Raw genomic sequence first — 72,089 nt, 5'->3', positions numbered from 1 at the left:
CGAGGTTCTTCACTTTTTGTACAAGTTATGTAAATACAATATACCATCTTGCTTAAGTTATTCTAATTAGGGACGACAGCTGACGTATATGGAAATGTTCCTGACTCGTCTGGTTCCCTTTCATATATTGATGTCCCCTATATTAGGTTGTGCCTCGACCGACAGTCACCAGGTGATGGGTGCAGGTATGTAATGTAGAAAGGCATTTCATAACTGCAGTCGATGGTGTTCTCTTGGTCGAAGCTTTTTTACCATTAGTGTGGGTCTAGTTATTTGTCTCTTAGGATTTAGTATAGGTTAGCGATTTGTCTGTTAGGTGGTTAGTTTTAGAGTATTTAGATCAGGTATTTTTGATTATAAGTAATATAAGGTTTAAAAAAAATAATAATAAAAATAGAAATACAAAAAAATAATAAAATAAAAATTATTATATATATATATATATATATATATATATATATATATATATATATATATATATATATATATATCTACGTGTGCATGAAAGTGTGTATGTTCATATGCATGGATGTGTGTATGTATGTATGTATGTATATATATATATATATATGTTCGTATATATATGTATATATGTGTCAATGTATATACATATATATATTTTTCCCTTAATGACCAGGGGCTCCGGCCTCAATGGTCGATAGGCAAAATCTTAAAAAAAAAAGAAAAAAAAAAGAAAAAAAAGAAAAAAGAACCCAGTCTCACCCCATCGCTCAACAGCAACACCACCCAGGACTCCTGCACAGCCTCAATGTACCCCACCTCCCCCACCATGTACCGACACCCTTCAGGACTTTCCATCTCTCCCACCACCACCATCTCTAATGACAGCAAACAGTGACAAGGGCATCAACGAGTGACGTCGGGAGGACTGGTCAAATGCGTCAGGAGGACCAGTTGAGGGCTGTCAGAGGTGTCGCCAGCTGGCCCGCCTCTCAGCCCGAGGCAAGACAAACCCGAAGTAGGACAGCTGTACATAATACTTAAATACAGTAAGAATTGTCTACATTCCGCTATCGAACTCTTTTTATAAACTAATATTAATTTTTCGTTTCATAATCTAAATGATGTAGAGTTGATTTCACTTCTTAACAATGATTCTACTGATGATTCCCCATGTGATTTAGCTAAACTAGATGTCATGTATTTTAACAATTTTGACTATAACTGCGATAACCATACTTCGGTTTATGACCACGACAACTTTATGTTGAATTTCTGTGATGTCAGTCTGCCAATCTGAATATATACTTTGTGATTCATACTTAATCATAAACACAATCCTTTGAGTGAAACATTTTCCATTGTCTATCTATCTATCTATCTATTGCCAGACGCCTCAATCCCGTTTGGGGTGGCCACAAACAAATCGCCTCCAAGTCGCCCTGTCCCCCGCCATTTCACTGCCCTGCTCCCAACTCACACACCCCTCTCTCATATACCTCTCCACCCCATCCCTCCATCTCATCCTCGGCCTCCCCCTCCCTCTTCCCCCCTCCATCTCACTCACATACACTCTCTTCGTCAGTCTTTCACCCTCCATCCTCTCCACATGGCTACATTGTGTGTCATAATATAGGAAGCTTACCACTGCACTATGATGAATTTTTCTTTCAGTGTCTCGATCCTATCAAGTACCGATTTAATACTATAGGTCTGTGTGACAAAATTATCTGATAACAGTGAACACTTCTATAAAATTTTCCTGACTATACTCTTTTCGCAAATAACTGCTCACGAAACAGCGGCGGGATTGCCCTATATGTAAGGCAAAATTATTCAGGTAACGTTAGAAATGATTTAACCGTTAAAACAGAGCACATTGAAACTATGTTTATTGAAGTGAAATGAAATGCAGAGAGTGTAATTGTAGGGATTATGTACAGACGCCCCAATACTAAGATGATACATTTTCTTAATGACTTTAGTAACATTATGGATACCCTTAGTTCGGCAGGTAAGTCTTGTTATATATGCGCTGACTTTAACATTGACCTTCTTGAGAGCCATACAAATCCGAGAATTACTGAGCTTTTATCCATCTGTCACTCGCATAATTTGTACAATACCATAAACCAACCAACCCGTGTTACGTTAACATCTGCCACACTCGTAGACCACATATGGACGAATAATTAAAAAAATTGTTTAGTAAGTAACGTAATTTTTAATAACATTCGGACCATTTTCCTATTATCTCTATGTTTAAATTAACTGGAGAGAAGTTAAAAAAAGGGAGAAATCAGAGTAAAGTACAGGGATTTTAGTGCAACTAATATTAGTGTTTTTAACGAAAAGGTAAATCAAGTGTCATGGGATATTGTTTTTTGTTAAAAGTCCTCAAGTAGGATACAGTATTTTAGTCTTATATTCTATACTATGTTTTATAATCATTTGCCATTTAATCAAAGAAAGATATTGGCTAAGTGTACTGACAGGCCTTACATTACGACAGAAATAAAACTAATGATAAAAAAAAAACTTCAAAGTATGTGAAACAACCTATCACATACGGTGAGACGTTCCGTAAGTTAAGTAATAAAGTTAGTTACAATATGAAGAGCAAAGGCTAACTACCACAAGAACAAACTTAATGGAAATGCAGGAAACAGTAAGCAAACGTGGAATACAATCAACTTCATACTAAATAAATCCAATGTACCCCAGAGTACATATTGTTTTCATTGCTCACAGTAATGACGCAAATCAGCCTCAGGAAACCGCAGAACATTTTAATAATTACTTCACCAATGTTACTAAAAACCTAATTAAACAAATTACTGACTCACAATCAATTATGAATCTTTCTGCATAACAGACTAGAACATGATTTTAATATGCTACGAACTACGGATTTAGAGGTTACAAACACTATAAAAGATCTAAGGAATGCTGGTGCGGGATATGACGATATACCTATGGTTTTTACACAAGAGATCAGTGACATCTTGGCTCCCGTACTTGTCCTTCTCTTCAACCTTTCCTTTACATCGGGAGTTTTTTCAGATTTTTTTTTTTTTTTTTTTTTTTAGCAAAAGTAATACCAATATTTAAATCTGGTGATCGAAAACTTATGCGTTATTATCGTCCAATCTCCATACTGCCAGCAATTAGTAAGGTCATTGAGAAGCTAGTTTATTGTAGATTGGTCAGGTTTTGTATGAATAATATTATAACCGATTCACAATTCGGGTTCAGGGAAAAGTTATCATCTGAGAGTGCCCTTTTATCATTTACTAAAGACATATTGTACTCCATCGATGAAAACAGATTTACTGTGCGTGTATTTCTGGACTTGGCAAAGGCATTTGACACTGTAAACCACCAAATTTTATTAAGAAAACTTGGACATTATGGGATAAGAGGTACTGCAAATAGTTGGTTTTCTTCTTATCTAGGTAACCGTAAACAATGTGTTCAATTTCGTCAATGCCAGTCCCGTTATATTCCCATAGAGTACGGAGTTCCACAGGGATCAGTATTAGGACCACTTCTATTCTTAATATATATAAAAGACATTGTTAACTCGACATCACATGAAATGCCTATTGTTTGCCGATGATAGTACCTTCTATGCTAGTCATCACGATCTCCATGAACTGTCTAATAACGTAAATCATAGCTTAGCAAATGTATATGAATGGATTTCCTGTAATATAAGTAAAACTCATGACATTATTTTACATACGAAAAAAAAAGGATAATTATTCAACCAAACATTGTAATTGATCAGGTGCTGGAGCGAGTGAGCAGTAGGCTACTAAGTTTCTGGGTGTCGTATTTGAAGAAAAGTTATCATGGCACCTTCATAGTCACCATCTCAAAACCACAATAAGCAAACAGTGTGGAATAATGTATTTGATTCGTGATAAGCTAACAACTTCAGCCTCAAAGCTTTTTTATTATTCATTAATATTTTCACTACTTTTTAATTGTAATACTGTATGGGGAGGTGCTGGTAGGCCTGCTTTAACCCCTTAAGACCGCAGTTGTTTCAGGCAGGGTACCTGCCACAACCGCAATTCGGGGGTGTTTTGGCGACTTTCACCAAGGTCAAATTAACTGTGTTCTGGCTAAAGAAGAAGAAATTACGCACCTGACAAAGCAGTCCGTACCCTCGTAGGCCTAATGGTTACCGCACAGTCGCACGTCAAAGTTCAAAAAAAGTGTATGATAGTTACCCTTCGATAACTGTCGAAAACATGAAAATTTTGATAACTACCAATTTTTCTTATTGAAACAGGTCATTTTAAAGTGTTTTGTAACACCAACCATGAAAACAGGTGTATGTAGGTGTGGGGAGATTACTAGACTGTGGGGAGATAAAGTAGGCTGTGAAAAGTAAGGCCTATAGGTAAGGGGGTTGGAAATAACCAGCTTTTCGCATGAAAAGAAAGCATTTCATTGTGTTCTGTAACATCTTCCATGAAAACAGGTGTGTATGTAGGTGGGGGGAGATAACTAGTGGGGGGGAGTAGGCCTACAAGGCCTTGGTGGAATTTGGCAACAACCTAATTCTCTTGTGGAAACCCTCCATTTCAATGGGATTTGTCATACCAGCCATAAAAACAGGTGTGTATGCATGTGTGGGGGGATAAAACAGGCATGGGGAGTAGCCCTACAAGGCTTCATAGTCATTCCAAAACTAACACAGAGACATATAAATGTTTATAACCATTAAGGACATCAAAATAAAGTTGAATAATGCTATAAATGCATGCATAAGAAAGGAAAAAAACAATAATTTGTTTCCGATTTCTCTTTTTACTGTCCCAACTTCTCGTTACACATTTATCACACCATTACAATTATCACATTATCATTACACTTCAACACACTTATCATTACAGTTTCAGCAACAACCAAATTCTCTTGTGGAAACTCTCCATTTCATTGGAATTTATCACACCAGCCATGAAAACAGGTGTGTTTGTATGTGTGGGGAGATGAAGCAGGTGCGGGGAGTAGCCCTACAAGGCCTCATAGTCTTTTGAAAACTAACACAGAGGGATACTACTCAGAGGTTCTAATTTGGGCAGGTAGGGAGAATGAAAAAAAAAAAAAAATGCATCGTATGTAGCACAACATACAGCATTCTCCAACTACGTACGTACAAAAACTGGTAGGTACGAAGTGCGAAATGAACAGAGTGAGGTGTAAAAATTTGGAAAAAAGTAGAAATAATATGAAACAGGTACGTACATCAGGCCTGACACTCAGGAGCCTATTGGGGGATGGAAGGGTAGTGAGGGACAAGGAGGGAGAGATGGGGTGGGGTTTAGGGGAGGACGAGGCTAGCAGGGAGGGAGGAGGGGCAAGAGAGGGTGGGAAGGGACTCAGGTTGTTGTGGGAGGAGAGATGCAGTTGCTTGGAGAGGTGGGAGAGTGATGGAGGACAAGGAGGGCGTGAGGGAATGGAGTAGAGGGTAGCATGGAGGCGGCCGAGAGGGGGGTGCCCCCCCACAGCCAGGGTCGGTTCGAGCCCCCCTCACGCCACATCACGGGCGAGTTCTCATTGGCCTGAAGCCATGTACGTCATAATCAGGGTGGAGCACATCAATTGATGTGATTAGGACTTGAGGGGTTTGCTTTAAATAGTCTTTTTATTGCTCAGAAGGCCATAAGAACGATAAATCACCTATAGAAGAATGACCACAATGCCCTTGGCATCTTAAAATTGAATGATATTAAGCTCTATTGTTCAGTCTTATTCATATAAAAAGCAGTTAATTATACAAAATAACTATTTCCAGTTTAATACAAATGAAACTTATAACCTTAGAAACAGTAGAAAGCTTAAATTTCCATTTATTAGCACAAGCCAATCCCAGTCATTAATTATGTAATGTATTCTCTAGTTATGCCTGTAAAGAAGAAACTTTCTTTATTCAAGGTTATACGTGATTTGATAAAAGGATTCAGTGCCCTATACATAAAACAGTATGTCTTATTTGTAGCATTTAAATCCTTTATAAGGGATCCAGTATTTCATAAACCAATGTTTACATGAAGAATTTGTATCACTTATTGTTTTACCAGGCCTCCGGTACCGCTCCCAGAGAGTGAAGTATGGTGTGTACTCCTGGTGTATTTTATCCCTGAATCCGTGACAAGTTGGGATAGTATAACATTATGTACATGATTATTCTGCAATACAACATACAAGGGTCATGTCACCATATCTGAGGGCTAATCAACGCACATCATTATTACAGGTTGGTGTTATATGGTGTTATATGTGTGAACACAGCAAATTGGCGACGATAGATGGACACGGACTCAGCAGCTCCAGCAACTCCCAGGTCGACAGCAGGTAGCCAAGCATACATCCAAGCACAATGCCTCTAGATGTACCGCCGCCTACAGCATTCTCCGAGGCTGAGGACCCCTCATCAGTAGCCCAAAGATGGAAGAAGTGTAAGACAAGCTTCAACTTCTACCTCACAGCAACAGGTGTCACAAACCAAGCACAGCAGCGAGCATTATTACTCCATGCAGGAGGGTCAGAGGTTCATGATATTTATGAAACCCTCCCAGATCCTAAAGGTACCTTAAAGGAAGTAACAGATGCCTTTGACAAATATTTCTCACTACAGTTAAATTATAGGTAGGAATGATTCTTATTTTCTAGGGAACATCAATCACCCCAAGAATCTACAGATGTCTATGTTACTAGATTAAGGAAACTGGCCTCTACTTGTGAGTTCCATGATGTAGATGATGCTATAACAGATCAGATGATTAGTTGTGCTTCCTCTCATTTAAGAAGGAAGTTACTTAATCCTTATCCACCGGTTGACATGTATGCACGACAGGTTTCAGGGCGCAGGACTGCCGGTTTCGTTTTCGTTTTCGTTTTTAAAGGCTCCAACATGCTTGCAAGTGTCGACCTTGGTCACCTAATGGCGGCTCTCCACGCTGCACGATCCATTTCAGCCTCCCTGTTCAGTCCCTTAACCCTGAGGTCACATTTGCTGACCTCGTCCCATGTCTTTCTCGGTCTACCCCTCATAATCCCACCCCCAATATTAACACTTCTCACCTTCCTCACCCAATTATCATCCCCCATCCTCTCCACATGTCCAAATCATCTCAATCTACCCCTCCTCATCACGCACCAATACACTCCAGTCCCATCCTACCTCTCAACTCTTCCATCGTAAACCCAGCCCCTCCAGGCCTTGAACGCAGGGACGCACTGCACATCCACCTAATCATTGTCATTTCTGTACGTCTGAGCCGGCGAATATCTACCTCCTTCACTGCCCAGGTCTCACTACCATATAGCATTGCACTCCTAACACATGTTGCATACAAAGACCCCTTAGCACGTAGGAAGAGTCCTCTCAATGTCAGGAGAGGCAAGAGCTCCCTGAACTTCTTCCAACCACTTCTCACCCTAGCCACAGAGCTAGCTCCAGCCCCACCTCCAGCACACAACATGTCTCCCAAATAACAAAACTCTTCCACACACTCAAGAGATTCACCAGCAAGTTCAATCCTTTCACATCTGACAATCTCCACCTGCTCACCCCGACACACTGTACACATAAAATCAGCATTATCTCGCAGTCTACCTCTGATACCACTACATCTCTTATGCACCCATTTATCACACACACCGCAAAAGATGGAATTACTTCCCACGCTCTTGTGGCAAACTGCACATGGCCACTCTCCCTCGTCCTTGACAGTACCGCCACCAACCCTAGATATCATCACTTTTGTTTTGTCTGCATTTACCCGTAAACCCTTGTGCCCCATAGCATCTCTCCACTTCCTAAACCTTTCCTTCGCCTCCCTTTCGTTCTCTGCAGTCAACACCAAATCTTCAGCATACAACAACTCCCATGGGAGTCCGTTTCTAAAGTCAAGTGAAAGGGCTTCAAGTACCATGATAAACAACATGGGACTCAAGACTGACCCCTGATGCACACCAACATTCACGGAAAACTCATCACTCAAATCTCCATTCACTCTTACCTGGGTGTGAGCACCCACATACATAGCCATAACAACCCTAACCAGCCACTCCTCCAAGTCAAGCTTTCTCATTGCCCACTTCACCACCTCTCTAGAGACTCTGTCAAAGGCCTTTTCCAAATCAACAAAAACAAAATAAAGATCCCCTGTCCTACCAATATATTTTTCCTGAAGCTGACGAACAATGAATATAGCATCAGTGGTCCCCCTACCTGGCATAAACCCAAACTGCATCTCATCAATATTCACTCTTTCTCTAATGATACCTTCTAAGACTCTCTCCATTACCTTCATTATCTGATCTAAATGCTTTATACCTCTATAATTTCCTCTTTCCAGGGCATCACCCTTCCCTTTATACACATTTACAATTACACTCTTCAGCCAATCATCTGGGACAACACACTCATAAATAATCTTATTTATCAGGTCAGTGACTAAACTCACCCCTACATCGCCTGAGGTCTTCAACATTTCGGCAGTCAACCCAGACACAACTGCTGCTTTCCCCACCCTCATCCTGCCTATTGCCTCACTCACAGTTGCAGTATCAATCAAAGGCCAAGGGCCAGACACTGGATCTGCTGGCTCCAAACCTTCCCTGTCCCAGTCAAACTCCTGATTCAACAACTGGTTATAATGTACTCTCCATGCATCTTTAATATCCTCACTGTTCACCACTACCCTTCCTTCATCATTCTTCACACACTGCTCACATATAATATCCCGATTATCCCTCTTCACTTGACCTGCCACCCTAAATATCATATTTTTCCTTTTCCCATGATTTAGGTTATCAAGTAATAGTCTCTGTGACTTAGACTTTGCCCTGTATACCTCTCTTCTAGCCCTACGCTTGGCAGCCAAATATTCCTCTTTGCTACCACCCTTCTTCCATTCCCGGAAAAGCCTTCTTTTCTCTTTAACTGCAGCTTCTACACCCTCATCCCACCACCAAGTTACTTTATGTCTTGGTGGTCCTCTTGTCCGACTGCATGTTACATCAGTAACTCTCAAGAAATTGTTCTTGAGGGCTCTGTACTGTTCATTAACGCCTCTGTCTACAGCTCCCTGTTCAGCCACCACTCTCCTCAACTCGCTATAGAATGCATCCGTTACTACTTGGTTTTTCAGCTTCCATATCTTCCTCCTAGGTACATACGTCCTTTTTTTCATCACTTGTTCTCTAAGCACCATATCACAAATCAAGAGTTTGTGCTGCTGCACACACTCCTAACTTCCTATAACTTTAACATCACTCACTAATCTCCTATCGGCCCTTCTACCCAGAAAGTAATCTATCTGACTGCTATTTCCCCCAGACTCATACGTAATTAACCTACTGTCTCTTTTCCTAAAATATGTGTTGTACACAATCATGTCCGTTGCCTCTCCAAACTCGAGTATCCTTTCCCCTTCTGCATTCCTTAGACCATACACACATCTCCCAGGCACTCCTTCATAACCTTGTGCTGCTTCACCTACATGACCACTTAAGTCCCCTCCCAAAATCACTATCTCATCATCCCGCATACCATCCACTACACGTATTAAATCAACCCAAAATCTATCTTTTTCTGCTTCATCCAATCCTGCCTGTGGAGCATATGCCGATATAATCGCAGCTATCTTTCTACCCAACAGAATTTTCACTACCAATATCCTGTCGCTTACTCTCAAAACATTCATAACATATTCCACCCATTTCTCCGCAACCATCACACCAACACCTCCATATCCGTCTGTCCCTCCCTGCCAAAACAACTTATAACAACAGTCCTTCCCAACAATCTTTCTGGCTGATCCACCCCTGTACCGGACTTCCTGCAAACACGCCACATCCACCCACCTCCTACTGAATGCCTCAACGACTTCCCCCACTCTTCCCCTCAAACTTCCCACATTCCATGAACCCACCCTCATCCCCATGGGTGATTTACTGTCCTCAGGCTTGCTTTGAAACTTATTTTGTTTTGTCATCTTCAGTATTAATAAAGGGGGACAGACATAGCACAGGTCCCACTCACTGCACAGTCCCAGGTCCAGGCAATGGATCTGGGACCCCTAGCCCACCAGCTTACCAGTGGCCGTGGTAGTGGCCTCGGGGCACCCTGCCAGGACAGCTGCAGGGACACCCTCCAAGCGTGCCTTGGCACTGCAACTATCCCGCCATTATACACCCACTGATAGGGCAGCCTCCTGGGGCGCTACTCCAAGGTTCGGGCCCCTCTCTATTGGGCGGAAGCGGCAGCCTAGGAACCACAATGCCCTGTACCCTCTAGCACAGGCCCGAGCCCCATCTCGCCCTTGACCCACGATCTATGCCGGCGGAACCCCCACCACGCCTCCCCCTCAGAAGTCCGCCACTAGGTAGCGGGGGCAAAGTTCTCTGGCCACATGCCCTTCCTGGCACCAACCCCTGTAACGCAGTGGGATATGTTGTGTGAAATGTAAAGTGCATGTGGTGTAGTGCATAGATAGTTAGAGGAAATGTTTTGGAGAGTATGCTGGTCTACTCTCCATGTTACTGTCACACTGAAAAGGTCAGGAAAGGGGGATGGTTAGATAGCTAGTGAAACAGGAGCTCCAGCTCTCCCTATCACCAGCATTCCCATTCCCCTCAGGAGTGCTACCCCGTTTGGCCCGTGCTACGGCCTCCTCCTTGTTATACCACACTCACCTTCCCACCACTGTTTGAGCGCGGGACCATTTTCTGTGATACCTACGGGGTAGGTAGGTCCCACAGGTACCCTGCGGTTGCGTGGTCTGTACTCGGCAGTGGTAGTGAGAGGAGCCATGTCATCTTCCTTGCCGTCGTCCGATTCCGTTCCACCGCGTGAAGGGCTGATCGCCTCATCAACCCCTGCTAAAGTCATGCCCTTTGTGCCAGGGAAAGGGCTTAGTGATAGTGCCATAGGACGTGCCCTAGATGAAACTGAGTCATCTAGGACATTTAGTGAAAGTACGTCATCTGAAAGTAAAGAGAGCTACCAAAAGGAGAGCGAGCTCTCTTGCCCTCCATCCCCTACTCTCTCTCCGACGCCAGTTAGGGCTCTCCGACTTCTACATGAGGAAGGGACATCCTACAAGAGTGATGATTTTGGTGATGAGGAGGCTCTCCGACTTCTACATGAGGAAGGGACATCCTACAAGAGTGATGATTTTGGTGATGAGGAGGCAGTAGATGACCTAGGAGATCGGGAAAATGGCCGTGGACCTGGCGGACATTTGCAGAAAAAACGATGCCGAGCCATTTCCCCCACACTCTCCCCGCCAGCTCGCCGACGTATCTTCCTCCACTGCTCCCCCACACCTCAGCCTTCCACTTCAAGGGCAGAATCGCCTCAACCAGGCCCTTCAGGAGTAGTATCACCTAGATGGGAGCCACGTGGTGATACGCAGCGCCGGGCGTCTTCTAAGGAAAGTTCTGCGTCAGGTGAGTCATCACCCACTTACTCCCCCACCTCCCCCACCTCTCCATCTCCCTGTCCCTGTCCTTCTCCCTGTCCCTGTCCCTGTCCCTGTCCCTGTCCCTCTCCCTCTCCCTGTCCCTTGTAGTGCCCGGAAGTGATAATGAGTTGTATCTAGTTTATTTTATATGACCAAAAGTTCGGTTAAGTGAGAGAGTGTGACGAGGCATGGCTGTTACCATGCAGACGTGTCCAGAACATAGATTAATTACCTAGTTGCTAAGTCACTTTTTTTTTCCTACTGTAATTCACTAGTATTAAGTCTCTTTATAAGATAAAATCTCGAGTCAATGGGAACATGTGCCTTTGTTCACATAATCCAGCATAATGTACGCGTGCGCAAAGTGATGTAAAGCACAATAATTTTCATTATTTTTCGATGTAAGGGTATAATGTGAGAGGTGATGTTGAGTAATTATTGTAACTAGAGAATGTTATTTTTTTTGAGTAATCGATTGTAAAGGGAAAGACATCACACTGAGTCTATCTCGAGTCTGTAATAATTAAAATCTTAAATTACATACGCCGTCATCCCCCCCTCCCCTTTGCATCACTCACGCAGTTTTGGCGTCTCACTCGCTCACCGGCTGTGATAGATGGCAGTTGGTCGGTACGGTTGTCATCCTCACTGCCCCCCCCCCCTCCAAGGAATTCTGTAAGTTATTTGATATTAATGATGTCTGATATGTTGAAGCGCGAATAGTGATATCTCACGAGTGATAATAGTGACGAAATAGAGAAACAGACTCGGGTAGAATCAAGTGTTGTCGTTCCTCAGGAAATGTAACGGTGACTCCATTAGCCTTTGGACAAGCGAGTCCTGTGTTTCCGCTCACCTTCCCTACATATTTGAGCTGGATAGTGAGGTATTTCCCATATATTTGTGTACTGTACTTTATATTATTATTTAGTAACTAGAATACGAGAATGCTAGCTAGTTCTGTCTGAGCCTCAGATAAATGTGTGATTTTTTTGTAGGCTAAGTATTAGGTGCCCGGGGACTGTGAATTATTTAGTATTGTGTTGAAATGACTTTGCAATTCAGTACTTCTTAGGGCTATGTTGTGAGTAAATGTTCACATAGTTACTTTGTGAGGCACAATGATATTGATACAGTGATGATTTTCATGGTTAGAGTTACAGTTATTCATGCTTACTGTATTTGTTACAGTACTTTTTCTTCCATGTTATCCCTACAATAAGTATTATTTTGAGCAGACCTATGTGTCTGTAGTGCCACGTGTTATTCTGTTATTACTTGAGATGCCAAGTATTGTAACTCATGTTTCTTTATTATGAGACCTTCCTGATCATGTGAAGGGATTACTTGCATTGGGAAGAATAGTTATTCATTATACATATTAACTTCTAGCGGGTCCCAGTGTGGAGGTCGAAGTTCCTGAGTGAGTCAAAGTCAAAGTGTGGAGGTCTAAGCACCGGATAGTGAGTCAAGGTCCCAGTGTTGAGGTCAAGGTCGGCAGTGGCAGAGGACTGGACCAGTGAACTAGGTGTTCAGAGGGACGATTATGAAGAAACACTTTGGACCGGGACAGAGGAGCTAAGTTTTGTGCATTTGTTATTAGGACCATATAGAGATATATTTTTTGAACAATGTGCCAACTGATTCATGTTTAATCTGTAAAGCAAGTAGCTGGGAAAGATTTCTACCTTTTGGTCTTGTTAATACACATTCCCTCCCACTCGAACTTTACTGTTTGTATAACCCTTGAGAACTGGTGGTATAGAGCTTACCTAGTAGTTTATTAACGTGCAATTTAGAAGCATTCTGGGAAACTGCGAAGGTTGGGCTTTTGTTGGCCTAGTTGGAGACTGGCCCCGTCGTTTTGGCATGCTACCACTCTTAACTTGGCCACTTGAAATGTAATAAACGCAACCGAAGAGGCAGCTAATGGGAGAGAGTCTATCAATTTGAGTTCCCGACCGTTCCAGCACACATTGGTCATCAATAGTGACTTGATTTCTGCCCTTTTTGACCATGTAAAAGTCTGGATCGCAGAGGTGACAGTACACCCTGTTCCTCTCCCTGTCCCTGTCCCTCTCTTCCCCTCCCCCTCTCCTCCCCTCCCCCCTGCCAGTGGCCGTGCACGTGGTCGTGCACGAGTGATTGGAAAACGCAGTGCAACTGCCAGACGGCCTGCTGTACCACCTGTGGGTAAAGTAGATACATTTGTGTGGGAGGATGGTGCTGGCTTTGAGCTGTCTGTGCTGGCATTTGATGAGGAGGGTGCAGGTGTGCAGGAGAATACACCTCCTCCCAGCCCTTGGACTATTAGTAATCTATTCAAGGGAATTTTCACGACTGCAATTATGCAGTACCTGGTCGATGAAATAAATTTCCACCAGGCCATGTGTGTGTGTTGGCTGGACGTACCTGCTAGCAAGAGAACGCACATGCGTGAATGGATATCTGTTGAGGTGGGGAAGATGTTTGTGTGGCTTGCCCTGACCATGCTGATGGCGCACTTAAAAAAACATGTGCTCCACGACTATTGGTCGGTGGATGAACTCTTTGGCACACCTGTCTTCAGGAAGTACATGGCCCGTGATAGGTACCTGGCAATCCTGAGGTTCCTACATTTCAATCGAAATTACGGGCCTGCACCGAACGACAAGTTATGGAAAATAAGACCAATCCTGACAATGCTGAAAGAGTCATTCTCCAGGGTTTTCCGTCCATTCCAGAAAGTGGTTATTGACGAGTCGCTGGTGTTATTCAGGGGCAGGCTTGCATTTATTCAGTATGTGCCATCAAAGCATCACACATCTGGCCTCAAATTCTTTGTGCTTTGTGACTGTAAAACTGGATATGTGCTGGATGTAATAGTTTACTCGGCAACAGATGTTGATATTCCTAGCGATGATCCTCATGGATTCTCTGCATCAGTAGTGAAAGTGCTGATGGAAAGGTATTTCAACAGGCACCACATTCTGCATCTATCTATCTATCTATTATCCAGTCCTACATTGCCCCATGAGGAGCGTAGGAGCCCGGGGCTAGGCAGTTGGTCCCGACATTTAAGATGACAGTGACCAGCCTCACTCATCCCTGAGTGGCATTACACGAGCAATCAACCCCAACCATCCCTTGGATATAAACCTTCACCGGCTCAATCCAATTGGAGCGCAATAATTACCCACTAAACCACCAGGCACCAAAATTTGGTTATATGGTTACCACTCAGCGTAGTAAATGGTTTCCTGGTGTACAGGAAACCATTTGGCTAGTCACTAAGTGTAGTCACCCACAGGCAGAAGGAAGAGAAAAGAATGAAGGAAAGAAAGACAGAAGTGTAAAGTTGCCCATAGGCAGAAGGACAAGGAAAGAATGAACGAAAAGAAGAAAACAGAAGAGGATGGAAGGAAAGAGGGATGGAGGAGAGGAAAGGGCAGACACCCGAGAGCAGCACTACATCGAGTGAGTGATTCTGTATACCGATAATTATTACACAGCCCCGGCGTTGACAAAGTGTTTGCTTGACCATGGTACTGGGTCCTGTGGAACTGTTAGGGCCAACAGAAAGAACTTCCCAGCATTTCCGGCAAATACTGAGAAAGGAACCCTTCTGACAAAGAAATTTGGGAACATGTTAGCTCTTCTCTGGCATGACAAGAGACTGGTTAACATGTTGTCTACAGTTCTTAACGGTGTGCTGGAGGAAACTGGTAAAACAGACTTCAGGACCAGGGAACCTGTGGTAAAGCCAGATGCAGTCAACGATTACAATATCAACATGCTCTGGTTGATAAATCGGACATGCAAATTGGTGAGGTCGATTGCCTACGTAAGTCCTGCAGGTGGTACAAGAAGGCTTTCTTACACCTTGATATCGTCGTCCTGAACAGTTTCATACTGTTCAAGGAGCTTGTCAGGAAACCTCTCTATGAGAGTTTGAGAGAGAGCTTGCACGCGAACTCTTGCGCAATATTCAACTGCTCAGGTGACATGTGCTAAGCAGGGGACAGCGGCTCCAGTGGACAGGCTCAGCTGTGCTGAGTATTTCCGTCGGCACAAGATTGTGGAGATCGGGAGAACAGCAGCAGGTCGTCTGGCATACAGGCGGTGCCGTGTCTGCCGCACAACCAAACGCTGTCTCCCAGCACGAAAAGAGACCTCGTACCAATGTGCAGAATACAAGGTTCCCCTATGCCCCAAATCCTTCTCAGAGTATCATTCCGAGCATGAGTACTGAGCAGGTGTGTGTGGGGAAGTGTAAATAATGTACAGCAATGCACAAATTTGTGTATTTTCATAAATGAGTGAAATGTGAGATAGTATGAGTGAAGTATAGTAAGTGCTAAGATGTAAGTCATTTATAATAAGTTCAGCAAGTGCAAATAAGTGATTTATAGTAAGTGCAATACAAAAATTGATAGTGTATTGGATATTGGTTTGAAAATTACTGGAAATACTTTGCGTTTGCCAACGTGTTACCTGAAAGAAAACAACTTGTGAGCAGGCCACAAAGAACAATACCTGCTTTGCTATACCTAAATCATTTCACTCTATACTCAGGGAGATTGTGTCAAATATGAGCATCAGTGTATCTGTGATGTGACGTACAAATAATGTTAGTTGTATGAAACATTTATATGATTTTCACTATAACCCTGATTAATACAAAGCAGTATTTTTTTTTTTTTTTAATAACAGAACAGAGGAAGGTAAAACAAATGAATTAAAAAAAAAAACAAATCCATGCACCAGATTACTGGTGTCCGCTGTTCATAAAATATCTGTAACAGTTAGACTTGAACAGCAGTACGTTGAAGTCTGGAGGGAAACAACTCTGGGGAAGCGAGTTCCAGAGAGATGCAGTTCGGGGAATGAAAGAATTCTGATAGGGAGAAGTTCTGCAGTATGGCTGAGTGACATTCCAGTCATGAGCGCTGCCAGCTGCCCGTGTAGCACGAGGGAAGGCATGGAGAGGTGGCACCATGGACGCAACTTCGTCTGAGCATTTGCTGTAGAAATATCTGTAAAATAATGCAAGGGAGTCAACATTCCTTCTTACTTGTAGGGGAGGTAGTTTATTAGTAATAGCAGGGTTATTAATCATTCTAACAGCTTTGTTCTGAATTTTGTCTAGTTGTTTTAGTGCAACCTCTCCTCATCCGCTCCACAAAGGTGAGCAGTATTCAAGCTGAGAGCGCACACGACTCTTATAAATTATAACTAACTGCTCGTCAGTGAAGAAGTTACGGACTCTGTACAATAATCCAAGTTCCTTTGAGGCGGTTTTAGCAAGTGATCAGACATGAGAGGTCCAGTTGAGGGCATTGTTAAGCGAGACAACGAGAATTTCAATACTTTTGGAAATGGGAATATTTGTAGCATTGAAGGTAATATACGATTCTGGCAATACCTGTCCATTAGTAAATTGTATATATTTTGTTTTACTAGCATTAAATGAGACAAGGTTGTTTTGTCCCCATTCATTGATCGTGGATAAGTCTTGATTATAGAGATGGCTGTACTGAGGTGAGAGTTAGTGATATGGATGTCTGAGTGTGAATGAACTATGAAGTGTTGAGTCATCTGCAAATGAATGGATGGGATTGTGGGTGACAGATAAGAGATCATTATTATGAACGAGGAACAGGGTTGGTGCCAGAATTGATCCCCGCGGCACGCCAGCGTTAACTGAGTGGAAAGTGGAATATACATCATCTACTTTTACTCTTATTTTTCTATTGCTGAGATATGAGGAAATCAAAGGAACAAAAGAGTTTAGTCCATAGCAAGGGAGTTTGGACAACAGGGAACGGTGCCACACTCTGTCGAAAGCTTTAGAAATATTCAGGGCTACTGCATGATTTCACCATGTAGGTCAACTGATTGATGGATGGTATGAGTTAGGAGAAACCATATTGTCTATTACTAATTAAGTTGTTGGATTCAAGATGTTTAACTATGATCTTATTAATTACAGTTTCAAAAACCTTACCAAGAGAAGATGTGACAGCTATTGGTCTGTAATAAGAGGGGTCAGAGGAACTTCCTTTCTTTGGAATTGGGTGGATATTGGCTTCTTTCCACGAATTAGGGAATGAAGAAGTACGTATGCATAGTCTGAATAATTTTGCAAGAACAGAGGCAAGTTCTGGGGAACACTTTTTCAAAACAATTGGCGGGATTTCATCTGGGCCTGGAGCTTTGTTGGTAGGTAAATTGTCTAGGATGGATTTCACGTACAGTTGCGGACATATCAAACAGAAACACCCCGTCCACCTGCGAGGTGGTGTAATGCTCTCCGCATCTGGTAACACTGATAAGTATGGAAGTTCACCAGGTTTCGTTCGGCCGCTAGCACGAACCGAACTCGGTGGTCATTGCCGCTGTGTTATTGGTGATACTGTAATATATAAGTAACGTTCCGCCAGAAAATATACGGATAATAGCATGTCATGATTATGGTAGGTTTTTAAATATATATCACACAATACACCCTCTACATTATTGCATTTATCAAGAATGACACAAATTTCGTGAGTGGTTTAGTTTTGAGTCATGAACCATGCAACAGTTAACATTTCACCAAATAAGTCATAGTTATCAGCTTCCCCACAACTGTCAATGAGCCGAAAATTATTGTGACGCCCATCCTTCTTAATGTAGACCTCTAAAATCGAAGCAAGTTCACTAAATACAGGGGGCGGCCCCACAGGAGACGGCAGAGTCAAAGGAATATAAAGGAAAGCATACAGCAACAGACCTGTTAAGCGTTCGCGGCTATAAAACCCTCCAGCCGATGCCGACAGGAAATAGTGTAAAAGGACCACTATGCAGGACAGAAAAGCTGTTTTGGAAATTTCATAGGAAAGAGGGAAAGGAATTTTATTTTACAAAATCTACCTGAAAAGGAAAATAATATTAAATCAGTAACATTTATCGATGTTCTATAGTTGTACCCTCTAGGTTCTGAAAATAGGCGGAGGGAGGAGTTAAATATACAACAGAGCTGTATTATTCTGGAGTGAACATACTTAGTTGGGGGCTTCAAAACAGATACTTATCTAAGTGATGTTTGAAGGTTAGTACTGTATCATAGTTTACTACATTGTTCCATTATATCTACAACTCTGTTAAAGAAGAAATGCTTAGTTTCATGTGACTAATTGTTTGCCCATAATTTTGTGCCTATTACCTGTATATTTTGAGCGATCTACTGTGAAATATTTATCAATAGCCATATTATCATGTTATTTGAATATCATGAATACTTGAATTAATTCCCCTCGTAACCTTCGTTTAGTGAAGGTAAAGAGATTCACAGCTTAAACGCTCCTCGTGTGGTTTATTTCTCAGTCTATGTATTATCTTTGTCACCCTTCGTTGCACTACCTCAAGTTTATTTTTCTTTTTTTGTAAAATGGCTACGAGGACTGGACACAATACTCTAAGTGTGGGCGTACCAAAGAATTATACAAGGCGAGGATGATATTTTCTTATTTGTATTCGAATACATCAGGTCCAATGGGTGGACGGATTGGTGGGGTGGACACGGCAGGTGGGGTGGGTGGGCAAGGTTGGGGGGTAGGGGTGGGGGACCTGTGCAACAGGAAGAGGGAGGTGGATGAGGAAGGGGACAATAGTGGTTGAAGGAGAGGGATGATGGGGTGGGGGACGGTAGACTTGGTAGACTTTGGTAGACGACAGGGGCTGCATTGGAAGGGATAGACTACCAGGTGATGACCGAGCCAAATCATTGTTTGGCGAAGAAGATGGAATTTTACCTTCAGACCATGAAACGTGATGTTGACGTTGCCACGTGTTGTAATTGACCGTCATGGTTTGTAACAATTCACTACACACTTTCCACTGGGTGGCTCAGTACCCCTGTTTCATGAGTATGGTGACTATTAGTTAATGTGCAGATACATGACACGTCCCTACGGGTTGTCAGATGTAACAGATGTTGTCATAGCCACTGGGAATTACTGCTGTTGTCATAGAGACTGGGAATTTCTCTTGTAGCTTATTAAGTAGTATCATCATGGATGACGACTGATATCGCAGAGTAGGGATAGGCCTGTGTAGGTGTTTTCTTTGTCACCAGTGAATATGAACAATCTGACAGTAATGATGGTCCCTATGGTTCTCAATAATATCTGTATGGCACCGGTGTAAAATATAGGTGCATTTACTTAACGATGGACGAAGGTTTACAGAATGTTACCGATTTCTGTATGCCGTGTTTGGCTGTTGATTTTACACACTGCCAGTAGCTATAAATAATATTTAGGTTCATTTTAAGCAACTGCCATATGCCCCAAGCATTCCTTTACAAATTTGCGAGCCAGTAAAGCCGGAACAAGTTTGTAATGTCTGCGTTATCCAGCCTGAGCGCGTGCATGTCACATCAAGTATGCCATTCGATACAGAAATCGCTTGCATTAAATGCAAACACACACTTTATCTGCAGTGTGTTTTGTTATGCGAAACAACCGAGTAGCTTCATACTGTATGAAATTGACAGGATAAAGATAAATACGAGGACCATTGCCCTGATCATGGAAAACAACTGCTGAGCCACAGTTAAGCACTGTCCGAACATGGACCCGTTGCCCTGTCTGAGTACCGGGGTATATTGCAATCTATTAAAGACAGGTGAACAGCTGTCGTTGATGTATAAACAAGTGATCCGCTGTTCATGGTGTAGCAGTCATTAAGGCCATCTCCCCTCCCCGTCAGTACCCATTTCTAAGTGCATGCAGTTGTCGAGAAGAGGGAGGGGTGGACAGTGAACTGGATACTGAGGTTGTGAATCAGATTGCTTAAATATTACACGTCCGTTATACCACGATTTACTCTTACAGTACAGGGTTAATAGTAATCCGACATAAAGATCACGTAATACAGCTGGTAAGGCATCTCTCTACCCACCTATTAGTCCACCCCAGTATCGCCACCTATGTTGTGGGACCCAATCCATCCCCCCCCTAGTAAATCATGTTTTCTTTTACATCGGTGCTATACACATTAACGAGAGCCATAGGCACGAATCACAACTGTTTCCTATTATTTATTGTGGCAAGAGAAAATTCCTCCCTCCCCCTGCTCTGCTTTATGATGTTACTGCGTAAACGCAACGAGAATTGCTCCCAACAGCTATGACAACAGGTATGACATCAGACAAACATTCTAGGGTCGTTTCATATATCACCATATGATGACATAGTCACCATACACTAATAATGCAGGGTTTGTGTAATGAGCCACCCCATGCGGAGTACGATGTCCTATAGACGATATAACAAAACATGCTGGTAGACTGCATAACGTGCCAAAGTCAGCATAAGGTTTAACGACCTGACTATCCAATTCCATAATCAACGTTAAACTATAACTGATTTGGCACCATGTCACCAGTGTACCATTTATCCATCCCATCCTAGCTTTCTGACAAAGTCCACTTCCTCCTACCCCATCATTTGTCTCCTGTGGAGCCCCTCTTCCACCAGCCAGACCACTATTGCCTCCTCCTCACCAATCTCCCTTCTCATGTCTCCCAGGCGCCCCACCCTGCCTCCTCCTGTGGCGGCACCTTTTATAAAACTGCGTTGATTAGAGCTCTACCAGTTTCAGGTTCACGGTCAGGGAGGAGGGGAGTCATGGTAATTTTGCGATTATTATGACAGGTGCGGGAATGCAGATGTTATATCGGCCTATATGCTGGCCGTCGGTAAATGTTGTATGGTTCGTGATTTTTGTCGAAAGTAACACTGACGAAACCTGTGTGTTTCATGTGAATAAGAATACGAATATGTGTGGTGTGAAATTATTTTATTGCCATATTCACGAAACGTAATTTTTAGTATACTATCAGGTGGGACATTGTTTTCATATACAACCAATAACTGCCACAGCGGCAATGACCACCGCATTCGGTTTGTTAGTGACCGAACGCAACCTGATGAAGTTCCATGCTCATCAGTGTTACCAGATGCGAAGCGCATTACACCACCTCGCTGGTGGACAGGGTGTTTCTGTTTGATATGTGCGCAATTGTACCTTGTCTGTATCTTAAACGGAACAATGTCGGGAGAGGCAAGTTCTAGTGCTGGGACATTCTGGCTGGCTTCCTCTAAGGTAGAATTTCTGGCAAATGTACTGGCAAAGATATCTGCTTTCCCATGCGGGTCATTAGTAATGTTGCCATCTAGAGATTTTAGTGGGGGAATGGATGGTGACTTGTTAAAGTTATTATTGAAAGAAATGAGAGTTGACCAGAATATTCTATTGTCATTAGGGTTGTTAAGTAGTTTTGATGCTTGGTTTTGAAGAAAGTTTGATTTAGCAAGATTTATTACAGCTTTTGCATGGTTTCTAGCAATTTTAAATTGAGAGATTGATTCAGATGTTTTTTAATTCAGCAATAGTTATATGCTGAAGGCTTTTGGGCTGTTGCTCTGGCACAGTTGCTATCAAACCATTTTGGAGAGTTCGATCTTTTAGTGAATTGTTGACTTGGTATGAATAAATCCATACCAGCTAGTATTAACCCGCGGCGTCCCGTCGACGTTCTTCCACGTCCTCACATTTTGTCACTGCCAATCCCGTCGACGTACTTTAACGTCCTGCAATTGCAAGGTTCATAATTTCCACAATTTTCAAAATTCGCGCGAGATTTTCGATTCGGGGCACCTACCCAAGCCTCCCCTACCTGCTGTCAGGCGGGCAGAATCCCAGACCCCGCGTGACCAGCGCTCGCCCTTGTCTCGGTCACTCACCTGTTAGCAGTGACCCAGGTCAGACATGGCGCGTAAAGGTCTCTCAGACGACAAAATACAATCCGCCCTGGATGCCTTCACTGGAGATAGTGATTCTCCACTTGATGATGATGTGATGGATCAAGATTACGTGCAGCCTGAGGAGGAAAGAACAAGCAGTGATGTGGAGGTCCCTTCGCCCCGGAAAAAGCGGTATGTCACGTATCGTAAGGCAAGGGAAGGCCAGCCTGCACCCAAACCACCTGCACAGACCTCTCTCCATCCCCTTGAGAGAGATTCTGATGAGGACGAGGACGAGGACGAGGATGAGGACGAGGATGGCGGCTTAGGACGTGATGTTGCCTCGTGGTTGGGGAAAGAAAAAATCTCACCCCGAGGATCAGAAGGTGGGGCGAGAAGGCAAATAAGGTATGGTCCTAGTGTTTTGTCTGGGGAAGGCGAAAGTGGTGTGGTGGGAGTGCGGGGTGAAAGGGAAAGTGGTGTGGCGGGAGCGCGGGGTGAAAGGGAAAGTGGTGTGGCGGGAGTGCGGGGTGAAAGGGAAAGTGGTGTGAGGGAGGCAGCATGAGCACGTGGTGCACGTAGGCCTAGGGGAGAGGAGGTGGAGCCACTCCCCAGCACGTCTTTCGCCACACAATATTCCTAGACTTCCTCCCCACAGCCCCAGGATGTGGGGAAAGGAAGGAAAGGGAAGGGAAAGGGTAAAGGAAAAGGGAGAGGGAAGAGAAGTGTAAGTGATGAAAGGCGCCGCTCTCCACCTCCCCAACCTCCCCCACCACCACCAATGTTGCGTTGTGCCTTCAGCCATGTTTCAGAGAGTACCATAACTTCCTACACTACTGAAACTGTGTGGGATGGCGATATGACGCTCAGTATAATGGTAAGGCCAGTCAGTATTTTCTAAGTCTTATATAAAGTTGAAACGGGTGTAATGTTTGGAGGAAAGTAATGTATAAGTTGAGAAATAGTGTAAGTTGAAAGAAGTGATATCAAAACTATACCCACTGTGTAAATCAGCGAAAATATGACGCTCAGTATAACACTCTGGTCAGTAAATATGTGATAGCAAGAATATAAAGTGGAAATGGGTGTAATGTTAGCAGGAAAGTAACGTATAAGTTGAAAAATAGTGTAAGTTGTAACAATTGATGTCACGAGTACACCCACTGTGTAAATCTGAGAAAATATTACGCTCAGTAGAACATTCTGGTCTGTAAGTATTTGATAGGAATGATATAAAGTGGAAAAGGGTGTAATGTTAGTAGGAAAGTAAATTATAAGTTGAATACTAGTGTAAGATGAAACAAATGATATCGCGATAACACTCACTGTGTAAATATGCGATAATATGACGCTCAGTAGAATAGTAAGGTCTCCAATTATGTGATAGCAATTATATCAAGTGGAAACATGTGTAATGTTAGTGGAGAAGTATTATATAAATACAAAAATAGGTTGTAAGTTGAAATAATACTCATAGCGACTTCACCCTCTGTGTTATTATGTGCTATTATTACGCTAAATATTTACGTAAGGCCTGAAACTATCTAAGTGGAAAAGTGTATAATGTTGTCAGGAAAGTATTATGTAAGTTGAAAAAACACAATACGAGTTGAAACAACAGTCACAGCGAGTTCACTCACTACGTAAATAAGTGCTAACATTACGCTAAATGTTATTGAAAGGCCTGTGAATACGTAAAAACAGTTCAATAAAATGTAAAATGGTATAATGTTATTGGAGATGTATTATGTAAGTAGAAAAAATGATATGTATCATGATTCAGCAATGTTAGCGATTCATCGTGAACAGTTTGGCCGATTTCGCTCAGTTCGCACAATGGTACGATGCTTATTTCACCTCTATTTTTGTATAAAATCCAATTTACTCTTGTATCACATGTTTTTATGTTTGTAATAAATACATATCTACTTACTTTCATTGGTTTCCCAGACTTATAATACCATAGAAAACGTGAGAGCCTCAGACCACCTACAGAGAACATGGTACCAGGTGTAACGAAGGTATACCTGTTTAGGCCACTTATGGACCCCGGTGAACACTTTCTTGGTGATTGACCATTGTTTCTGACCAAAAGCGAAAGTTTTAGCAAAAAAAATTTGGGTCCAAAAATGGTCGGGACTGGGGGGTACCAGTGGTGAAAAAGTGGTCGGGACGGGGCGGGTTAAATCGCAAATGTGGGACTGGGTAGAATTGACATCACTTGAGAAGAAAGACTGCCATGGAATGTCAGCAAGATAATTTCTAAATTCGTAACAGTTTGCCCTATCAAAGTGCCATAAGGACACCCTGACAGTTTCAGAATGGGGAGGTTTGGGGGGGCTAACTAATGAGGCTATGATGAGATTGTGGTCAGAGGATCCAAGTGGAGACAATACCTCTATCCTGTACTGATTTGGATTATTTGTCAGGAAGAGATCCAAAAGATGGGCATTATGGTCAGGATTATCTGGTATTCTAGTTGGCTGCTTTACCAGTTGAATGAGATTAAACGATTCTGCAAACAGCTCGCACTCTAGACCAGCATCGTCAGTCCTGGCAGAGTGCAATAACCATTCAACATTATGTATGTTAAAATCACCGAAGATGGTAATTTCGGTGTTAAGGGCAAGATTAAGGTTACTCATCTGTGTGGAGATGGAATCAAATACACTGGGTTCAGAAGAAGTATTGGGGGAGCGATAAACTACACAGATATATTTGGTGATATTTTGATAGTTTAGTTTATACAGCGAGTAATCAAAACTGCGTGAAGTGAAGTTTAAATTGGTGTCAACTGCATATTGGGATTTGATATAACAACAGGTGCCACCCTTATTACTGAAGTTTGTGAGGAGATTGTAACCAGGAAAACAATATTTCTAGTAGACGGTGAGATTTGTGGTTCTGTGAGTAATAAGGCCAGAGGGGATATGGACTGTAGGAAAAAATGGACTGAATTTAAGTCGGTATTAAGCCCACGGATGTTGGTGAAGAATAAGGCGGCATTTTCACTTCTCCGCTGACGAGCGTGGCCTGAAATCGCACTAGTTGCACTGGCACAGTCACTTGATGGCGACCGGGAGGACCCTGTGCCGCCAGCCCTACCCTGCCGGTGGTGGCAATCCGAGGTACCACCTTTTTTTAAAGTAAAATTGCAGCAGCCATTGCTAAGAGAGTGGAACAGAGGTGTGATGTCTTATGTGCATGTAGTGTAGTGTAGACAGTTGAAGGTAGAGGTATTAAGAGAGTATGCTGGTCTACTCTCTGTGTAAATGAAAGCACTGAAAATGTTCAGCAAAGGGGGATGGTCAGGATCAAGTCCTGAGGGCTGGTGAAACGGGAGCTCCAGCTCTCCCTATCACCAGCTTGCCATCCACCTCGGGATTACTGCCCTGTTCGACTGGTGCTACAGTCAACTCCTCAGAAAATGATTTACAGTACAAATAATTACCTCATACTCTACGATAATGCCTGAAAGAGGAACAACATTTACTTGTCAATGTATAATTACGCGTAATGGTGATGTACAGTGCAGTTTTAAGTGTCGTAGTAAAGGAGAAATATGATTATTTACGGAAGAAGTGAGAACAGAAAAACGTGGTAAAGAAGAAATATTCCTTACGGAAGAAAGGAGTAAAAAACGACGAGATATTGCCTTTCCCACATACCTACGGGGCATAGAGGCATTATGGAACGGGCGGTAAATCCTTGGGTGAGCCACATGAACCGGGTGATGACTCATTTTCACGGCGGTGAGTAAGGAGGAGTGGAAAAAATGAGTGGAATCTTCCGCATTCCTTCCAAGGACGCACGGGCAGTGTTACAATCACCACTCCAGGCAGTGCTGCCAGCGCTAGCCGGCTGGGCCAAGGCCGTAGCCAGTGGCTCGCCCTCGGAGCAGCAATCCAAAACATGAAAAACCACTTGTCTTCAACTCATCCTTACTCATCGACGAGACCACCTAGAGACCTCGGGATACCTTCATTGGAAAGAGGAAGAGTTGGTGAGTCTTATGAACTTTTATCTGAATCTCTATAGCTATTATAGTTTGTCAGATATAATGGTTTGAAGTAAGGGTATTTTCCCCAAAATCTCGGAAATCGCCCGTAGGGAGGCGGGTGCGGCGGCCGGGAACCCCTCGGCGGCTCAGGGTTAAGGAACCGAAGGTAACTTTAGACAAGGTTCTTCAAATTGCCAGATCACTTGAAGCAGCTAATCTACAGGCAGAATCAATAGAGAACAATGGGAGTATGAGTAGTAACCAGGCATCTCAGGTGAAAAATGTTTCAGCAGTTAAACAATTCAAGGGTCACACAAATTATGCCGAGAAAAGTAAAGCCCATACTAGTGCCAAAACAAATGTTAACCCTAATCAGTCAGGTACTAGTAAGTCCAACAATTACAGTAACAGTCAGGACACTAAATCAAACAGTTTAAATCAAGTTTTCTATGTGGTAGGACTGATCATGGCCCTTGGGACAGGAGAAAATGCCCTGCAACAGACAAAACTTGTAGTCCATCCATCCATCCATCCATCATCTAATCCTACGTTGCCCCATGAGAAGCGTAGGAGCCCAGTGCTAGGAAAGTTGGTCCTGGCATTTAAGATGAGAGTGACCAGCCTCACTCATCCCTGAGTGGCATTATGTGAGCAATAATCCCCAACCATCCCTTGGATATAAACCTTCTCCAGCTCAATCCGATTGGAGCACCTTTATTACCCACTAAACAACCATGAGTGAAACGTGTAGTAAATGTGGAAAATTAGGTCATTTTGCAAAGCACTGCAGATAAAAAAAAAAAAATTATGTAGCCTCTGAAGGGTCACAGAAGCAGTCCACAGGTACTAATGTTAATCATGTAGAGCAGCCAGTTGATGTTAATGATAATATTGCTTTCAGGATCAACACTGTGAGTAAGAATAAAGACAGAATCATGGTAGACATTCAGTTAAATGGTAAGTCAATAACTATGCAACTAGACACCACTGCTGATGTAACAGTAGTATCTGAGGATGTTGATAAGACTATACCTAATTTGAATATTCAGCCTACCATCAAGGTCTTAATGGACTACAATAATCAAGCTATTCAGGTTAAAGTTGCAACCACAGTTCATGTAAGTTACGATAAGCAAGAGTTTGATAACATACCTTTGACAGTAGTAGAAGGAAAAAGACCTTCACTGTTTGCTTTAGACTGGTTAAAGCAAATTCCTCTAAATTTGCAAAATGTTCTTAAAGTTAACCCTGGTAGTAACAACAAAGCAGATCTGAATCACATATTAACAGATTTTCAGGAGGTATTTGATGGTAATGTAGGGACAGTTAAGGGTATGCAAGCTAGTCTCTCACTTAAACCAGACACAACTCCCAAGTTCTGTGCTCCTAGGCCCATTCCCTTTGCATTAAAGTCGCAGTAGAGCAGGACATTGCTAGACTGGAAGCTAATGGAACCTAGGAGAGTCACTTTTCAACATGGGCCATTCCTTTTGTTCCTGTAATTAAAAGTGATGGAAGCATTAGATTGCGTGGGGACTACAAAGTAACACTGAATCCTAAATTACAAGTAGCACATCACCCTCTTCCCAGGCCTGATGATATGTTTGCTGCACTTAGTGGATGGAAAGTATTTTCCAAAGTAGATCTTAGACAGGCATTCCAACAACTTATGATGGATGGGAAATCACAAGAGATTTGTACAGTTAACACACACTTAGGCCTGTTTCGCCCAAAGCAACTGCCTTACGGTGTAGCCAGTAGTCCCTCTCTATGGCAGCAGACAATGGACCGAATTTTCAGTGGTCTCTCAGGTACATTTTGTTTTGTTGATGACATATTGGTAGCAGGCGAAGACAATTTAGAACACCAGTCAAGACTAAGGTCAGTTCTAAGCAGAATAAAGGAAAATGAACTGAGGATCCGTCAAGATAAATGCCAATACCAAGTACTGTATCCTCAACAGAATACCTCGATTTCAGGATTGATGAAAACGCACACACAAGACTAGTGAGAAAGTCAAAGCAATCAGAGATGCCAAAGTACCAGAAAATGTAAGTGACTTGCAGTCATTTCTGGGATTAGCAACCTTCTATGGCAGGTTTGGGAGCGCGGTAGCTCGGTGGTAGGATGTCGGGCTAGTAATCGTGAGGTTACGAGTTCGTGCCCCGCCTGGTGGCTGCTGTGCTGGGAGGGGAAGCTCTCTCCTGTAACCCTAACAGGGCTATATGATCTGATGAGGTCTAGCTTGGGGATTAATCCCTTTTATGGCAGGTTCATCCCTAATCTGGCTACAATAGCAAGCCCTCTGTATCAACTCCTGCAGCAAGATGCTAAGTGGGACTGGACAGATGAATGTGCCAAAGCAGTAGATGAGATTAAATCAGAGATCACATCACCTAGATTCCTCACTCATTTCCAACCAAATCTACCAGTTAAATTGGTGTGTGATGCATCATCCATTGGTATCAGTGCAGTATTATCTCACATCATGCCAGATGGTGTAGAGAGGCCAATTGCTTTTGCTTCCCATGTTCTGAACAAAGCTAAAAGAAATTACTCCCAAATAGAAAAAGAAGCATTAGCACTGGTGTATGGTGTAAAAAATTCCACATGTATCTGCTCGGAAAACCAAAACTCACACTCGTTACAGACCATCAACCTTTGCTGGCTATTCTAGGGCCAAAGGCCGTGTTATCTAGTTTAGTTGCCGTCCGACTTCAATGATGGGCAATCACCCTAGCTGCGTACTCTTATGACATTGAGTATCGTCCAACAAGATGGATAATGCTGATGCCTTGTCCATTTTACCAGTGGGTAGTGCTCCAGATGATCATGAAGGTACTGTAATGCTAATAGAGAGTTACAATCTTCCTGTCACTGCACAGGACATAGCAAAGCACACAAAGGACGACCTAGTACTAGCAAAAGTTTACCAAGCCTTAACGTCGTCATAAGTTAATATCTGAACAAAGTGTTTTTAATGCATATTTGTCAGTATGGTCTGAGGTTACCACTGAACAAGGTTGTATCCTCGGAGGTTCCTGAGTAGTCATTCCAAAGTCTATGCAAAGTCAAGTTCTAAAAGAAATCCATGCAGATCATCAAGAATCGTAAAGTCCAAGGCAATTGCCAGAAGTTGTGTGGTGGCCTGGAGTAGACAAAGATTTTGAGACCTATGTCAGAGGATGTCAAGGTTGCTCAGCACAACAAAACGACCCTAAGCCAGCTCGCATGCATCCATGGGAATACCCCAGTCACCCATGGCAGCGTTTAGATGTAGATTTCGAAGGTCCTTATCTAGGACACACATACTTGATTGTAGTTGATGCATACAGTAAATGGCCAGAGATTATTCCTGCGCACTCAACTTCAGCACAAGCAACAATAAAAGCTCTAATGCCAGTATTTGCAACACATGGTCTACCAGAGCGTCTTGTATCAGATAATGGACCACAGTTTTGTTCAGTGGAATTTACAGATTTCTTAAAGGTCAATGGCATACAACATTATCACCCAGCAACCAATGGGGAGGCATAGAGGTTTGTCCAGGGTTTTAAGCAAAACATGAAATGTAAAGGAGCGACTCCTTCCAATGTAATCACTTGCATCGGTAAATTCTTGTTGACATACCGCACCACTGAACATATCACTACTGGTCAAACACCTACTTTGTTATTGGGGAGGAAAGTCCGGAATAGGATGGATTTAATGATGCCTAACACTCAGACAAAGCTCAACAACTATCAGTGGAAACAAATGGAACAGCAAAGTAAAGTCAGAAATTTTTATCCTTCAGCTCCAGTCAAGGTTAGAATGTACAACACAGCAAACAAATGGACTCAAGGTAAGATCATTAGAAAGATAGGCAACATGAACTATGAGATTGGAGTTGAAGGAAAGGTTCTGAGGCGACACATAGATCAGTTACTACCAAGCATAGTTGACAATGCTCAGACTACCATACCAACACCTATATTGCCTCACACAGACACTGACTACCATCCTGTACAACAACCGGAGCAAAACACAACACAGTACCCTGACACAAATACCACAAATGTGGGGGAACAGGTAGATGATAATGTTGAAGAAGCAGGGAGTCCTGTTGGCAATGATAATATAAGGACACCAGCACCTCGCAGGGTACTACCTCACAGGGTAAACCGAGATACTCCCCGAGAACGACTGGATCTGTAGAATAAGATGAAGTATATTGCTGTCTTCCAAAGGATATTTGTAAGGTTTCATACAAAGAATGTCATACCACAGGATGATTGTTTTACTGAGCAAGCATTATATACATGTGCACTTCTCACAGGGGAAAGGAGTGTAATATATTCTTTAGTTGTGCCTGTAAAGAAGACATTTTCTTTATTCAAGGTTATTCGTGATTTGATAAAAGGATTCAGTGCCTTATACATAAAACAGTATCTCTTATTTGTAGCATTTGAATCCTTTATAAGGAATCCAGCGATTCCTAAACCAGTGTTTACATGAAGAATTTATATCACTTAACGTTTTAGCAGGCCTCCGGTACCGCTCTCAGACAGCAAGGCATGGTATGTCCTCTTAGTGTATTTTATCCCTAAATCCGCGACGAGTTGGGATAGTATATATAACATTATGTACAGACGTCGAAATAAGTTCGTTTCCTTTTCTGTGTTTGTAACACTGCTCGATGGAGAGGTATCCCCTCCTCCTCATAGTCCCACACTCCCACCCAATCCCCCCACTTTTCTCTCCGATCCCATAACCCCACCCGGTACCCTCCATACAACCGCTCACAGCCAGGTAGGGGTTTCTGTACTTCAAACACCATCTAAATTACGTGTAGTCCGAACAACTAATAAAGGAATAGTACAGTATATATCATAAACGAAGTTAGGAAAAGGTTTACTACACTGTGTGTGTGTGTGTGTGTGTGTGTGTGTGAGAGAGAGAGAGAGAGAGAGAGAGAGAGAGAGAAATAAATCTACTGTGATTAAATGTTGCGATAGTAGACACCTCTTACAGAGAGAGAGAGAGAGAGAGAGAGAGAAATAAATCTGCTGCGATTAAATGTTGCGATAGTAGACACCTCTTACAGAGAGAGAGAGAGAGAGAGAGAGAGAGAAATAAATCTACTGTGATTAAATATTGCGATAGTAGACACCTCTTACAGAGAGAGAGAGAGAGAGAGAGAGAGAGAGAGAGAATAAATCTGTTGTGAATAAATGTTGCAGTAGTAGACACCTCTCTTATACACACACACACACACACACACACGCAGACAGAGAGAGAGAGAGAGAGAGAGAGAGAGAGAGAGAGAACAAATCTATCTATCTATCTATCTATAGCCCGACGCCCTAATACCGCAAAGGGTGGCCGCAGACAAAACGCCTCCAAGTCACTCTGTCACCCACCATTTGACTACCCTCCCCCCAACTCACCCCCCCCTCCCTCATATACCTCTTAACTCCATCCCTCCACCTCATTCTCGGTCTACCTCTCCCTCTCCCTCCCTCCACCTCACCTACATACACCCTCTTAGTCAGTCTTTCATTCTCCATTCTCTTCACGTGTCCAGATCACCTCAGTGTATTTCTCCTGATCTTCTCAACGACATCCACATCCACCCCACAGCGTTCCTTCACTTCTTCATTCGTCAACCTGTCCCTCCACGTCACTCCACATGCTCGTCTCAAGTAACTGATTTCCACTGCTCTCACTCTTGACTTGTTCCCCTCTTGCAAGGTCCATGCCTCGCTTCCATACGTCAGGGTTGGGATCACAATACTATCATGCAATGACTTCTCAACTTCCATACTCACCTCCCTATTTCTCATCACTGCTTTCAGTGTACCAACAACCTTCCTTCCCTGCTCTACCCTTTCACGCACTTCATCCCCCAAAGTTCCAGCCTTACTCATCACACTACCCAAGTACTTGAATGCACTCACATTCTCCATATCCTCACCATCCAACCTCACTGCACACTCTGTGACTTCATTCCTCTCAAACACCATAACTTTACTTTTGTTTATATTAACTTTCAGATTCCTCCTCCTACACACTGTCCCAAATTCATTCACCAAACCTTGCAACTCCCATTCATCTTCACTCAACCGTACTGTATCATCAGCAAACAGCAACACCGGAAGCTTCCAAATCTCACCCTCATTCATTAGAGCCACCCCCACATCCACTGCCCTACCCTGCACCTCCTTTACAACCCCGTCCACGTATATATTAAACAGCCATGGAGACATCACACAACCCTGTTTCAGTCCCACATTGAGATCAAAGAACTCACTCAGCTCACCAACCACTCGCAGCGCAGCCCTAGCTCCCTCGTACATACTCTTCACAACACTCAACAGTTTCCCCTCCACTCCATATATTCTTAATACCTTCCACATACCTTGCCTATTTATTCTGTCATAAGCTTTCTCCAAGTCAATGAAGGCAGCATACACTTTCCTTCCCTTCTCTAGATACTTCTCCACTAAAAATCTTAGAACAAATATCTGATCTACACACCCTTTTCCCTTCCTAAATCCCCCTCGTTCTTCTCCAACTAGCTCCTCTGTCATATGCCTAACCCTATCTATGAGTATTCTACCATATATTTTACCAGTCACACTAAGCAGGCAAATACCCCTATGGTTACCACATACTTCTCTCTCCTCTTTACCTTTGTATAAAGGAACAATTATACCTGATTTCCAGTCCTCTGGAACCCTTCCCTCTTCCCAAGCCAATCTACACAACTTCCATATCCACTCCACAACAATCTCACCTCCATACCTAAGCATTTCACCACACACTCCATCAATTCCTGGGGCCTTTCCCAACTTAATCTTCTTCATCGCTTCCACTACTTCCGCCCTACTGATCTCTTCCTCCCTCCTCTCATCTTTTCTTCTCCCAGCCATTCCCCAACCACTTATACTCGCACTGCTCTCACTCTCTACATTCAACAAATCCTCAAAGTGCTCCTTCCATCTCCTCAGTTTCTCTTTCTTCTCCACCAACAATCTATTATTCCTATTTTTCACTCCCCTACTATTTCCCCTTTCACACTGCCTTACTTTCTTTACCTCCTTCCAAAACAATTTCTTACTCTCCCTCCATTTCATACTCAGATTCCTCCCAAACTCTTCATCCACTTTCTTTTTACTCTCCTTCACCAGTCACTTAACCTCCCTTCTCCTGCTCATATATACCTCTCTCTTCTCTCTCTCATCTTCTCCCCTACCTCTACTCGCTAACCATTCACTATATGCCTTGTTCTTTTGTTCCACAGCTCGTTTCACCTCATCATTCCACCATGCTGTCCCTTGCACACCCTTGCATCTCCTCCTCACTCCACAAACCGCCTCACACGCCCATCTCTTCCGTGAATATCTTACATACGTCTTCCACCCCTTCCATCTGCTCTAGCTCATACCTTCCCAATCTTTCTTCCACTATGCTCTTATACTCTGTCATTTTCTCACTATCTTGCAATTTCTCCACTCTTCTCACAGGAGTTGCTTCCTCCTGTCTTCCCCTTCGTCTCCTCAACCACTTTCTTTGCAGCTCTACCTTGGCCATCACTAAGTGATGGTCCGAGACTCCATTCCCCCACCCTCTCCACACTCTTGCATCCAACACTTGTCTTCTCATTCGCTCATCCACACACACGTAGTCTATCATTGCCTTTCGTTCAACAAGTTCACCATCCATCCTCCTCATTACTCTCCATGTGTACCGGTGGACCATCTTATGCCGAAAGTAGGAGGTGGGCTATTGCCAACCCCTTTCCAGCACAGATGTCCACCAAAGCACTTCCATTCCCATCTACGTCAGCTGGCACACCCCACTGACCAACCACTCCATCCACTCGTACATTCCCAACTTTGCCATTCATGTCTCCAATCAACAGCACTCTCTCGCTCCTCTCAAACTTGTCCATACACGCTTCTACACTCGCCCAAAACCCATCTTTCACTCTTGCCACTCGATCCTCTGTCGGGGTATACACACATACAATCGCCCAAGCTTGTATACCTACTTTCATCCTCACCCATACAATCCTTGCACCCACTGTTCCATACTCTCTTATATTCTCCTTCCACTTCTTGCTTATCATCAGACATACTCCCTCTCTTGCCCTCTCAGTTTCATTGACTCCCGCACATATACCTAAACCATATTCCCATTCTCTCACCCTTTCACCTTCCCATTTAGTTTCAGTCAATCCACATATATCCACTTTTGCATCCTCAAGCACCTGAACAATCTCTCTCTCTTTCACTTCATCATTCACTCCTCTCACATTCCACTTTCCCACCCTAAGAATCTGCTGTGATTAAATGTTGCGGTAGTAGGTACCTCTTTTACACACACACACACAGAAAGAATAAATCTGCTGTAATTAAATGTTGCGATAGTAGACACCTCGTTTACACACACACACACACACACGCACACACACACACACAGAGGAGTTACTGTACAAGAAAAAGTTAGGATTTTAATGACTATGCAGCCCATACCGTGGATATACTTCTTGTTTGCCTGGGAATGCATATCCAATTCACATTTATTCTAGTGTAAGATCCTGTCGATGAATCCCTTGAACTTCTCTACTGTAATGTTAACAACGTCCATGTTGAGTCAGTTCCATGTGGACCAGGTCTTGCACGTGAAAAAGTTTTCACGTTATTCTGCTGGTACATTTTCTCATTCACAGCTTCCAACCATGGTTGTGTGCCGAGTCCGTGTTAAGAGTAAGCAACTTTATATGTAATGATTGTGAAACCCATTCAGATTTTAAACACTGTAATGAGCTGACCTCGTAGTCTACGAGTTTCTACTAAACAAAGTCCCACAGCCCTCAGTTGAACCTGATACCTTAGGCTCCTGAACTCTTTTTAAGTCGACGTATGTCTTTTTCAAGCGATCAAAATTCCACAGCAAGTCAGGAAGTGGCCGTATGAAGGAGATGTAGACTGTGAGAACAAACTCTTTATTCCTAGAGAGTGAGAGAGAGAGAGAGAGAGAGAGAGACTTAGAATGGTGAGAACAATCAGGAGAATTACTGATAAAAAAAAAGTGAGTGAGAAGAGAAACTAACGCAGAGAAGAGGAAAACACGCAGGTGAAAATATGGAACAATGTTATAGAAGTGACACAAGGACACACACACACACACACACCGAGGCACCGAGAAAGAGCAAACGCACGTCGACAGCGCTCTATACCTGGCCAACTTGGCCGCGGCATTACCTAAAAAGTATCTTTATATGAGTCAAGCTCTGTACAAGGTTAGACTAAAAGGTGTTCTAATATAAAAAAAGAAGAAGAATTTTTAAGTAAGACTGGGTCAAACAGAAAAGTAAACAAGCAGCACAGGAATGCGCACAATCAGCTGATCGTTGTTTAGTCTGCTGTACAATCTGCCCCAGGGAATGTAAGTACTATATGCGCTTTTAGTATTGCAAAATGACCACATACAGAGGTGTATGGTATGTAGGAGGACTACTGGGCCTTGAGTGCAGGCTGTGAAGCCTATGCCCAGAGTCGGACACATAAAAAAAAAAAATACTTTAGTAAAGCAAATTTGGGAAAGAAAAGGGATAAAGGTAGAAAGCAGGATGATGATTTCTACCAAGAACTGGTTGAAATGGAGACTGACAACAAACTGGTTGAAAGAGTACATAGGTTGGAGTCGGCTTTTCAGAACGAGATTGATGAAATTAAGAAACAGATTCACTTGCAAAAGGAAGAAATAGAAAAATTAGGAGAGGAAGTCAACAAGAAAGAAACAACCATAAATGAGCTAACAGTTGAAGTGAGTATACTTAGGAGGAAAATTAGTGAAATGGCAAGTACAGTAGTCAACCACGAGAGTATGATGGAAGAATTCAAAAATGATAGAGACAATTAGGGAAGCAAGCAGTCTGATAGATTAGAGCAGTGATATTGAGGAGAAGATAACACAGGTGAATGAAGTTGTGTAAAGCTACAAAATTGATGAGGGAACCACTTATGCTGAAATGGTGAAAGTAAAGAAAGACTTGGAAACAAGCGTGGAAGAAATAAGCATTAAAAAGGAAGTGAAAAGAATAATCCAAAACAATCCTAAGTTAGTCAGAGATTCAGTAGATATTAACAAATCTATAGTAATCACTGGTATAGAAGAGGAAGAAGTAAAAAACAAGAACTCAAGAGACAAAAAGGAGATGGCAAATGTAATGGGCATATAGAAAGAAGTATCAGAGGAAATCTGTAGTAAAGACGTAGAGGAACACAAAAGGTTAGGGAAATACGAGAAAAGCAAGACAAGACCTCTAAATGTAACCTTCCAGAGTGTAAACACCGTGGAGGAGATACTAAAAAATGCAAAGAACCTTATGGAAAAAGAGTAGTTCAAAAATGTATGGATAAAAAGATGCCTAACACAAGAGGAACTGGAATTACTGAAAGAGAAGAGGGAGGAAGCTGTCACGAATCAATTCGCGACATTTCCCTTTTGTGAGAAGCCACGAACTATTAGTGGAAAACTCACTGCGTATCGCTCAGCTAACCGTTTCTCCCTCCATTTCGGGGTACACTTTTCAAAACATTCGTCACTGTTTTCAAAGGTGACCGATTTAATGCACGTCACTAAGTGCGCTACTGAGCGATACAATTGTTTCTTTATCGTTCGCTTCTGCTTCCCTCAACCGTTAGCCACGCCTTGCGTCCTGCCCATACAATGTATTTGAATTCAGTCTTGTGTTTGCTGTGGCGGAGAAAGGTTCTGTGCTCAGAAGTGGAGAGGTCAGCTAGCACCCCAAGCTCCACTAGTTCAGTAATCCCAGTACTCCCACCTTAGTGGTGATACATAGCATTCATCGACTGGTATTTCTTTTGTGTATTTTGTAGTTTTAAGAGCTTAGTTAAGGTGGTTTTCCCTAGGCATAAGTATTTAGCTTTTGTGAGAGTGAGTGAGTGCGTCTCATTTAATTGATTTGAATTGTAACGTTAAATTTATTTTTTGTGATTAATAAATTTAACAGTTCCTTTCTTGAGCTTAATGTAAGTAAACTCTTGTTTCATTTCTCCATAATTAAGCTTATTTCCCATATAGCTCCTAGCTTGCATAGACGTTTTACTATTCATAACTGGTACTTAGACCAGTCTTGTATTAACTTAAAATCCGTTGTGCCAGGAGTTAATGCATCAGCAAGAACCTGATGTTGTTATTATTAGTATTAGTTATTTATTGTCAGGGGTGATGTAACTTTCTCCAGAGGCTAACAGTACAGTAATTCAGCAATTGTGAGTAATTAGTCTCTGCTGTGTACTGTTGAGAAAGTTTATAAATTCTCGTTCTCAGAGAATCGTGCTAAGCCAGCGTAAAGTAATCGTTGCTTGATGTAGCAAGACAACCATTGTCTCTGCTCTTCAATATTATTGAATATTATTATCAATTGAATAATATTTAACCATTTATTTCAAAATTACCGTGATATTATAAAAACACCTGACAATTGGCGACCTCGCCAGGATATTAGCTCCTAGCTCTAAAGCTATTCACGAGATAGTGCTCACTCATTCATATTTAGGTATTTATCATTAAAGTTTATAGGCACAAGCTTACTGGTGTTTACCCTTAATTTAGCAAGTGAATTTTGCTTTATTAATCAATAGAGTACTTAACTCTAGTTTATTCTTGGTAACGCCACACGATTTTATTCGCTCCTGGGAAGTCGCCGTACCCATTGTGTTTATTATTGAGTCTTCCCAGTCATTTACATTTTTTATTTATTCTTTGCCAGTTAACTGGATAAGACTGGTCACCACTAGCTTGTGTCTGTACTCTTTACTTGTGTTTATTAGTATTCGTCGCTAAGCAGTCAGTACTCAATTTCTGTTTTGCTTAATAAATTAGCGCCATGGCTACTACTGTATTTTTACAGGAAGCCAAAGAAATGGGTCTTTCGGACCCAACCGAAATTAAAGAGTATATACTCTCACGGCATAATCAGGAGCAGCAGCGCGAGAATGATGCCCGTGAAGAGCGTAAGATTCAGCGCGAATGCGAGCGAGAACAGCGTGAGGAACGTGAAAGAGAGCGTGCTTATGAACAAGAGCAGCGTGAGAAAGAGCGCGAATACGAGCGGGAACAACGGGAATACGAGCGGGAACAACGAGAACACGAACGTGCCGAGCGAGAAGCACGAGAAAAACATGAACTTGAAGTGCTGAAGCTCAAGCGAGATTCCTTGGCTTCAGACACGTCTGCTGCAGTTGGTCCAAGCTCCACGAGCTTTCTCCCTGCACATGTCCTGGCGACCCCACGCATCAAGCTTCCTTCATACAAGGAAAGCGAGCGAATCGAGCCGTACATAGCTCGTTTTGAGGACATGGCAGACATGTATCAACTGGATGAGGCAGCTAAGCGGCTTCAGTTTCTTAGTTTATTTGAGGGCCCCGCCCTCAATATTCTCCACAGAATTCGTGGAGACTATCTCACATATGAGATGATGAAAGCTGCACTCATTAAGGCGTATGGTCTCACAGTAGACGACGCCAAAGTTCAGTTCATGCGAGCTCGTCTCCAAGACAAGGAGACAGCTGTTCAGTTCCTTGATCGTCTCACAGCTTACTTAAATGAGTGGATGGAGAAAGATGAAACTCCTTCCACGCGTGAGGGGATAATTGACCTTATGCTGCGTACACAGCTAGAGAGGTCGTGGCCTGCTGAGCTCATAGCACAGCTTAAGATCTGCCAGGTGAAAGATGTCAGCCAAATGGCAGAGAAGGCTGACGCATTCTTTACTGCATACGGGTATCAAGCTCGTAAGCAAAACACCTGGAGCAGAAAAGATACTGCCAAGTCTGGGAAGCCGTCTCAGACTGAATCCCAGCACCAAGGCCGTTCTCAGAGTAATGGTCAAGGTCCAAAACCACAGAAGGACCAGGGGCAAAATACACAGCAGCCTGCTTGGAAGTGGTACAACAAGCACCCCAACCAGCAGCAGTTCCCCAAGCAGCAGCAATACAAGGACAAGCCACGTAACCCTCAGTCAGGTCAATTAGTGTATCGGAGGCAGGAAGCGAATGCAGCCTTCATTCCTCAGCAGCAGCCTGGTGGTCACGTCCCTACCAGTGTGGGTACTTCCCCACAGTTCACTAGTCCCACAGTGACAGTGAACCCCCCTCCACAGATGGCCAATGTTCCATCTTCTCAAGTATATAACCCTCAAGGCACAATGTTTGCCACATCAATTCAGCAGCCTCATGAGTGGCTAGCTGCTTCCTCCACAGGCCCTCCCACAGGTGACAGTACCTTCCTTGTTCAGCCAGGGTTTGTGGGAGGCATTCCTGTGAAGGTCCTGAGAGACAATGGTTCCTCAGGTTGCTCTGTTAAGCAGAGTTTAGTTCGGCCTGAGCAGTATACAGGTCGACAGATCCATGCAAAGCTTATTGATGGATCAGTGAGATTGTTCCCTGAGGCATGTATCCAGGTGGCATCTCCATTTTATACTGGTACGACACTTGCAGTTGTCATTCCAGAGCCTCTATTTGACTTAATAGTAGGCAATATTCAAGGAGTCAAGGATAGTTGCTCCGATGATGACGCTACTCAGACTTCGGCTGCTGCGGTAACACGAGCCATGACTGAGGCTCCAGACTGTGTCACCCCAGTGATCATTGAATCGCCGCAAGATCTGATGTGTAGTCAACTTGTTGTGCAAGAACAACATTCTGACCCGACACTTGCTACCGTGCGGAACAAACAAAAGGGTCGAGTGATTAAGTATTCACGGGGAGGTCGAGCCAAGTTCCTTCGCAAACAAGGACGGCTCTACCGTGAGTCACGAACACCCGAGGGCGAGGTTCGACTGCAGTTTGTCGTTCCCGCCAAGTACCGCCTAACAGTGTTACAATGGGGTCATTGTTCAGCCTCAGGAGGTCACATGGGCAAAAGGAAGACCCAGGGCCGTATCCGAGCTGACTTTTTCTGGCCAGGGATGGGACGGGACATAAATAGTTTTGTTTGTTCCTGCAGTGTGTGCCAAAGTATCACCACTAATCAGGGACATGCCCTTCCTGTGCCATTTGTAACCACACCCGTAATCTCTGAGTCAGTTGAGAGACACGGTAGTGGTGAAGTGGGTGCAGACCTGACGTCTCGCCCATTGGCCCCACAGGACACATTATGTCCAGGGCCTGTACATACATATTATGTACCGTAGGTTAAGGGGGAAGTGAGAACTCCGCAGTGGCGACTTGAGGCTATGGAAGACTCAAGTTTGCATAAGGATTCTCAGCTTCCTGGTACTAATATATGTACCGTAGGTTAAGGAGGAAGTTCGAGAGAGAACTCCGCAGTGGCGACTTGAGGCTATGGAAGACCCAAGTTTGCACAAGGATTCTCAGCTTCCCGATACTAATATAAGTACTGTAGGTTAAGGGGGAAGTTCGAGAGAGAACTCTGCAGAGGCGACTTGAGGCTATGGAAGACCCAAGTTTGCACAAGGATTCTCAGCTACCCGATACTAATATAAGTACTATAGGTTAAGGGGGAAGTTCGAGAGAGAACTCCGCAGAGGCGACTTGAGGCTATGGAAGACCCAAGTTTGCACAAGGATTCTCAGCTCCCCGATACTAATATAAGTACTATAGGTTAAGGGGGAAGTTCGAGAGAGAACTCCGCAGAGGCGACTTGAGGCTATGGAAGACCCAAGTTTGCACAAGGATTCTCAGCTCCCCGATACTAATATAAGTACTATAGGTTAAGGGGGAAGTTCGAGAGAGAACTCGCAGAGGCGACTTGAGGCTATGGAAGACCCAAGTTTGCACAAGGATTCTCAGCTTTCCGGTACTAATATAAGTATTGTATTGTAGGTTAAGGGGGGAAGTGAGAACTCTGCAGAGGCGACTTGAGGCTATGGAAGACCCAAGTTTGCACAAGGATTCTCAGCTCTCCGATATTAATATAAGAACTGTAGGTTAAGGCACAGGTTGAGGACCCGTGTGCGGTTCGAGGCTATGGAAGACCCGAGTTTGCACAGGGATTCTCAACTTGCCGACCATAATCGTTTGCTAAAATTAATGGCGACCTCGAGTGTACTTTTCATAGCATGTACTGACTGCTAGCCAGAGAGAGTAATTGTAACATAATAAGAATTTTGTCTCATTGACACTTTTGATGCTCCACCTTAATTGGTTTTGCAGGTTCAGCAATGGGTGTAGCAGTTTTGCTGTGCGGACCAGCTGATCATCTGCCGCACGCTGCTGCCTCTTCTCCTCTGCCTTCATCGTCGCCATATGATTTACTGTGTCATTTTACACGTAGGTACAGTTACACTACAACTGTCACACCTACACTGTGTATTACATACACCACGCTACACAACAATTAGTTGTCAGTGTAAATGTAGCGAACTTTTCGCTCAGCTTGACCTGAGTACAGGATTTCACCGTCGTCACGGAGTTTTTCCCTCAAGCTTGCTTCTATTAACGTAAATACGAGGTTTTTTCGCTCACTGACGACTGCGACTTTCTCCTGTAGCAGGATAGCACACACACCACAGTGTGAATCTTGTGCGAATGACTTAGGATGTGTTCATATATATATATATCCACAAATTTTTTCCCATAAGGAAAAAATTTAACTTTGTAAGGGCGTAATGTCACGAATCAATTCGCGACATTTCCCTTTTGTGAGAAGCCACAAACTATTAGTGGAAAACTCACTGCGTATCGCTCAGCTAACCGTTTCTCCCTCCATTTCGGGGTACACTTTTCAAAACATTCGTCACTGTTTTCAAAGGTGACCAATTTAATGCACGTCACTAAGTGCGCTACTGAGCGATACAATTGTTTCTTTATCGTTCGCTTCTGCTTCCCTCAACCGTTAGCCACGCCTTGCGTCCTGCCCATACAATGTATTTGAATTCAGTCTTGTGTTTGCTGTGGCGGAGAAAGGTTCTGTGCTCAGAAGTGGAGAGGTCAGCTAGCACCCCAAGCTCCACTAGTTCAGTAATCCCAGTACTCCCACCTTAGTGGTGATACACAGCATTCATCGACTGGTATTTCTTTTGTGTATTTTGTAGTTTTAAGAGCTTAGTTAAGGTGGTTTTCCCTAGGCATTAGTATTTAGCTTTTGTGAGAGTGAGTGAGTGCGTCTCATTTAATTGATATGAATTGTAACGTTAAATTTATTTTTTGTGATTAATAAATTTAACAGTTCCTTTCTTGAGCTTAATGTAAGTAAACTCTTGTTTCATTTCTCCATAATTAAGCTTATTTCCCATATAGCTCCTAGCTTGCATAGACGTTTTACTATTCATAACTGGTACTTAGACCAGTCTTGTATTAACTTAAAATCCGTTGTGCCAGGAGTTAATGCATCAGCAAGACCCTGATGTTGTTATTATTAGTATTAGTTATTTATTGTCAGGGGTGATGTAACTTTCTCCAGAGGCTAACAGTACAGTAATTCAGCAATTGTGAGTAATTAGTCTCTGCTGTGTACTGTTGAGAAAGTTTATAAATTCTCGTTCTCAGAGAATCGTGCTAAGCCAGCGTAAAGTAATCGTTGCTTGATGTAGCAAGACAACCATTGTCTCTGCTCTTCAATATTATTGAATATTATTATCAATTGAATAATATTTAACCATTTATTTCAAAATTACCGTGATATTATAAAAACACCTGACAGAAGCAAAAACATAACATGAGGTAAGATCAGAGGAGGAGGAGAATACATTTTTTTACAAAGTAATTGGATTGCAGTACGAAAATGGTACATAAACAGGAGGGAATAAAAAGGAGGAAAGTAGTAGAACCAAATCATGATAAGTATATAAACAAGATTAAGTTGAGGTACTCAAATGTGGATGGAATGGTATCTAAATTATTAGAGATGAATGATTATGTCAGAGAAAATGAACCACATATAATATGCCTAACTGAAACAAAATTAACACCAAGGATATCGAATGACATCCTAAACTTAGAGGAATATAATATATGGAGAAGAGATAGGAACTTAAAAAAAGGAGGAGGAATTATAATATTAACTAAGAAAAATCTAAAAGTCAAAGAAATAGAATTAGATATACCCTCACAAGTAGAACTGATTGCAGTAGAGATAAATACATCTGAAGGGAAAGTATATAATTGTAGCCCAGATCAAACACATGGGAAAGAGACGAATATGAGGACCTGGCGGAAAGTACAATTCAGAGTTTAAGAGCATTACTACATAAAATGGCTGAGAAATCGAAAAGAATTATACTAACTGGAAATTTTAATACAAATATAAATTGGAATACTCTAGATATAATAAGCCAAGAAAGCTGTTGGGATCAAAAGCTCCTGGATCTTGTGCAAGAGTTTTTCCTAACGTAACATGTAAGGGAAAGCACCAGAAAAAGAGGACTCGATGTGCTGTCAGTGCTAGATCTCATATTTACTAGGCAAGAAAACGATGTTGACAATTTAATTTATCACCCTCTATTCGGCAAAAGCGACGATGTGGTACTAAACTGCTATTTCAGGATTGCATATAACATAGATAACATCGATGAAAGTTACAAAAAGAGCCTAAACTATAAAAAAGGAAAGTATCATGACCTAAAGAAGTACTTCTTAGAAATTGCATGGGAAAAGGAGCTTAGAGGACAAGATTTAAATGCTATATATGAAAAATTCTATGAACTTTATGAAATAGGAGTCCAGAAGTACATCCTAGAGCACAAAGAAGCAGAAAAGAAAAAGAAATGGTTCAATACAAAATGTCAAAAATCTAAAGAAAAAAGAGATATGTTGTGGAATAGATACAGAAGACACAATAGTGAAAGGGCATATACTAATTACAAACAGGCAAGAAACGATTATACAAGAATAAGGAGGGAAGCCCAAAAACAGTTTGAGGAGGATAATATAAATAAAAGTAGTGATCAACCAAAGCTATTTTACAGGTACATCAGAAGTAAAACCAAAGTAAAATATAATCCATTACCAACGATGGAATCACCTATACACAAGAGAAGGATATTTGTGAAGCACTAAACAAGAATTTCCAATCAGTTCTTACGGAGGAAAAAAAATTTGAGAGGGATCATGTGGAACATGCATGCCCACACATACTACCAGATATACAAACATCAGAAAAAGAAATACAGGAGGAGTTAAGTAAATTAGATAAAGGAAAAGCAAATGGTCCTGATGAAATTTCATGTTGGGTTGTACGTAAATGTGCAAAGGAGTTAAGTAAATCATTATTTTTAATTTTCAAGAAATCCTTGAGTCAAGGTAAACTACCTGATATTTGGAAGAAAGCAAACATTGTTCCCTTACTCAAGAAAGGGAATAGACAAAATCCACTTAACTACCGACAAGTATCACTAACCAGTGTTGTAAGCAAGGTATTAGAAAAGATTATAAGAAAAGCTTGGGTAAATCACCTAGAAGAACACAGTATGATAACAGAAAGACAGTTTGGTTCAGAAAAGGAAAATCATGTGTTACTAATCTTTTGAGCTACTATGACAGAGTTACGGACACATTACAGGAAAGAGAAGGATGGGTGGACAGTATCTATTTAGATTTCAAGAAAGCATTTGACACAGTACCACACCAAAGACTTTTATGGAAACTGTACCATCAAGGAGGAATTCGAGGCAAATTGTATTTTTGGATGCAAGATATTCTCATGAAAAGAAAAATGAGAACAGTACTAAGGGGAAATTACTCATCATGGAAAGAAGTGACTAGTGGAGTACCACAGGGCTCAGTGCTGGCACCAATCATGTTTTTAGTGTACATAAATGATATAGACAGTAACACTGGAAATGAAAGCTATCTAAATATGTTTGCAGATGATGCAAAAATACAAAGAAGAATTACTAACACAGACTCTTGTAAAGAGCTACGTGAAGAATTAAATAAACTTCATGAATGGAGTAATACATGGCAAATAGAATTCAATGTGGACAAGTGTCATATAATCAAGTTTAGTAAAAGTGGAAAAAGACCTGATTGGGATTATACATTAGGAAATAAAACCCTACACACATCAGAAAGAGAGGACTTAGGTGTGATTGTCGATAACAGACTATCTCCAGCTGACCACATGAGTGAGAAGGTACGGAACATGTATTTACTGCTTGCCAATATGAGAATAGCATTTACATACATAAATGAAGACATGTTAAGAAAGATAATAACATCATTCATCAGACGAACCCTGGAGTATGCATCAGTAGTCTGGAGTCCTTTTCTCAACAAACACATAGACAAGATTGAAAAAGTTCAAAGGGCCGCTACAAGATGGGTACCAAGCTTAAGGGATCTAAGCTACGAAGAAAGACTAAATAAGCTGAATCTACCAACACTACAGGAGAGAAGGAAAAGAGATGACATGATTATGCTATATAAATGCATATCAGGGAAGGAGAAAATAGACATAAATGATTACTTAACCTATGGGGAAGCATCAGCAAGAGGTCACTGCAAAAAACTGCATAATAAGAGAGGTGATAAAGACTTAAGGAAATTTAGTTTCCCAAATAGAGTAATTGATCAGTGGAATGCACTACCGAATGAAATAGTGTGTGCCAAAACAATTCAGAAATTTAAGGATATGTACGATAAATATGGTTTAAGACACGGGACAGTAGAAGCTTGACTCATTCCTGTAAAGATACAATTAGGTAAGAACACACACACACACACACACACACACACACACACACACACACACACACACACACACACACTCACAAATGCACACTTTCTGAATATTTGTCGACCTATCTGTCTGTGCCTGTGTGTGTACTGCCCCTCCTCCCCCTCTCTCTCTGGATCCTCTGTCTCATCCCCAGTTTCCTTTTCCCTTCTTCCCATTTCTTTATAGCTATCTGCTTAGTCCCTACCTTCCTCCCTCTCTCTTCCCTTTCCTTCGTCGGTCTCCCTCTCTGTCACTCCCTTCTTACCTAACTCTTCTTTCTCCCTCCTTGCGTCACAACTTTGTCTTACTTTTTTTCATCTGTCACATGTGTTACCTTTTTTCCTCCATTACTCTCTCCGTTTTTCCTTACTTGTACTAAATCCATTTCCTTCACTGCTTTCTTTACCCAGCAATAACTGCATGCTTCTTTTTCTCTCTCCTCTCTACGTCTCTCCCTGTCACCCAAAATCTCTTCTTTCATTCCGCTCTTTCCACTGTCTTTCTCTCCCTTCCTCCCTCCCTTTTTACTTGAATGTCATTTGTTCTACTCAGCCTCAATGCTTTCGTCTTATCCTGCTTAGTTCTTTCCCTGCGTCCTTTGCCAGAATAACACACTTTCTTCCTCCTCCCTGTTACCTTGCCTCCTTTTCTAGTTTTTCTCATTATCGTTCTCCGTATTCCGTTCCGTAGCTGTCTTTCCCACTTCCTCCTTTTGTTATCCCTATGTCTGTGTTTGCTCCATTTCCATTTTCTCTCACCTGTCTCCCCTTTTGTTTCTACTTCCCTGTCTCCCAGCCTTTCTCTTCACATCTCCCTTTTCTCTTTCCTTTTCACACTACTTGTATCTCATTTCACCTTTCACTGTCTCTTCTTCTTACTCTCTGTCTCTTTTCTTAAATCTCGTTCTTCTCTCCTTGCCTCTCCCCCTTTTTTTTTTCTCCGTAACTGCCCTCTCATTTCTCCTTTTTCCACTCGCTCTCCCTCTCCGCCTGTTGCTCCCTGTCTTTGAACTCTCTCTCTCTCTCTCTCTCTCTCTCTCTCTCTCTCTCACACACACACACACACACACACACACACACACACACACACACACACACAGTGTAGTAAACCTTTTCCTAACTTCCTTTATGATATATACTGTACTATTCTTTTATTAGTTGTTCGGACTACACGTAATTTAGATGGTGCTTGAAGTACAGAAACCCCTACCTGGCTGTGACCGAGAGTATGGAGGGTACCGGGTGGGGTTATGGGGTCTGAGAGAAAAGTGGGGGGGTTGGGTGGGAGTGTGGGACTATGAGGAGGGGAGGAGGAGGGGATACCTCTCCATCGAGCAGTGTTACAAACACTTTAGTCCACGGAAAAGGAAACGAACTTATTCCGACGTCTGTACATGATTATTCTGCAGTACAGCATCTAAGGGTCATGTCACCGGTGCCTGAGGGCTAATCAACGCACATCATTATTACAGCCTGGTGTTTTATGGTGTTTTATGTGTGAACACAACAAATTACGTATTGTGGATCAAAAAATTGGAATAGTATCCCTTGTAGTATTCGGAAAAGTGAACTATCTGCTTTTAAATAAATCACACTTATTGTCGAAATACTAACTTTACAACAAATGATAATAGGCTATACTTGTCATTACTGTAAAATATTTATCGCTCATTTTCTTGTTGTATATCCATGTTTATTAAGATTTGGTGAAGGAGTTTTTCATTTTACTGTCAGTATCGCATTATTATTATTATTATTATTATTATTATTATACCAAGTTCTTTCTAATTTTTCCTCTATTCATATTATTATCTTTATTGTTGTTGTTATTGTTGTTGTTATTGTTGTTGTTATTGTTGCTGTTGTTTTTCTTCTTCTTACTGTCATACTTATCATCACTGTTATTATTTCAGCTGCTTCCACTAACTGGTGATACTACTGCTATTACTATAAAAACTTCAGTATGTTCTAGTTATGATTTAGCCTGAAGCATACAAATATAACTTTGACCAATGTTGCTTATAACCAGGTGCCTTTAAGAAGAGTGCCCACTCTTCAATGGCTCAGCCGTACTTGTATAATTATTATTTTTTCCGTATACCTTGTATTGTTAATTGGCTAAATAAATTATTTGACTTTATTATTTGACTTTGACTTTGGCTTTAGTGGTAGATGGTGGCGACTATCATCCACTCACTTGATGTAGTGCTGCCTACTGCTTCCTTAGCCTTTAACATTCTTTTTCTGTGCCTTCCCTCCTCTCTTCCTATTTCTCCCATCTTTCCTGTCACTTCTTATTGTTTTTCTTTCCTTTACAAGTGGCATTACACTGAGTGGCAAGCCAAATGGTTTCCTGGAAGCCAAGAAACCATTTACAGCGCTGGGTGGTAACCTTATAACCAAACCGTATGTGTTCCCTACGTGTCAACAAGTGAGTTGGTGGAGGGTTAGTGCCTCTCCCCGTAAAACAAGTAACTCAAAGTCAGGTGGTCGCCACTTACGGGATTGTGGCGTCTGGCAATAGACAAATAGATTGACTTTGATTTTGATCTAAACCTCTCTCTTAGGCACGAGTTTCTTCTAACCTCTATATTAAATATTAACAATATACAATATATTGTTAAAAGCTATTATGTGGTGTGTTATGATATTTTAGCGTCCTAACACTCAAAGGGATGCGACATATAAGGATGAGAATCATAATACTGGGAAAATGACTGCTGTGACACACAAAAAGCAGTAAAGGAGACTGACATAATTGTGTCGTGCGGTTCCAGCAACGAATGATTAGTGAATTTTGCTGTACGTTTTAGGGAGGCACACCTGCTTCCAACACGGTAGGAATCGAGGAGAATCTGAAAGCACCCAGTAGCAAGACGCAAGTCAAAATGATGTATTGGATCGAGAACACTAAACCCAATACAGCGCTGGGAGCAGGTGAGTGCACCTCACGCCATGGACAGGTTTAGATCCCACTTAGGCTTGATACAGGTGTAGGAGTGTCTTCCAACCAGCGTCCCACGAAGTGTGAGATAATACCCTCAACAAATTCATTGCTTGCATGCAAGACACTTGAATTTTCAAAGGCAAAATCCAAGTAAGCCGACAGTCAAACCTTAAGCCAAGGAACTTGGTCCCCACCATGTACTGTAGCCCACGGTCACTTAGAAATAAGTCAAAGCCTAGGCGATCCTATTTTACTCTACAAAAGGCTTCCTTGAAAAGAAATAGAAATCTCTCAAGTCCACCCAGCTTGCAGCTCTAGTGCTAGGTGCACTCTCCTCTCAACGTCACACATCTGGGAGCCACCATACCATTGTGATAGATCAACCATATACGGGGAAGAAGCCACCCCCTCATGCAGGGAATCTATTATGCCTTGACGGCAGCCGTAAATATGAGAACACTGAGCACACTCTTCTGTGAAACGCCTTCCTCCTAAACTCTGGGAACATAGTGAGGAATCCACACGGACTTGAATCCTCTGACAAGAAGTCACTCAGGAACAATGATCTGTGGCCAAGCAGTCCAAAACTGTAAAGTTTATTCAGAATGTCATGGTGCCATGTTGTATCGTACACCTTTTCCAATCCAAAGAACACAGCCACTAGATGGTGTGAAGATGAAAAAGCCTCACAGATTGCTGACTCAAGGTTGATGAGGCTGTCTGATGTACAAGGTATGCTACAAAACCTTTCTTTTGACGGGGTAAAGAATCTAGTTTTCTCTACATACCATACGGGCCTCATGCTAACCATCTTCTCAAACAGTTTATACACACAAAATGTAAAAGAAATGGAATGATAATCAGACACATTAGAATGATCCTTACCTGGCTTAGGGAATTGGTGGGTTCATCTTCCAAAGAGTGGGCACAATACCTTCATCTCATGCCTTATTATAAAGATCTGATAAAGACATCAGAGAATCAGTCGGGAAATGATAGATCATCTATCTATCATATACCTAGGCTGCTTCCCCCAAGGACAGGGAGGTAGCCGAGACAGGACGACACACTCCCCATTTACGCATCCATTTAAACACATTCATTCGCATCTTAGCCCCAAAGGGGAGAACGGACAGATCCTCACTGCACCACACCACACAAGGGTCAACTGCGCAATGCAATCAGTGACATCCGCAGCAGGGCCCGACAGCAGAACTGGTTTACCCCTGCCACATCATAACAGACCCATCCCCTTACCCGCACCTGACCTGACTAGTTGATCAGACCAAATGCGGGAGAATATCCCCTCAGGGCTGCGTCATCGCTTATTCATTCACAATTTCTCTCCGTTTATTTCTGTCATGCACAGCCACTCTTCCTTGCTCAACAGACATCCCTCTCGCATCCAGCGCTCTCTTCACACTGTCCATCCATCCTATTCGTGGTCTTCCTCTCAGCCTTACACCTTTCACATCAGATCTAGTTATCTTTTTCACCAATCGCTCATTATCCATTCTCTCCATATGCCCAAACCATCGCAACACCCTCTGCTCAACTCTACCAGCCATCTCCCGAACAACTCCAGTTCTCCTTCGCACTTCATCATTTCGCACCCGATCCATACGCGTCACTCCACACATACTCCTCAGACACCTCATCTCCGTTACATTCAAACTTTTCCTCTCTGCTACACCCATATTCCATGTTTCAGCCCCATATAATGCAGTCGGTACCACAACACCCTCATACAGCCTTCTCTTTACATCCATTCCAAGCGAACGACATTTAAACACTTTTTTCATTCCTCCCATCACCTTTCCTACTTCATTTATTCTAAACTTCACTTCTGCATCTATTTTTCCATCCATAGCAACATGTGACCCTAGATATTTAAAACAATCTACCTCCTCAAGCAACTCACCATTCAAAACTATATTCATCCCCCTACCATCTATCAACCTCGTACACTTCATCACTTAACTCTTATTCTCATTTACTTTCACTTTCCTCCTTTCACACACTCTTCCAAACTCCTCTGCCAACTGTCTCAATCTCTCTTCTGAATCAGTCACCAGTGCAGTATCATCTGCAAACAGCAGCTGCTTCAGATTCCACTCACTCTCCACCATCAACATTTACCAGACTCAGACCACCTAAAACTCTTGCATTCACCTCCCTTACAACACCATCCATGTAAATATTAAACAACCAAGGCGACATCACACATCCCTGTCACAGCCCCACTCTCACGGGAAACCAATCACTCATAGCATTTCCTACTCTTACACACGCTCTACTATTTACATAAAAACTTTTCACCCCTTTTAGTAACCTACCATCAAGTCCATACAATCTTAAAACAGTCCACAAAGCCTCCCTATCAATTCTATCATACGCTTTCTCTAAATCCATAAATGCCCAAAACACATCCTTGCCTTTCGCTAAATACTTTTCACACACTTGTCTCACAGCAAACACCTGATCAACGCATCCCCTCTCTCTCCTAAAGCCACACTGCTCATCACCAATCACTCCCTCTGTACCCTCTCTAACTCTCTACCATACACCTTACCTACAACACTCAACAGACTTATACCCCTAAAGCTAGTACATTCATACTTATCACCCTTGCCTTTATACAACGGGACCACACAAGCACTTGCCCAGTCAATTGGCACCATACCTTTCTCAAAGCACACATTCAACAATCTTACTAACCAGTCAACAATAGTCACTCCACCATCCTTCAGGCATTCCACAGCACAGCCATCCATACCTGCAGCTTTCCCTGTTTTCATCTCCTATACTGCCTTCTCCACTTCCTCCTTCGTGATCAAAGAATCATTCAACTCTCCCAACACATTTATTCCTTGCACCCTTCCATCCGCCACAATCTCAGCCACCCTTTCCTCCTCTACATTTAACAATCATTCAAAATACTCTGCCCATCTCTTCCTTACTGCATCCATCTCAATTAACATCCTTCCATCCTCTGCTTTTACTCGTTCTTCCTTCCCAGACTCTCCCTTTCGCACCCTTTTCACCTCCTTCCAAAACATTTTCTTATTCTGTTGAAAATTCTCTGTCAGCCACCTACCTCACCTCTCATCTGATGCCACTTTAGCATCACGCACAGCCCTTCTCGCTCTATTCCTCTTTTCCTTATACGTTTCATATGACATCTGATCCTTCCTCTGTAGCCACACTTCATATGCACGTCTCTTCTCAGCCACAGCCATACTTACTTCCTCGCACCACCATTCACTTCCTTTTTTTACACCACCACCCACACGTCTCACACCACACACCTCTTCTGCATGCCCCACCACAGCACTCTTAAACAGCCATTCCTCCTCCACACTGCCATTTTCCCTATCTTTCACTGCGTTCCACTCATCTTTCAATTTCTCCTGATACGCTATCTTTTTCTCTCTTTTTTCCAACTTACTCACTTTCAAAACCTCCCTGCCACACCTAACCCTCCTAGCTCTCACCCATCTCTTACCTACTCTTAACTTTCCCTCCACCAGGTAGTGGTCAGACATACCTCCACCCTCCCCTCTCAGAACTCTCACATCCAACAATCTTCCTATTACATTCCTAGACACAACGACATAGTCCATCAAAGCTCTATCAACAACCCTTCCACCCTCCTGTCTCACCCATGTATACTTATAAATATCTTTCTTCTCAAACAGCGTATTTCCAATCACCATCTCTCGCTCAACACACATCGCTATCATTCGTTCCCCATTTTCATTTCTTCCAGGCACACCATGCATACCAACTACGCCTTCAACTGCTACATTTCCCACTCTATCATTCAGATCTCCCATAATTACCACATTCACATTCGCTCCAAAACTCTGCAGACACTCATCAACATCATTCCAGAAAGACTCCCTCTCTTGTTCATCCCTTTCACTACCAGGCCCATATGCACTCACAAACACCCACAACTCATGTTCAAATTTCACTTTCACCCACATCAGTCTCGATGACACCTCCTTCCATTCAATCACACATTGCTGTACTTCCGGACTCACTAACAAGGCCACACCTTCTCTTGCCCTACCTCTATCAACACCTGACAATCTTCCATTCATACTTCCAAACATAGTTTCCCCCTTCCCTTTCATCTTCGTTTCACTCAAAGCTAACACATCCAACTTTCTTCTCACAAACATTCTCCCAATCTCCTCCCTTTTAGCCTCAATCGTACTACATCCACGCACATTCATAGACCCAGTCTTCAGGGTACAGGGATAACTCCATCCCCCATCACTTTCTCTAGCCTGTCTCTTCTTAGGAACTAAAAAACAGAGGAGGGGGTCCCTAGTCCCCTCACCCCGCCCCTTTTAGTCGCCTTTTACGACACGCAGGGAATACGGTGGCAGTATTCTTCCTAACACAACCTGGCCGCAGAGTAGTAGTACCACCCCATAGTGCGGCCAGGTTGTGTCCCCCCCGCCACATAGCATAAGGAATATTATCAAGTCCAGGACCAGAGTCACTATATTGCAGGAGAGCAGCACGCAGTTCACAGAGAGTAAGCAAAGTTTTATAAATTCTCCCTCCATTAGACAGAAAGGAAATACATAACCTCTTCTGTTGACAGTGGAAACAGTTATATGACTAGGAGGATTGTGTCTGAGAAAAAAGATATAAAAAATTCTCCACTAAAGCTGGAGCTACCTCAAAGGCATTTGGTACGGTAGAATGTCGGGGGAGGAGAAAGTGTGAATACGTGCCTGTGATTTTCCTCACCTTCTTTCAGCCAAGTGGTAAAGGAGTAGATGATGTAACATACGACACTAGTTCTCCACCTGGTGCGATGTGAGTTTTTCAGAACCCACCAATAATCGGCACAAGCCTTCTTAATGTTTAAAAGTCATCATCATCCCTCTATATCTACTACTAGCAACTCTGCAGAGACTTCAAACCAAAGTACACTCTTCCTGATATGCATTAAATGTGAAATACTATTCTGCGTCATCAACACCCTGCAAGTTAGGAACACTACGGCCAAACCTACAGTGTTCAGCAAACGTTGCCCAGTCAACCTTATCCAGACACGAGTGAGGGACCCACTCCACCAGCATACATCTACATGCTTTAACCACAACAGGGTAGTGATTACTACCATGCAAGTCAAGCAAAGCCTTACATGAAAAACCCAACGGACAATCAAGGGAGACCATTATAAGACTATAAACAGACGGTGTACCAGTCTGTACACGAAAACCATATTGTCGCCCGTCGTCAGAAGTCTAAATCCTCAAAAATGCCAGATCACCAGGGTATGCAGTGTATCATCACACAAATCATGATATCCATTTTGGTCACTTAGAAGGGCAAATAGCCTAGATCTGACCAATACATTGGTCAAGCTCTGCACGTGAAACAGGAACACATGGAGATGAATTAACCCCTTAACTGCGGGATTGTTGGAAGTATGCCATGCGTGTCCCGTGGGAATATTCGCGCTCCGACTGACTTTTTAAAATATTTGCCAAAAATCAGTTATTGGTCCTAGAATATTATAATTAGATTAGCCTATGGCACATACCTTCAGCTTTCTCCTGGGATGTTTGTTGAGCCTTCAACATCTACCGTAGGACCTGTGGAGACTTCTGAAGTTGGGTAACGAAGTCTCCACTTTACACTTCCCGATACCCCGTAATATGGTTACCACTGCCTGATATTATAACTACAAACACTATTCTATGAATTTCAAGTAGTTTGGAATCCATATTCCAAAAAAAAAACCCACTGTGAAAGCAACGTAAATTACGAGCGCATACGAGCTTTCCTCCCTTGCTCGTTCCCTGATGGTTTTCTGAGGCGGAGCTGTCATTTATTACTTATAAACACACTCACACTTTATACTCCTAGTACTTTATTACACTTATTTATATATACAATATTTATCTATAAGTTTCTTTCAGTACTAGTAGTTTATTTTTACTCCAGGCATTCACTTTCTCATACTGTAAACTAGCGTAGAGAGCGAAGCTGTCACTTTCACTTTCATTACACTCAGTATTTATACATGCTAGAGCGAAACATTCACTTTCACTTTCATTACTACTAGTATTTACAGTATACTAGTATTTTTATATTACTACTTATTTACATTTCTATTTACGTTCTCTATTTTATTTACATTATTTACATTTCTTTTTTATTTACACTATGTTATGCACTGTCACTTGCAGTAACTTATAAAACTATTTTCCACTGTTCAGTTATATTTACATTCATTGCTTTCACTTGCTGTTTACACATTATTTAAACATTATTTACATTTCCACTTGCACTGTTTAGAGTCACCAGAAAGATCGTAGTCACTGTTCATCATTATCATTGATAGATTAGCCAGTTCACGTTCCACAGCAGAGTCACTTAGCCCTTTACCCCTTCCCACACGAGGTTTAGTAGGGGTAGAGGTCACAGGGCCCTTTGAATGGGGCTAAACAGCGGCAGAATTGGACAGGCGAGAATCCGACGTGGTTTCACCTTGAAAGACGACAGTAAACTGAATGCTATGGCCTAGGGGCAGTGAAGGGTTGACAATGACAGCGTGGTGACAGCTGCTAATTTATATACTATGAAATGATTGGCAGGAAATCTAGACAATACATAATAAATTAGGTAGTTCCAGGTGAATGTAAATATCACTTAGGCTTCTCCCTTCCTTTCTTATATATATTTTTATTATGAGAACAGGTCATACGGTATATTTCAAGGGGAAATAAACGGAAAATTAGTGAACGAGTGCACGTGAGGTGTTGCCTGGTGATGATTAGCCCATTCCAGATATATGGGAGTATCAATTACCTTTTCTCTTTCTTTTATATATTATTTTGTATAAGAATAGGGCATAGGGCACATTTCAATGGATAAAATGAGTGGAAAAATCCATCCAGGATTTGTGTAGCGCAGTGCAGCTGGTCAGGCTGGAGGAGAAGGTAATGGAGGGGAGGTAAGGAGGGGAGTCAAGGACAAGAGAAAAATGGCTAAATTGTCAGCAGTGGATGGTAGTACAGATGACATTAGCAGAACTGAGTATAGCTGGACACTGGTAGTACTAATAGATGATACAAGCCACCTCTTGAGAGCCCGGGTGAATTCAAAATAACACAATCACAAGGATGCCCTGCGGTATGATCCCTTGCTCCCGAGCATCACGAAAGTGACACCCCGCTATTAAGGGGTTAAGGCAACAGAATATGTAACTCCTTTCCGGGAGTAACTGAACAGCCACAACCTGTAAGGGTGACCAGGCAGAAAAAGAGGCGAATGGAATGTTTGTGCAGCACAGAACATCATAGGAACCTTGAGATCCACAATACACAAAAGGTGGTGAATAGAATGCTGTATATTCACTAGGGGCAGGAAGAAGCCTGTGTGCAACCTTAGCTTCTTGAAAGCAAACACAGAAGGGGTAAAACTCGGATGGGATCAATTGAAGTTCCTCTCATTTAGCTCTAACACCTCTACTTTTCTGCTGCAGAGGAACGTTTATGGGACCAGGCATAGCTGGTTACCTTTATCCATGAGTTGGAAGAACATTTGACCCACCTGCACGAGGAAAGTTTAATGGAGGCCTCTCACTTTGTTTAATAGTAAGTTCTGTTTATCAGAGCAGACTGGCTTGGCTCTTGCAGCAGGTAGAACAGGTCTAGGGTATCTGAACATCGTTGGAGGAAGTGGGAGAGGGTGCAGCAATCCCCGTGCCACAGACTTCCATTACATACATGGCAGAGGAATTATAAGAAGCATCATTGTTAAGCTGCCCCATACGGGCTGCCCTGGCACAGTTTATTTGGAGGATTGTCCACCACAAGTGACTCTGAGGACCCCCTTTCACCTTTTTGTGCATTGGAAGAATCAGTTTGAGCAACAGACTTAAACTTGGTAGGTAGAATGATACTCGATTTGCATAGATGAGCACCATTAATACTGCTCCTCATGATGTGTCACTTCCTAATGTTGTATGACAAACAGAAGTTGATTCGGTCCCTGGAGGGAACTTGGTGTCGGATGATGGTGATGACTCTTGAGGATCGCCACAAACAGGTACAGCAAAAACAATAACAGGACAGGACGTACGAGTAATAGAGGCCGAACCAGCAACTGGTGACGAAGGAACTGAGTAAAACTGAAGTAATATTTAATTGAAATACACTGTAGAGCGTCATAAGAATAAGCAATAAAATTCATGGAGAAGTCAATGAGTACAGTTACTTGGGGAAATACTAAAACTAACGGAAGACCATGATATCGGATTAAAAAAAAAAAAACGCGTTGCAATTGGATGCAAAGCTTTCGGTAAACATATAGACATCATGAAAACTACTTTGCCAGTAAGCATCAAACGAAAAGTATATAACAAATGAATAATCCTAGCTATGACGTAGTTGTGAGACCTAGAAACTGAGAATATAAATGAAAAATCAACTAATCCGTTCTCAAAGAGCAATGGAATGGTCAGTGTCGGGAATATTTTTAAGAAACAGGAAAAGATCAACTTGGGTGGGAGAGCTGACTAAAGTCAGAGACATTATACAGGTTATGAAAGAACAGAGACAAAGGTGGGCAGATCATGTAGCGAGAATAAGGGAACCGACGCAACAAGAGGCTGAATGACTGGACTCCATGTGATTTTAAGCGTAGCAAGGAAAGGCCAGACAGGAGGTGGAGAGGTGAGGTTGAGAAATGTTGCAGGCAAAATGTAGCAGGGAATGATTGTCAGGGAATTCGTGGAGAAGGTTGGGGGAGGCCTTGGCCAGCAATGGACATGCAATGGCTGGTGATGATGATGATGATGATGGTGATATAAATGAAAAACTGTTAACGCTCTAGAAGGGTACCAATCCCGGTGTCATATGCACGGAGTGACTTTATGCATAAAGTTACCGTTCCCTTCTGTATTCAGCCTAAATTAATCTAACCTAACCAAACCTAAACTAACCTAACCTATCCTTTTCCTAGATCAACCTAATCTAAATTAAACTAACATTCACGAAATGACTGATTTCACAGTCTGCCTGCAACATACATACAGGAGTAAATATATTTATTTATATGTATCTTTATATCGACCTGTAGTTACATATAGGTCGATAAGATATCCAATTATCTCCATGACACATATATTTCATAAATGTTGTTGATAAATGGCACAATACTTAAGATAACATGCAGATACTTTCAGCACAGCAACTAAAAAGGCACTCAGCGCATGCACACTTAGCGGAATGGTAACTTCCTGCATAAAGGCACTTTGTGCATACGACACTGGGACTTCTAGAAAGAAATCAAGCATCATGTTGCTATATCATGGTGTGATTAAAGCAAAGCCACCAGAATTATATGAATAACCAGTTTGTGTGTGTGTGTGTGTGTGTGTGTATGTGTGTGTGTGTGTGTGTGTGTGTGTGTGTGTGTGTGTGTGTGTGTGTGTGTGTGTGTGTGTGTGTGTGTGTGTGTGTGTGTCTTAAGCCCTGGCTAGACCAGTAAAGATTTTTAATACATCCTAAATCCACAGACTGACATCGACCTTGTATCCTTGTACCGAAGACCTCTGTCATATCTACTCCAGCATCACATTCTTTACGTACAGTACTTGTCTGAAAACATGGGTGCAGACATGAGGGTGAGTGTTCAAATATGAAGCCATGGGTACGGGTATGAAGATATGGGGCAGGTATGAAGGTGTGGGCACATGGAATTATAAAACTATGAAGGAATGTAGAATACTATTGTCAAAAGCATGTAGGTGCATATACTTCTAGTAATATTATAATGGCATGGGTGCAGGAAGGAAAAATGGTTACATATATTAATGCTGGTACAAGTATGAATGTATGAGGAACGAATCATGAGGCACGTTTGAAAGTATGGGCGTAAATATGAACAAGAATAGTAGTTCACACCTCGTTTCACTGTCACTACCAACTTACAAGAACAACTAATGCTATAACATACGAGCAACACAACCATCAATACTGTCACTAAAGAAAAACCAAGAGATGCCAGGCACAACAAACATCGCCTGACAGCAGTTATTTTATTGTTGTTAAATACTGACTCGTTTCTGGCATTTACTGTCAGTGCACAAGTAACCTATCTGCGTCCAGTGTCCTCAGTATTGGATGGATTTGGGCAGTTTCAAATATTAATAAAGGAGGGAACCCCGGTGTAGGGACCTATGTGCTTCAAGACTATTAGCCGATAGACGGAGGGCAGTACGCTTAGTACCCTTCCAGCAAAATCCCTCACACGAACCATGGGAGTTAATGGCTTAAAGTCTAAGATAATGGTGCAAATGTTTTCAAGTTAAGCCCTCTGAAAATCCGTGATCTTGCATTTAACCTATCATGGTCACTAAAGGTCAAAGGTCATGCTGCCAAATGAAAGCCAATATGAGAAATCCTATATCTTGGTAACAGTAAGTATCTCATTTTTAACGAGTTTCGCGATATAGCCCCCTGAATATCCATGACCTTGAGTTTGACCTTCAAGGTCACTTATGGTCAAAGGTCAAGGTACCAACTAAAAACTCATATGGAATTTCCTATATGTTGATAATAGTATAAATCTATCTTCAACCAATTTTGAGTTATAGCCCCCTGAACATCTGTGACCTTGAGTTTGACCTTTCAGGTTCATTGAAGGTCAAAGGCCTTGGTGCCAAATGAAAGCCCATATTACGAGTTCCTGTATGTTCCTAATAGTAAATATCTCTCTCTTTAATTGTTTTCAAGTTATAGCCCTCTGAAAATCCATGACATTGATTTTGACCTTTCATAGTCACTCGATTGCCTCCAAAATTTTGTCACAAGAGAATTGTAAAGCTGCCCCAAAACATTTACAAAGAGGGAACTGCTACAGTCGGTTACATAGAGATTTAAAAAAAAATAAGACCAAGAAATGTGTGCATGAGGGAGATACAGTATCACAAAAATTGTTATTGCCTATTTAGCAAGGCTATAATGTTATCACCTGCGTCTGTTAATGTGTCCATGCATCTCTGTATGTTTCTGGCTATTCCCAGAACACCTCAAAATCAAATTAGCAAATTGTATCCAAACTTTGTAGGTAGTATCACGAGATATATAGCTTGTATGTTAGTAATATTGGTGAAGCTCTGATGATATGTCTCTGATCGGCAGAAAATTTTCGAGGAAAAAATACCATTTATTTTTTTTTCATTTTGCATGTCATTATCCACCATTCTGTATCATACCATCAATTAAATTTAAAGAGTAACTCATAGAAATTCTTCAAAGACTTCTTATCGCCCGACTAGCAATACCTGAGTCTGTGTATGTGTCTGTGTGTCTCTCTGTGTGTCTGGCTATTCCCTAAATATATCAAAATCGAGTTGGCAAATTGTATCCAAACTCTGTGGGCAGCATCACAGGATATGTGTCTTGTATGTTAATCACTTGTCGACAAAATCTAAAAAGTGTTATGATTCTGGTATATTTTTAGGTGATTCTAAGCAACATGAACCTGTATATTTCTAATATGATATCTAATTTTCGCCAGCACGTTCGGTTTTCGGGAACCATTATACCACTGGAAGATCTGCTCGTGATGGAAAATCCGATTCGACTCCAGTCGTAGTGATAGATATACCTTGTAAAGCTGCATGCAGCTAATAACTGTGGCGGTTGTATCAGTTTCAGTTAAGTACCTGAATCACAAGATATTTTGCAACTCAAAGCGAATCAGCCACAGTCGAAAGTCGGGTAAAATTTTTCCATCATCTAGCAGATGATTTTTTTTTTTTTTTTTTTGACACCAATGTATGCAATGGTAAATTATATTTGGAATTATTCCATTCCAGCTTTTCTTTACTGGTACAGTGCCTTGATGTGTGTTGGCAAGCAATGAAACACCGTAACTGTATGAATGTATCAGACTCTCTGCTATATCTGCTGGTTCTATACACCTGAAAGTCCGAAGAGACCAATTACAATGAATGTTTGAAGTGCTGACAAACATTACTTCAAATGTTCTTATGGCAATCAAGACAAGAAGTGGGCACCCCATATTGCATGCAGGCTCGGTGTAAACCACATGAAACGGCCATCAGACATGCCTTTTGCTGTACCAATGGTTTGGCGCGAACCAAATGATCACTGTCCTGACTGCTACTTTTGCCTCACTAACACCAAAGGGAATTCAGTGAAGACTCTGTCCAAGATCAGATATCCTTACGTACCTTCTCTAAGGCAAGCACCCCATGGCCCTGAGCTTCCAGTTCCAGACCCTCCATTAAGTACCGAAAGTGAATCAGAATCTAGTGAGGAGGAGTGTTGCATGGATGCCGACTTTCAAGAAGATTTTATAGAGCAAGGAGCCACACCTCATCAGTCAGGTAGAGCTGCATGACCTTATAAGAGACCTAAACTCCCCCAAGGAGGAAAATGATTTCCTTGGATCTCGACTCAAGCAATGGAACATGCTACAAGGTGGACTTTGTACCACCACCTTCCATCACAGACATGAAAAGCTTTCAATGTATTTCAAGATGGATGACATGATTTTGTTACTGTTATGATGTTGTATCGTTAATGCAACACCTTTGTAAGTCTCGTACTTATCAAAAAGGAAAATGGAGGTTGTTCATAGATTCTGGGAAGAATGCACTGAAGTCAGTCCTTCTCCTTAATGGAAATGAGCTTCCTTCTGTTCCAGTTGTGCATGTCCATGAAATGAATGAAAGTTATGAAACTATGAGTACTCTGTTGACCGCTACTGACTACAAAATACATCAATGGAGCATCATGCTCCGTGGGGACGTGAAAGTGATCTGCTTGCGTCTAGGTCTTTAGCAAGGTTACACAGTACACATGTGTTTTCTCTGTTCATGGGACAGCAGAGCAGACGTAAAGTATTACACACAAAAAGAATGCCGTGTGTGACCGAAAAATATGAGTGGAAGGTTCAACTGTCTTAACAAACCTCTTGTTGACCCTGAGAAGTTATGCTTGCACTCATTTCATTTGAAACCTTGATGAAGAACTTTGTGAAGGCCTTGGATCAAGGTGGTGCTGGCTTCCACTGCTTGCTAACGAAGTTCCAAGGCATTGTATCTGAGGCCAAAGGAAAGACAGGTTATTTCAATAGTCCCTCAATTTTATCTTTTACTAAATGATCAGGATTTTGTAAACAGCTTATCTGAGGTGGAAAGGGTTGCCTGGGAGAGCTTCATGGTTCTTACCAAGAATTACCTAGGAAATTATCGAGCATCCAGTTATGTGAAGCTTGTAAACAAGATGTTGAAGAATTACTATGCGCTTGGTGTTTGATAATGTCGCTCGAGATAAATTTCTTCCATTCTCATTTGGACTTCGTTCTATTTATTCTTGGCAATATCAGTGATGAACGTGGCGAAAGGTTTCATCATGAAATTGTCTTAATGGAGACCGATATCAAGGCCGATTCAATCCAGACATGATGAGCGAGTATTGATGGACTTTACAGAGTGAGAGTAATTGCTCCTACAAACGTAAAATGCAGAGGCACTTCTAATCTGCAAAGATCATGTAATAATGTTTCATATATATATATATATATATATATATATATATATATATATATATATATATATATATATATATATATATATATATATATATATATATATATATATATCTGCAAAGATCATGTATTAATGTTTCATATATATATATATATATATATATATATATATATATATATATATATATATATATCTGCAAAGATCATGTATTAATGTTTCATATATATATATATATATATATATATATATATATATATATATATATATATATATATATATATATATATCGATTTGTGGTTAGTATGTGATATAAAATAAAGACTAAGTATATTATTTTTGTCACAATATATAAACTTATTGACACCTATTGGACGAATTTGCATGCTTAATCGAATTTTCCTTATGATGTAGCACGTCGAGTTTATGTGATAGCCAAATTTTAGGGTCAGTTTAGAAATTGGGAGTAACAAATTAGAAACAGGTGAGAATACTGTAAGTCAGAACCATTTTGGCAGTTGACATGTGTAACTTTGGTGAAGCTGTGATGATGTCTCAAAATCAAGCGGGCAATTTGTATCCAAACTCTGTGGGCAGTATCACAGGATGTATGGCTTGTACGTTGATAATTCTGGCGATGCTGTGATAATATCTCTGACTGGCAGAAGATTTTGCACAAAAAAGATAATCATACTTTTTCTTTTAGTTTGTCATTATTCACCATTTTCCATTGTACCCAAAACTAAATTTAAACAGGAACTATCAAAAATTCTTCAAAGGCCTATCACAGTCAATGACCTTTACCAACATAATACCCCTGACTTTAGGCTAGTGAACACTGTTGTAATATTTAACTTCGTAGGAGGAAACAGTAAAATTCTAAGACTTTAATAATTAATTCATTTAATTTGGCAAAGCTGCAGTCACATGCCTCCGATTGCCAGAGAATTACTGATCTATATATATATATATATATATATATATATATATATATATATATATATATATATATATATATATATATATATATATATATATATTTTAGTGATGGCTGGTGATACGCATTTTTTGACGATTTTTCTGGCTTTTATTTACAGCATGACTTAAAAGTATTTTCAGAAAACTAGAATGGGACAACAGAGGAGTAAATATTCATCGAGAATACCTAAATTAATTGAGAAGTGCAGATGACGTTCTGATCTCAGAAACATCAAACACATTGCAAGAAATGTTAAACGACATAAATAGAGACGGTATTATATTAGAGCAAGAGATGAATCTGAGAAAAAGTACAGTAATATTTAGTCTATTTTTTTTTATGCAAGAAAGAAGGAACCAAAGGCCAGGGACCCGCAAACCGTTCCTTCCACGAAAAAAAAAAAAAAAATACAAAAGAGCCAAAGTCAAGATCCGTTCATTTCGAGATGCCTGGACACACTGTGTTTGAAAGACTGGAGATCATAGGGAGTAGGAAATATAGACAGAGGGAAACAGTTTCAGAGCTAACCTGTTGCATAATTGAAGGACTGGGAATAACAGTTAACTCTTGCATTAGAGAGTTGGACAGAAAAGGGATGAGAGTTTGTTACTAGACGGGTGCTACGTGACCACCGTAGAGGTGGAGGGATGCAAGCAAACAGTTCAGAGGAGCAGTGACCATTGAAGTAGCGATAGAAAAGAGATAAAGATGCAACTGTGCAGCGAAGAGACAGAGGTTGAAGGGAGCCAGTAAGAGAAGGTGAGTTGATGAGACGAAAAGCCTTTGACTCCACCCTATTGAGAATAGCTGTATATGGGGAGCCTCCCCACACATGAGAATTGTACTCTACACAGTCGAATAAAACCCGTGTATATAGTCAACAACTGTGCAGGGGTAAAGAAGGTACGAAGTCGGCTTAGCACACCTAATCTCTTGGAAGCTGATTAGACAAGATATGCAATGTGATCTTTCCAAGATAAGTCCCGGCTGAATGAAACCCCAAGCAAATTCAAAGATGATGTGCCGATGCGCCCTGCAGCTAGCAATACACCTCTTTGGTCCCTTATTCTGGCTAGACGGGTGGCCTGGTTGGGCCCGACCAGGTCAATCGGCTGGTCATGCTTTGGCTAGGGTCAAGTGGGCACTGGGGGGCCTGGTGGCTCCTATCGTCCTGGGGTCGCCCTCGTCCGGGCCCCCAGTTGATTACCTGCATATACTCTCCCACTACCTCTGGGGTCGCCAGTGGTCTTTTCTCTGGCATCTGACCTCCCCTTGTTGGACTCCATGGTGGGTGGAGGGGTGGGGGAATGAAGGTTTTTATTTTTTGCTATGGATACCACTCCCCCCAAATCTGATGCTCGTGTGGAGGACGGCCAGTCCTTTGAGTCTCCTGCTGGGGAAAACCCGCACTTAAGGGTGCTTTTCTGTGCCGAAATCAGAGATGCAATCGCTTACGACACTCTTTATGCTGCCATGAGGCCTTATGGTGTCATGAGAAGATTAAAACTGATACTGTGCCAGGATGGAGCTTCATTTGATGCCTACGTTACCTTCTGCAAGAGCGCTTCTGCTGTGGCTTCTCTTTGAGCTTTAGACGAAGGTACCGCATTCCTTAGATGCAAGGCTAAACTCTTCAGTGTTGCAAATCTGTCTGATGATCCGTTTGACTTCATACCTAAGCCTTTCGAGGATGATGACGGCATTCCCGACATTCCTAGGGACGTTCCTAAGCCATACTGGCATGTCGCCACATACAAGGATGGACTTAACAATTTTATCAAAGGATCAGAATGCCTCGAGAGAAAAATAGGGAATATCCCTGAGGAGAATTTGAAGAGGTATGGGAGAAATTTGTTAGTCAAAGCGGGGAATGACACACAAGCCGCCCTTTTGTCTAAATTTACTCCATCTCCTGACTCGGTTCTTCAGTCTGTCTCCCCACATAAAACCTTCAACACTGCTAAAGGAGTCATTTACAGCAGTGATCTTTGTGATTCCCTACGTGTCATGTGGGGTTGGTGGAGGATTAGTGCCCCTCCCTGTAAAACAATTAACTCTAAGCCCTTGGCCACCCCGTGTGGGATACATGGCGTCTGGCAATGAATGAATGAATGAATGAATCTTTGTGATTTTAAGGATGAGGAGATACTGTGTCGTTGTCCTGCAAATGTTATTGAGGTAAAGAAGCTGAAAGGCGCAAATTCTGCTATTTGTCTGACATTTTCATCACCTCTTCTGCCAGACTACATCAAAATAAGACATCTGAGATTTCATGTCAAGAAGTTTCGTCATAGGCCAACACAATGCTATAACTGTTTCGAATATGGTCATGTGAAGGACTCCTGCAAAAGTCAGAAATTATGCTTTATTTGTTCTGCCAGTCACGACCCTGAATTATCCTCTAACTCTAAGTTCTGCAAGCATTGTTGTGGTGCTCACTCTCCGAATTCAAAAACTTGCCTGCGGTACCAGTTCGAGCAGGAAATCATTGCACTCGCAAATAATGAGCATATTAGCTTTGGAGGTGCTCTGCATTGGTTGTTGATGGCCCACAAACAGCCTAGCTCCAAATTTTCAAGTATCGTCCAAGGGTTTCAATCCCATCATTCTGATGGACAGTCCCCTCAACTTCCTTGCACTACTATTAGCAGCACTAAGCAGAATGTCCCTACAGTCACCCACTAAGCCTCTTCCAGCTTCTGAAGACAGGTCTTCTGTTGGTCTTTCACCTTCTTCAGATTTGCATTCATCCTAAGCCCTTCGTGGTACTGGTGTTGTCTCTGGTAAGGGTCCCACCTTTTCTCGGTCATCTTCTGCCCAGTCATTGTTACCTTGCACTTCAATGGCCGTCAATAAGCAGTTGCTCCCTCTGGGTGGGACCACTCTCGAGCAATCTCGTTGTCCCCCCGTACTTCAAAGGCCGTCAGTAAGATGAGTGCGATTGCTCCCTCTGTGGGGAAGCACGCTCGAGCAATGTCGTTGTCACCTCGTCCTGCAAAGGCAATCAGAAAGCAGAGTGCGGTTGCTCCCTCTGTGAAGGTGCACCCTCATTCGACGAATGTAAAGGGTGACAGTGACTTCACTTGTCCTCCCCGTTCTAAGAGATCCTGGAACTCTTCTCCCCCTATGGATACTGGTGGTGTCCCACTATCCAATAAGTTCTCAAATCTTGGTAAGGACTGTTCACCTGATGACCGTTCAATGGATTTCTTTTTTACTTTCTGTCTCAGAACCCCCTGTAGTGTCTGATACAGCTGTCCATCCCCTCCCGAGGCGACAAAACCCCGTGTTACTTTCTGTCTCAGAACCCCCTGTAGTGTCTGATACAGCTGTCCATCCCCTCCCGAGGCGACAAAACCCCGTGTTTGTTTCGTCTGAAACTTCTAAGTTTCCAGTCACCAAATCCGATGTTGACAAGTACATGAGGAGCCGTCGTCTGCCATTGCACCCTGATACCAAACGTGTACCTTCATTTTCCCAACCGCATAACGGAAAGGTTGGGGCTTCTGACGTTAGCAGGTAATTTTCCATTCTGACATCTTGCAGTGGAATTGTAAGGGTCTTCGCTCTAGGTCTGAGCAACTAAAAGTTCTGATGCATGACTTTGATCCAGGTATCGTTTGTCTCCAGCAGACCATGCTGGGCTCTGAGATATACAATCCTGGATTGAATTACGCATTCACAGGTCTCCCTCTCCGCCAGGAAATCGGGCAAATGGGGGTGCAGCAATAATTGTTCACAGGTCCTTGCAGCACTCTTCTGTTCAATTGCAGACGACTCTCCAAGCTGTTGCTGTTACAGTTGTATTGGAATATTCGCTCACGGTATGCTCCTTGTATCTTCCACCTGGTGGTGGTTTCAGCGAGCATGACATTGAAGACTTAATCCGTCAGCTTACTGTTCCCTTTCTCCTTCTTGGAGACTTTAACGCCCATAATCCATTATGGGGTGGTACAATTTTGGATGCTAGTGGGAGGGTTATAGATGACATACTCCAATCATATAATATCTCATTTTACAATGATGGCTCTATGACTTACCACAATGTCTGTAGTGGAGCCTCCTCCACTATTGACTTGAGCTTGTGTTCTCCCTCCATCCTTATGGATTTTCATTGGTCAGTAAATCCTTTTCTGAATGGAAGCAATCATTACCCAATCCATTTAAAGTATGTGAAAAATGTCCCTGCTCATTCCTCTCCTAGGTGGAGGGAGCAGGAGGCTGATTGGTTGAATTATAAAAATGATATACTTCTGGCTAGGCCTTTCGAGTCCTTCTCTAGTCACTTGGAAGCCTAGGATTATTTTGTTGCTGCGATTATGGACAGTGCCCGTGTGGCCATCCCTATGTCGAAAGGTAAACTGTGTCGACCTGCGGTCCCCTGGTGAAATAAAACCTGTGCCATACTAAGGAAAATTACGAGGAAATGTTATCAGCATTACAAGACCAGTGGCTCAGCTGCCACGCGCCAAATTTACCAATGTGCCATGGCAAAGCAGCATCGCTACTTTCAAAAGGCCAAATGGAACTCCTGGAAATCTTACATCAACGGCATTAATTCCAAGACTTCCTCTAGGGTTATATGGAGGAAAATTAGAAAGCTTTCAGGCAAATTTATCCTATCTCCCAACCCGACATTGAAAATAGGTGGCAACCTCCTCACTGATCCTGCTGAGGTTGCGGAGACCTTAGGGAGGCATTTTGCTGAGTTCTCCAAGTCCTCTCGAATATCAGGGAATGGTATTCCTGACATGCCTCTACCTTCTCCATCTTCTTGCAATGCTGCCTATAATGCTCCGTTCACACTCCGGGAACTGGAAGACGTTTTGTCATCGATTACCTCTACATCACCAGGTGAGGACAACATCCTCTATTCAATGCTCACAAATTTGCCTGTTATGGCTACGAAGTTCCTCCTAAAGATCATTAACCAAACTTGGGAAACAGGCATTTTTCCTGCCAGTTGGAGAGTTTCCCTCATTCCCATCAGCAAGCAAAACAAAAATCCCCTTTTGGCTACCACCTATAGGCCTATTGCATTGACTAGCTGTGTTTGTAAGATGATGGAAAAGCTAGTTAATGCAAGGTTAGTGTGGTACTTGGAATCCAAAAAGCTGCTTTCTCCTTACCAGTTTGGGTTTTGGAAGAACCGTTCAGCATTAGACCCCCTCCTGATCCTCTCAAATAAAATCCAGCAAAGCTTTGCCAACCAATGTCAGACTACTGGGGTGTTCTTTGACTTCGAGAAGGTGTATGACACAACCAGGCACACTAGTATTCTTCTTCAGCTGTCTCAATATGGCATAGAGGGAAATATGTTTCGTTTTATCCACTCCTTCTTGTCGGAACGCTACATTAAGGTTCGTGTCGGAAATGTTGTATCCAGCCCTTATAGGTAAGAGGAGGATGTTTCCGAAGGCAGCATTCTTAGTGTCACCTGTTTCGCTGTGGCTATTAATGGTGTTCTCGATCAGATTTCCCGCCCCATGTTGGGCTCCCTGTATGCTGATGATTTGGCAATTTGTGTGTCTGGCTACGACGCAGTCGAGATTAGTCATCACCTGCAAAAGTCCATATATACTATTTGTCGTTGAGCTGATGATAATGGTTTTTGCTTTTCACCTTCCAAGACTGTTGCAGTCCGCTTCACTAGAAGCATACGCCAGGAGGTTGTCCCACACTTAAAGTTAAATGACGACATCATCCTTTTTGAGAAGGAGGTTAAGTTTCTGGGCATGATCTTTGACTCACGTTTCACTTGGTCACAACACATTGTTTATCTGAAGCTTAAAGTCAAGAAATCGTTGAATATCCTTAGGGTGGTCTCTGGTTTTGATTGGGGTGCTGATAGGAACTCCTTTCTCAGGCTCTATAACTCTTTGTGCCGGTCACAGTTTGACCACGCTTGCCAAATTTATTCCTCTGCATGTAAGACCAAACTTCATGAGCTTGATGTGCTCCACAATACGGGACTACGACTGTGCTCGGGTGCCTATTGCACTTCCCCTGTGGAGAGTTTATATGTAGATACAGACCAGCTTCCTCTGGACTTACGCAGGCATGAGTTAGGGCTTCGCTACATTGTGCGAATTAAGAGCAATCGTTACACCAATCCTTGTGTTGATGTTCTGCTGCAGTGTGACTCGTCTAAGTTCTGTGGTCCAAGAGCCTCTATACCATTCCAGATTCGCATGCTTTCTGTGGGTGACGCATCGCTGAGGGAGCAAAAAATTGAACCAGTAAGCTACAGCAGTCTCCCTCCTTGGCTCATTCCGGAACCTAATGTGTGTCCCAAAACCATATGTAGAAAAACCTTTTCGGATGAAGAAACTAAATCGAAGTTTTTGCACCATAACCTTCTCCACAGAGACTCAGTAAAGTTGTATACTGATGGCTCAAAGTCACCCCTTGGTGTAGGCTGTGCTGTCGTCCATAAAGGGGGTGTATGTCTTGGACGGCTTTCATATAATGCGTCTGTTCTCACTGCTGAACTAACTGCTATTGTGAAGGCTCTTGAAGAGGCTTACTTAATGCAGAGAAAGACGTTTACAATATATTCAGACTCCTATGGAAGCTTGACTGCCATTTAGCAGTTTAACACATTCCACCCTATAATAAGAAAGATTCAGTCTTGGCTTTGGCGCCTGGATACAAAGTATAAATTTGTTTCGTTCTGCTGGATACCGTCACATGTTAATCTCTATTGGAACGAATTTGCTGATAAAGAGGCAAAATCGGCATGTTCTCTTCCTTCTGTTGAGTATAATAAGGTTCCCTATTCTGATCTGAAGACAGTTATCCGTCACTTTGTTTGGTCTGAGTGGCAGGCGAGATGGGCTTCCACCTCCCTGGCCAATAACTCGAAGTACAAAGAGATCCGGCCTTCAGTCTATGCCTGGTCATCCTCTTCTCAGGCTAGTCGGGGTTTTGAGATGAGGTTGACTAGGCTGCGAATTTGCCATATGCGTTTAAATCATGGGTTCCTTTTGGACCGAGGGGTCCCACCCCAGTGTGACATCTGTCATGTCACAATAACTTGCAGGCATTTCTTATTGGAATGTCCAACCTATGCCCACTTTCGGGCGAAATTTTTAACAAATATGGGATCTCTATCAGTTGTTTTAGGTAATAGGGCAAATGTTTCTAGGCTTATGGCGTTTTTTAAAGGAGACAGGGCTATACTGTAAGCTGTGATTAATGTTGTCATACTTATGTTTTAGGGCTTGCTGTCTACATCTGTTTTCATTTTACCTACGATTTTTAGTTGCATGATTATTGTGTAGTAGTTTTCTCTATTTTTATACTCATTCTTTTAAACTATCGTCTTTCATATCTCACTCATCAAAGTGCTGAATGACCTATCAGGTCCCAGTGCTTGGCCTTTGGCCTAAACTTCATATTCCATTCCAAAGATGATGCAGGGTTGAGCTGGATATTATTAAAAATTAGTGGGTACTCCTGTGGAAGATTATGTCGGGTTGATAGGTGTAAAAACTGAGTTTTTGAAACATTAAAAACAAGATTATTTCTACCCCAGTCAGAGATACGAGCCATGTCAGACATAAGATTTGCCATAGCCTCATCACATGTTTTTTGAAGGAACTGCTGAGATGGACGTTGCAGGAACCGAATGGAAAGGGAAGGGTGGAATCATCAGCGTACGAGTGGACAGGGTCAGATGTACAGCTTAGAAAGTCATTGATTGATAAAAGGAAGAGAATCGGTGATAGGACAGAGCCCTGAGGAACACCACTGTTGATAGATCTAGGAGAAGAACGATGGCCGTCTACAACAGCGACTGTAGAACGACCAGAAAGGAAGCTATAGATGAAGGCACAGATAGAAGGATAGAAACCGTAACAGGGCAGTTTGGGAATTAAAGATTTGTGCCAGATTCGATCGAAAGCCTTTGAGATGTTAAGTGCGATGGCAAAGCTTTCGCCAAAGTCCCGAAAGGAGGATGGCCAGGAGTCTGAAAGATAGGTGAGAAGATCGCCAGTGGAGCATCCCTGATGGAACCCATACTAACGATCAGAAAGAAGGTTGTGATAGGAAAGAAGCTTTAAAATATTTCTGTCAAGAATTGACTTCGAAAATTTTTGAGACACAGGATGTTAAAGCAATTGGAAGATAGTTAGAGAGTTGGGAATGGCCATTCTTCTTTGGCACTGGCTGAATGAGAGCAAACTTCCAGCAAGGAGAAAAGGTACAAATTGAAAGACAAAGGCGAAAGAGTTTACCTACGCAGGGTGTACGCACAGTAGCACAGTTCTTGACAACAGGAGGGACTCCATCAGGCATATATACCTTGTTAGTATTAAGGCCAGTGATAGGAGAAAATACATCAGCTGAAGACATTTTAATGTCAGTCATGATGAAGTCAGAGGGGGTAAGTGATGGAGGAAGAGCACCGGAATCGTCTAAGGTGGAATTGAAGGAGAAAGTCTAAGCGAAGAAATGTGCTTTATCAGTAGAAGAAATAGCTACAGAGCCATCAGAATAGAAAAGAGGAGGGAAGGATGATGAGGTAAAATTGTTAAAAAGGTTTTTGGCAAGGTGCCAGAAGGAGCGGGAAGAATTCATGTTGGAGAGTTGGGAGCATTTAGTACAGATGAAATTAATTTTAGCAGAGTGAAGAACAGACTTAGCACGATTCCGGGCAGAAGCATAAGCAAGTTGTGATTCA

This window comes from Coenobita brevimanus, chromosome 67, assembly GCF_032717465.1.
Source record: "Coenobita brevimanus isolate Jiangsu-jjx chromosome 67, ASM3271746v2, whole genome shotgun sequence".
Lineage (NCBI taxonomy): Eukaryota > Metazoa > Arthropoda > Malacostraca > Decapoda > Coenobitidae > Coenobita > Coenobita brevimanus.
This window is presented reverse-complemented; position numbering follows the sequence as displayed.